Here is a 71,150-nt window from a genome sequence, read left to right as displayed (position 1 = left end):
ATTTCCCCTGTGTCCCCCCCACAGTGGCTGTGATGGAGCAATGGCGGTGAACCTTTGGGTACTCTGACTCCGTATGGCGCTGCTGGGACTTCTGTAGCCCACTTGGTCTCAAGCTCGTGATATAGACAGGAGTGACTGAGCTCCTGATCATTTGGCCTCTACATCCCCAGGGCTGGCATTACAGGTGTGTGCCGCCACACCTACTTTATGCAGCACTGGGAATAGAACAGGGCTCTTTTGTGCGCTAGGCAAGCACTGTGCCTATCACTGTACCTCCCCAGGTCATGACCTCCAATGTCTCATTGCTCTGTGTCAGCTTCCAGCATTGATTGGCACTGGAATCTGAGAGGCTGTTGGGATGCTGCTGACACGCTGAGCAGAGACCAAGGTCAGCGAGCAGGGAGGTGAGGTCGGGCACATAGAGAATGTGGACGGAGAGTGGAACTGTTCACCTAAGGGTAGGGGAGGGCAGTGGTTTGGTAGATTAACAAATCCTAGCTCAGAAGACTATAAAACTGGAAAGAACTTAAAACCACTCAGGGGTCAGGAAGGTTGTGTGTTGAAGACCCATTAAAGCTACATGATAAGTCCCAGCAGTTTTGGCTGAGTGGTGAGACCCTGTCTCAAAAAGTAAGACAAGGGGTATGAAGATTGCTCACTGGATAAAAGCACCTGACACTCAAGTGTGTGGAACCTCAGAACCCATATTTAAAAAGTGTGAGAATCCCCAGGACCCACAGAAAAGCTGAACATATAGTGCAAGTGACTGTGACCCAACATGTTGACAGGGAAGTGGGAGACAGAGAATCCCCAGAAACTTGAGGGTCATCAGACTTATGTTTCAGTAGAAAAAAGAGACTGTCTCAAAGTGGAAGGTTGGGGGAACCAACAGCCTAGGTTTTTCCCTGATCTCCATACAGCATATCCTGTGGCATGTGTGTTTTCACATATATACACACAGACAGACAGACAGACAGACAGACATACACACACACACACACACACACACACACACACACACACACACATGGAGGAAGGGGAAGAGGGAGGAAGAGGGAGAAAGGAGAGAGTCTAAGTTAGGGCTCTAGAAGTTGAACCAAAGCTAAAGTGCTGGAGCGATTTTGGAAGAGTTTTTTTTTTTTTTTCAGGCAAAGCTTGGGATCCAAAGGGTCAGAATAGTAATGTTGTTGCCTAGGGTTGTTAACTTTGCCCCACCCTGGTCAGCAGGGTTAGTGTACCAGGAAAGATGAGGCAAAATGTACAAAATAACACTTCTATTTCCAGAGGGGACTTATCTGACTTAGAAAGACCCACAATGAAATAGACTTGCACCCACTAAATGGCTTAAAAAAAAAAAAAAAAAAAAAAAACAGACAATAGCAAAATTTTAATGACATAGAAAGACTGGAACCTTCCACAGGGGAATATGAAATAGCACAGACTCAGTGGAGGACAGCTTGGTAGTCTCTTTGCAAAGTTAAACATAAACCCGCAGTCAGTAATTCTCCTATCTGCTGCACAAAAGAATTGGAAACATGCCCACAAAAAATAATTGTGTACAAATATCCATAGCAGCTTTACTTGTTTCAGCTAGTGACTAGAAGCTACTCAGATGTCCTTCGGTAGATAAGATGTGGTATATCCATATAGTGAAACATCATTAAGCCATAAAAAAGGGATAAAGTACCAATTCATGCTTCATCCAGAGCAAGCTAAAAAAAACATCCAAAAGAAATCAGACATTGCAAGTCACCACATGAGATTCCAAAGCTAAAAGGGAAATTCCGTGGTGAAATTAGTAGAGCCAAAGCCAAAGAAAACATGGATTGAAAGTCAAGCAGCTTCCAGAACCAGGGCAATCAATGACTTGACTAGACAACACAGCAAAACAAGGGAGGTACTATAAGAGCAACTTTATTACTTATAGCTCTGTCAACAAGTTAATTGGTTAGAGTTTTCTTTAGTTTGTATGAGTGTCTGTGTGTACACACACACACACACACACACACACACACACACACACACACCTTTTGTGTGTCTGGTACCCAAAGAGGCCAGAAGTTATCAGACCTTTGGAGCAAGAGTTAGGAACAGTTGTGAGCTGCCATGTAGGTGCTGGTAACAGAACTTAGGTTCCCTACAGGAGCAGCCAGTGAGCTCTTAACCACTGACCTGTTCCTGGTTTCCGTTTTGACTTGTTAACCTGTAGCTTAGTTCACTGGCTCAGGGCCTTTTGCAACCAGTCTGAGCATGGTGCTGATGATGTCAGCTTGTGAACGCCTGCTCCAAACCCAGTGGTCTGTTACAGACATGATGTAAAGAGAGACAGGGGTGCTTCAGTTGGCTGGATGTCAGCTGCCACTGGGGACTAAGGGATTTATTTGTTGGTGGTACTTGTACTGTAGAAGTCAGTGAAAGTAATCACTCATGAGGTGGGTGACATTTACAGCCTGTAATTATATCTCAGTAAAGATTTTGTCCTAGCTAGAGTTGACTAAGGGTGGGTTAAAGATCACTTGATATCAGGAGTTTAGAGGCAGCTTGGGCAACATATAAGACACTAAGACACTATCCCTAAAATAAACAAGATAAAAACCATGTAAGTATGACAGTGCTCCATTGTACACGAGCACTTCTACACTGTGAAAAGGATTTGGTGTGTGTGTGTGTGTGTGTGTGTGTTAATAGCTCAGCATAAGGCTGTTAAAGCTTCTTCGTTCCGAATTGATTGTTAGCCCAAAAGCAGAAGGTGCCTGAGGAGTGGAGTTGATACTGGCAGATACTAAGCTCCAAGAAGTCCAGTGGTGCAGAGACACATACTAAGAAGTACAAGAGCGAAGAGAGACAATCTCAGGGCAACCCCTGACTGGCTGTCTGACATCTCTCCTTTCACTCCATTATAAAACCAGCCGGCTACTGTGCTGTTGACATGTTTCTCCAGAGCATTAAACTGGTAACCTCAGATCGCTGACATTCTGAATAAAACACAACTTAATTCGGTCTCTGGTGCTTGTCTCAGGAGTGGCACTATTAGGAGGTGGAGGTGGGCTTTGAACCTCTACCTAGTTCTGGAAGAGGCAGTCTTCTGGCTGCTTTTGGATCAAGGTGTAGGACTCTCAGCTCCTTCTCTAGCACCGTGTCTGTCTACATGCTGCCATGCTCCCTGCCACGATGATTACACTAAACCTATGAACCTGTAAGCCAGCCCTAATCGAATGTTGTCCTTTATAAGAGTTGCCTTGGTCATGGTGCCTCTTCATAGCAATGGAAACCCTGATTAAGACACTGGCCCAGAGAGGTGGTCAGTTGCTAGAGCTTTTGCTTGACATGCATGAAGCCCTGGGTTCAATCCCTAGTACTGCATAAAACTGAAAGAGGGGGGTACACATCGGTAATCCTAGTATTCAGGGCTGAAAGGTGGGACATCGAAAGTTGGAGATCACTCTTAGCTACACAGTGAATTCAGAGCCATCCTGGGCTACATGGAGTCCCGGAGATTAACCCAGGCCATCAGGTTTGGCTACAGCTGCCCCTATTTGCTGAGCAATTTCACCACCCCATTTCTGTTCAGTAGGTTTTTAAAAAAGAAGATTTATGTATTTGTTTTATGTATGTGAGTACACTGTAGCTGTTTCAGACACACCAGAAGAGGGCATCAGATCTCATTACCGATGGTTGTAAGCCACCATGTGCTTGCTAGAAATTGAACTCAGAACCTTTGGAAGAGCAGTCAGTGCTCTTAACCACTGGGCTATCTCTCCAGCCCATAGTTGTTTGGTATTTTTGAGACAAGATCTTACAGGTAGCACTGGTTGCTTTCCCCTGGGCTAGTCTGTAATTTAACGTCTATCCTCCTGAAGCAGTTGTCACCTCTGAGGCTTACTGCCTTGCCTGCTAAGCTAGGCCTAGTCCTGGGAGGTTCTAGGCTCTGTGCAGTTTCATCTAGATCAGCCTCTGCGCCTGAAGATGCTCACTCTTTCCTAGTTCTTTCTGACCTCTGGCTTCTCATGACTAGCATCTGGCAATCTGTCCTAATCTTCTCACTACTTCTCATTCTCTGGCTCATTCTGTCTTTACTTACGTCTAGTTTGTTCTCTTTCTGCAACTGTCTCTGTACAACTGTCCTGGTAAAAATGTCTCCTTCCTCTCTGTATACTGCCCCTCAAGTCACCTCCCTTTCTTAGGAGGGTTGTGCATATCCTATTCTGTATATCCTGTCTTGGGATTTATACTGAGATTAAGTATCCTACAAACAGTAGTTGTACTGGCTGGTTTTGTGCCAACTTGACACAAGCTGGAGTTATCACAGAGAGGAGCCTCAGTTGACGAAGTGCCTCCATGAGCTCCAGCTGTAAGGCATTTTCTCAACTAGTGATCAAGGGGGGTATGGGAGCAGCCCATAGTGGGCGGTGCCATCCCTGGGCTGGTAGACCTGGGTTCTATAAGAAACCAGGCTGAGCAAGCAAGGGAAAGCAAGCCAGTAAGTAGCGTCCCTCCATGGCCTCTGCATCAGCTCCTGCTTCCTGACCTGCTTAGGTTCCAGTCCTGACTTCCTTTGGTGATGAACAGCAATGTGGAAGTGTGAGCTGAATAAACCCTTTCCTCCCCAGCTTGCTTCTTGGTCATGATGTATTGTGTAGGAATAGCAATCCTGACTAAGATGGTAGTCTTCATCTGTCTCCTGAGGACTGGGATTCCAAACTTGTGTCATAACCTCTGGTTTATACTTTCTCATTTCCTATACTGTGCAGGCTACTCTCAAACTCTTGAGCTGAAATGACCCTTGAGCTCTCACCTCCCAACTTCTGGGATCATAAGTAAGTAGTAGCCTACTCTGCTAGCTTTAGGGCTGAAGAGGGGCTTAGCAGTGAAGAGCACTTGCTGCTCATGTAGAGGACATGAGTTCAGTTCACAGCACCCACATGGTGACTCACAACCATTCTCAGCGTATCAGATGCCGTCTTCTGACTTCGATGGGCATCAGGGATTCATGTACCCATACAAATATGCAGATATTTGTGGATGGATGGATGGACAGATAGATAGACAGACAGATAGATAGATAGATAGATAGATAGATAGATAGATAGATAGATAGATAGATAGATATTTTGGTCAGCAAGTTGGCTTAGTGGGTAAAGGCACTTGACCCCCAGCCTGACAACTTGAATTCAATCCTGGAACCCACAAGGTGGAAGGAGAAAATTGGCTCCTGTAAGTTGTCCCCTGATCTCCACATTCACATGGTGCCAAGTGTCTAGCCCTTTATGCACAAAACGTGAAAAACATTTCTTAGATTATCTATTTACCCACCTTTAATCTCAGCACTTGTGAGGTAGAAACAGGTGGATCTTTGAGTTTGAGGCCAGCCTGGTCTAGACAGCAAGCTCCGAGCTGGAAGGGCTACATGGTGAGGCCCTGTGGGTTTTTTTCCCCCTTGTTTTTTGAAACAGGGTTTCCCTGTGTAACCCTGCCTGTTTTGGAACCAGGGTGGCCTTCAACTCAGAGATCTGCTTGCCTCTACCTCTCAAGTGCTGGGATTAAAGGTTCACTACCATGCCTGGCTTGAGCCCTGGTCTTTAATAGTAGTAGTAGTAGTAGTAGTAGTAGTAATAGAAAAGAAAATAGGAAGAAGGAAGATGGAGACCACCAGGACTCTGCGTCTTTCTCCAGGTCTGACTTTGTAGCACAAGTCAGTCGTGTGTTCTCAGGTGGCCAGGCAGGATTCCTGACCAGTGTTGTCTGGGTATTGACACAATTGGTGCAGCTAGATCAGGAGCAGGCACTGGAGGAGTGTTCGGCAGCTTGATTATTGACTATTCGAGGAACCATTTCCTCTGCCGGTCTGGGCTCTGCTCTCTGGAGGCCAGGGGCTCCTCCTGTTTCCTAGTTGTTTTCCGCATTCTGGTCCTCATGGGAGGGTCCATCAGGTCACGGATGGGCTCTGACTCCATGCCAGTCCTAAGCTGTACCATTAAGACAATGTCTCCATGCTTCTCTTTCTATTAAAAAAGAAAGAAAAGGAAAAGAGAGAAAGAAACAAAGAACAAAGTTCTAAGGACAAGCAAGGATTCTAAAGCAATATGTTGATTGAAAAACTGCCCAGAATCACAAAGTACAAAATACAAAAAAAGGGCAGTGGGGTTGGGGCCTGGCAAGAAGGCTTGTCAAGTAAGGATGCTTGCTACCAATGCTCAAGCCCTGGAGCCCAAATGGTAGAATGAGAACTGAGTTCTGCATAATTGTTCTATAGTCTTCATGCATGATTTAAAACACACCAGTACACACACACACACACACACACACACACACACACACTATAAAAAACCCTTAGAGCCAAATACACAATACTGTACAGTTGCCTGCCATCTCTCTGGAATGTGTTCTGATGTATTCCTCTCACGCCTCGCATGGAACCTTGGATACTTCTAAAACGTTTATATTCATTTTTGCTAAAACCCCATGTACCCATACTCATGGTAGGTTAATTTATGGATATAATAAGAGCTTAACAACAATAGCTATCAGGATGATTGTAACTACACTCTAATACCAGTTATTTAAAAATTGGTTATTTTTATTTTTGCAATTTCCCATTTACTAATTTTGGAGTGAGGTTAATTGAGGTAGCTGAAATCCCCCACCCAAAGCCACTCTTAACATTAAACATTCTACAAAGCAAACTGACTGGTTAAAACTTCTGTGATTGTGTAGAGCCAAAATGTTTCCCAGGTGGGGAGCCAGATTCTCTTGGGATATATTTAGCTCTTTAAATGAGTCATTTATTGTCTGTATAATCCAGTGTTTTTATAAACATTGAGTAAATCCCTCTAGAATGTACCAGCAAGACCCCCATCTTCCATAAGAATGTCATGATGTAACATCTGAGACCTAGAATAGAGACCCCCCAGCTGCTGTAGCTGCCTACCTGACGTTTCTACACATGCACTCCAAGAATCTTGATATATAGGCGTTGTTGTTGTTCTGTTACTATAAAATCTTCAGTAAACAGGTAGGTTAGTATAACCTAAACTGGTTTCCCTGGGCATGGTTACTCACGTTTGGCTCCAGAACATGGTTTGGCTCCCTTTGAGGTGAGAAATGTGTTTTTGTGTTTTGAGTCCTATCTTTTTGTACTTCAGCTGCTCTAGAGTTTGCTTGGGTGAGATGTCTAGAGCTTCATCATGAGGGCTGGTGACAAATGTGACACCATGTGAGCACTGCCTTGGAGCTTCACTCTCACTCCAGGGGAGAAGAGAGGTCTTGGAGACTGAGTTCAGTCACCTCTGGCTAGTGATTTAATCAGTGATTGCTATAAAATGAGCCCCTTTGGCCCTGCCCCCTTAAAGCCTCCAAAACAAACAAACATACATACAAAGCCCTAGCACATAGACTTAGGAGAATTTCCCACTCAAGTCAACAACTGAGGTACAAGAAGTCTGGAGCACGCAGAGGGCGTGGGGGCTTCGAGCATAAGGCCTTTCACCCATCTTTTCCTCTGTGCATCTCGTCATTTGGCTGTTGAGCTACATCCTTTAGAGTAAACCAGTAAACACATACATGGCACCTCTCTGGGTTCTGGGCTTATTCTATTTATTACAGACCTTGAGAGGAGCTTGTTAGAATGCCCAAATGTATAGTCGGTCTGGAAATGTGGCTGGGCTATCCTGGCCTCTGTTTGCAGCTGTCATAGAAGGGATTACAGTCTTGTGAGACTGAGCACATGGAGTCTGGTTTGTCACTGAGTAGTGTCAGGATGAAGTGATATCTGTAAAAAAGATGTCACATTGGTCAAAAAACCACATCGGGAGCATTTGGGAAGTGGCAATGTTCTCTGCTGTAACAATGGCATTGGCCACATGGTATGTGATATACATTTTCAAAATCACGGAAATGCAGAACAAACGGTAAGCTATAGATCAAGCAGTTGGCAGAGAAGACTGGCACAGGTGTGGTGAGTTGAATTCAAGTCACTGGGACCCACATAAATGGTGGAAGGAGAGAACAGACTTCTCAAAGTTGTCTTCTGACCTCCACACACCTGCATGTACAGACCCCGGCCCATGGACCAAGAAGTCCTTAGTTGATACGATGCTTACTTAATACACAGAAGGAGGCCCAGGGTTCCATCCGCAGCACGGCATAAACCATGCAGTGTCTCATGCCAGCACTTACGAGGTGAAGTCTAGATGTCCAAGATCTTCATCAGCTACAACACCAAGGCCAGCCTGGTATACCTGAGACCCTGTCTCTAAATAAGTAATTAAATAAATAAGGGACAAAGAGATGACTCAGGGACCTAAATTTGATCCTTAGACCCAGGTTGTAGGAGAGAGTAGAACTCCTGAGTGTGAGATCAACCTGGTCTACAGAGAGAGTTTTAAATCAGTCAAGACTACACAGAGAAACGCTGTCTCAAAAACCAAAGAACAAACAAAACAAGCCAACAAACAAAACTAAAGGAAAGAGCTGATTCTCTTACAAGTTGTTTGTTGGCTTTCTCTCCCACGCAGTGGCAGTTTCGAATGTACCCTACCCTAATGGAAAGTTAAAAGAATTATTTTTGTGTATGCGTGTATTTGTGAAATGGTTGTAGCGAAATGGCAGAGTAGGCACAAGTGTGAGTGTGTGTAGGAAGGAGGGGGAGGGGCTGTGCTCAAGGTCAGCTCTGTAATTCCTGAATTAGGAGGCAAGTTCAAGGCCGTACATGGTTTAGGTTAGCCAGCACAATACTGGAAGATCCTTCCTCAACGAGCAACTGGAAGCAAATGTGTATAGGGCAGAAGTCAGCTGGCGCCAGAGGGAAGGACAGCCTCCATATAAGTGCCAGGTTGCATTGGCATAAAGTAGTTGATATTCTTTTCTGCTTCATGTGTCTCTGACATAGCTATAAGTGTGTGTGTGTGTGTGTGTGTGTGTGTGTGTGTGTGTGTGTGTGTCCTAAGGAGGTGGAGGCAGGAAGATTTCTAATTTGAGGCTAGCTTGGCCTTTATAGTGAATTCTATCAAAAAAAAAAAAAAAACCAAAAAACAAACAAACAAACAACAACAACAACAACAAAAAAACCCACAAAGAATCCAAGAGAGCCAATTAGATGGCTCAGGAGGTAAAGGTATTTGCCATTGTGTTGGATAGCTTTATGTCAAATGACTCCATAAGCTCAGGCTCCAGGTAAGACTGCAATCCTCAACCTGTGGGTTGCTACCCCTTTGGGAGTTGAAAAACCTTTTCATCTAAGGTCATTGGAAAGGGTAAATTTTTACATAATAGTAGCAAAATTGCAGTTACAAATTAGCAGTGAAAATAATTTTATGGTTGGAGGTCACCACAACAGGAGCAACAGTATTAAGGGGTTGTGGCATTAGAAAGGTTGAGAAACACTGCTCCTTTGGGACTCTCAGGGCCCAGCCTATTATAGGTGAAGCCACCCTTGGGCTGGTGGTCCTGGGTTCTATAGGAAAGCAGGCTGAGTTAGCAGGAGGACAAGCCAGTGAGCAGCATCCCTCCATGGCCTCTGCATCACTCCTGCCTCCAGGCTCCTGCTGTTTGAGTTTCTGTCCTAGTTTCCTTCGATGATGGATTATAATGTGGAAGTATAGGTGGAAAAATAAACCCTTTCCTCCCCAAGTTGGTCATGGTGTTTTATCAAAGCAGCAGTAGCCAACTAAGATGGCCACTAGGTCTGATGACAGCCTCGGTTTAGTCCTTAGAAACACACGGTGAAAAGAGAGAACTGACTCTTGGGAGTTGTCTTCTTCCTCGTACATTATGACATGTGTGCATACATATGCATAGTTTTAAAGATTTATTTTAACGTTTATTTTTATTTTGTGTGTATGGTTATTTTGTCTGCATGTATGTCTGTGTACCGTGTATGTGCCTGGTGCTCACAAAAGTCAGAATATATGTCTAACCACTTATATCTTTACTGACTATCCAACACCACGCTTCTAGAAAACTTTAGATAAGTAACATGTGTTGGATGAATAAGGTACATTTGATAAATAAGGTTTATCAATTCCTAACGTCTGCTCAGGTTAACACTAACTGACTTGAAGGTATATGTCTGGCCTCTTTGTATTTGCTAACTTTGTTAAGGTTTAGCTGTTTGGATAAACTGAACCTGAGAAGAAACTATAATATTCTAGAGTGACACACCACGAAAGGGTCAGGAGACCGAGGTTCCCAGTCTCTCTGTGGACTGTACAGTTTGGGGCCACCATGTCCTCATTTTTATTAAAAATTTACATTTATTATTGTGTGTATGTGAATTTGTTTAGTTATCGGAGTACAACTCAATTCTCTTCTTCCACCACGTTGAGGTATGGGAATCAAACACCTGAGAGCCACTTTCTTGTTTTTCTGTAGACTTTTCCCATCTTAAGAACTTCCTTCCAACTCTACCTACAGAAATTTTGCATATCTGTGAGGTCCAGTGGAAGGCTCGCCTCTTTTCCGTCAGTTTTAGAAAGAGCTCTCTGCCTCACCTCCTCTCCTCCTCTGTGTTCACATATTTTAACACTGCTCTGCAGAAGTCAACTCTTTGGCTCTCTTAAATTCAAGGCCATTTTGGGTAATACAAACCAGAACCTATCCTAAATTCATTTTAAAAAAATTTTAAATGATGTGTGTTGGGATTCTGTAAACCTCACCCCTCAATTACCTGGCAGTAGCTCCGCCCCAGTGACCTGACACTATAAAAGGGCTGCTTGCCCCCTCCTCTTGCTCTTGGCCTCTCTTGCCTCCTGGCTCTCTTGTTCTCCCAACCCTACCCTCCTCTTCCCCTTCCCTTCCCCCCTCTCTCTCCATGTGCTCATGGGCGGCCTCTACTCCTCTCTCTCTCCCTCTCTCTCTCTCTCCCTCCCTCCCTCCCTCCCTCCCTCCCTCCCTCCCTCCCTCCCTCCCTCCCTCCCTCCCTCCCTCCCTCCCTCCCTCCCTCCCTCCCTCCCTCCCTCCCTCCCTCCCTCTCTCTCTCTCTCTCTCTCTCTCTCTCTCTCTCTCTCTCTCTACCACCCTCTTAACTCTCCCATGACCTGAATAAACTCTACTCTGTACTATACCGTTGTGTGGCTGGTCCCTAGGGGGAAGGGATTCCCAACATGGGTCCCCCAGAGGCATCTCCCTTATCCCAGGCCTCGCTGCACCTCCATGGGCCATAAGCCCCCCACTCTCTTCATCCTTCTCCTAACATTGGTGCCGAAACCCGGGAGTCCTCTGCAAGACCAAGTGCTCTTGATCACTGAGCTTTCTCTCCAGACCCTTAAGGAGATCCTTCTGCCTTAGCCTCCTGAATACCTAAGAACTGGGACTAAAGCATGTGCCAACCTGGCTTCAAATTTTTATTTTGGACATGCTCTTTATAAGGCAAATAAAGGAAAGCAACATCTCTTCTTTAAAATTAGGGAGTGAGAACTGGCGATTACTAAGTTTACCCAAACATCAAATCCTTACTGCCTTTCTCTTGGGGTGACAGGAACAGAGCTGGTTTCACATGTAGTTAATAGATGATAAAAATGTGCTGTTTCTTTCCCCAGTATTCAAAGCTTTGGATCACCAAACACAACCAGAGGTGATCAGGATTTACAAAGGTCTAGCCAAATCCTTAGCCACTTCAATCTTACAGCGTTTTCAGCATATTGAAAAGCGAGTGGGTTACGAAATGGCTATTTTAAATCTACACATGGCATCTATCACCCTTTTTCCCCCCTCAATTCTGACGTAGAGTATGTCTGATTTTAACGACTAAAATCAGGAAACAGCACGGGAACATGGGAAGGTGACTTCATGTTGCATGATTGTGACTCTGGATAGTGTTTTGTTAAGTAAAGACGTCTCAGGCTCCGGGCACAGGGCGATGACTCTGCAAGAAAGGCAGTGTCTGCTGCCCAGAGGGATCTCATTCGCTGCACAAGCACACTGGTCCGACCTCTCACCATTTCTGATGAAGGCCAAAGGTCCCAGGCACGGTTGGAACAGGGTTCCTAACTCAATGAGTGGGAAAGGCGTCTTCGGGATGGCCACCAGGAACCAGGGCGACCCACGCGAGAACGCGAGCCAAATCCGCCCGCTCTCGGGAGCGCGCACCCGCCCGTTTGGTGACGGCCCGCCTTCTTTCCTCATACCCAATCAGTAACCACTTCCTGCCTCACTCTTGACCAGTCATCACGCTCCACGAAGAATAGCCCTAGGGGGCGTATGGGAAAGAGCTTCGAGCGATGGCTGTACCTACCAATAGATTCTCAGATCTTGCGCAAAGGGGCGGGAGCTGACGTTTGTTGTAGCCACTCAGGAACGAGGGGCGGTCACGGGGTTGGGCTTCGTGCGGTGGGGCTCGCTCGCGCGGCGGCGGTAGCCGAGGCCTCTTAGTTCTGCGGCACGTGACGGTCGGGCCGCCTCTGCCGCTGTCTCCACTGCAGCACGGGGCCGGGTGTGCGGGTGGGAGAAGGTGAGGGAGCCGCCAGTGGTCCCCGGGAGGCTCGAGGTGAGACGGGAAGCGTGTGCGGGGGCCTCAGGCCTGGGACGAGCCTTGGGGGCCTGGGTGAGCTGCGCCGCGGCGGAGGGGGTCGGGCGTGGCTGGAGTCTCGACGGCTGAGGGGTCCGGCGGGCTTTCGAGTGGCGCAGGCCCGGGCGGACGCTCAGGGCAGTGAGAAGAGCGGCTGGGTTATAGAGTCTGGCCTGGGCAGCGTCGCCGGGGTCGGGAGGCGTGGCAGGTGCCCTGGGGTTTCCCTTGACCTCTGAGAAAGCTAACAACTTCCTATGGCTTTGCTTCTAGAGCTTTCTTAGGCCCTGTCCTGGCCCACCCAGAGGTGGACTGAGTAGTCCAGTACAGGTGTGGTATTAAAGTTAGGCCTAGTAGGTAGCTCAAATAGGGAAAGATAAGTGTACAGTTTCAATATTAGAACGTGCCCAAAGCAAAGACTGGACCATCGCACCCTGATGAGGGTAGAATGTACTAGAACGTGTACCGCTTGAGAAACTTGAGGCCTAACTATTAAGGCACCTTCCTGTTCGGTGGTGGATAGATAGTAATCCAGTGGGGTTATTCACTGGACCTTAAAAGCAGGAAATACAAGAGAAAGTTCAGTTAGTGAGTGGAGGAAACTGAGGCCTAGAAGTTTGAAATGACTGGTCCAAGGTCATACAGGTAGTTCTAATCATCCAGTTCTGATTGTAACTGAGGACTAGACATTTTGGGTTTCTTAGTTAAAAGTCCTGGTTCAAGCTCTTATGGGGGAGTGGGAATTTGGGAGATTTTTCTACTTTAGGGATTTTTCAGACCCCTAGGGTTAGGCAGAATGGCTGATGGCTTTGTATTAAGTTAAGAGGTAATGAGAATACGAAATTGGATGTACACAGTAAGGTTCAGTGGGTAGAAAGTGCACTGGCTTCTTGTATTCTGAATGCCTTGGCCATTACACTGATATACTTTTTGTGTTAAGTCCTGTGTACCAGGAACAGAGGACACATTCATGACACCTTGTATATTAACTGCTGGTCATGACACTAGTGATTGCTGGTTGTGTGAAGTTTAACCAAACTGAATGTATTAAAAGCTTGACAAAGGTGAGCTTCAATTTCTTTACCCTGAGGAAATGGAAGATTCTGCTTGTTTTTAAAATAATTTGCCCCACACTCCTTTTAAAGGGGGGAATTGGGTTAGTTTAAAGAGCTTTGTATATTTTCCAGTAATGTTTGAAAATGCATGCACGGAATCAATTTTCATGTTGTACTTGTGCTGTAAGCTTACAGGCCAGGCAGGGTACACAGGTGAGCCAAGGCCCTGAAGAACTGTGTAGAAGCGAACCATCCACAATACTGAGCTGTCTGAAAACGGGTGTCTCCACCTTGCTATCTTAACTCAACAGTGCAATTAGCTCCTTAATCTTTCTAGGGCCACAAAGCGCGTGCATCCTGACCACACACCTGCATCCACATCCTGCAGGGGTCACTTGCCTTGCAAGAGGGCTTGAAGGAAGTAGCGTGGCAGTTGGTAAGCAGAACTGCAGAAGACAGTGTCCAGCGTGTTAACTTTGCTTTCTGTCCTTTAAAATGGGAATGGGTCTTCTACTTGCTTTGCCTTTGAGAGGGCAGCTACTAAGAAACTACTTTGGGAAGTGTAAGGAAATGGGCAAATAGAATTGGCAACTCATAAAAAGTTCTAAGAAGTAATTTAAGCACCAAAGATAGTTGTAGTCTGTATAGCTTACTGTAAAACTCATTAGGTAAGTGCTTATTAAATGCTTTGTTATTGCTACAAGTGCTAGGAAGAATTTTTAGGCTTAGTTTTCTGTGTATGTGTTTTGCCTGCATGTATGTGTACCGTGTGTGTAAACCATCATGTTGGTGCTGAGAATCAAACCTGGGTCCTCTGGAAGAACAGCCAGTGCTTTTAACCATTGAGCTATGTCTTCAGCCCTGAAATTTTTCGTTTTTTAAGGAATTTAGAAAAAATTTATATTGTGGTATTCATGTCATTTAAAAAACATCTCTTTAAGATTTATTTAGGGCTGGAGAGACGGCTCCGCGATTGGAAGCATTGGCTGCCCTTCCAGAGGTCCTGAGTTCAATTCCCAGCAACCACATGGTAGCTCACAGTCATCTTTAATGGGATCTGGTGCCCTCTTTTGGTGTGTCTGAGAACAGCATACTCATACATGAAATAAATAAATCTTTAAAAAAGATATATTTAAAAACATTTTTATGTATATGTTGGTGTGAATATATGAAATATATTCATGGGTGCCAGTGGAGGCCAGAAAAGGGCATTATTATGTTCTCTGGAGTTGGAATTACAGACAGTTGTAAGCTGCCCAACTGGAAACTGAACCATATCTCCATCCTTGGTATTCACATCTTAAAGTGAATTAATAGGAAAAAGGTCTCTCTCTCTTTCTTTCTTTTCTTTTTTTTTTTTGGTTGTTTTTTTAAGTAATTTTTCATTTTATGTATGTGAGTACACTGTAGCTGTCTGTCTTCAGACACACCAGAAGAGGGCATCAGGTCTCATAGATGATTGTGAGCCACCATGTGGTTGCTGGGAATTGAACTCAGGACCTCTGGAAGAGCAGTCAGTGCTCTCAACTTCTGAGCCATCTCTCCAGCTCAGGATAAAAGTTTCTTTAAAAAAAAAAAAAAACCGCTTATTAGCTGGGTGATGTGGTAGTGGCTCACCTTTGATCCCTGGATGAGGGAGGCAAAAAGGTAGATTTATTTCTGAGTTCAAGACCAGCCTAGTCTACAGAGGGAGATACAGGACCGCTAAGGCTATACAGAGAAACCTTGTCTCAAACAAACAAATTACTTCTATGTTTCTGTCAATGAAAAAAAATCCACACAGGTGGGATATAACTCTTGCCTAGCAAACTTGAGACTTGGGGCTCCATTCCTAGCACATGAAACAGAAAAATCCTAAATCTGACCTGTGAGTGAGGTGTTACAGATCTCATCTATAGAGCAGGTCATAGATCACACTGTTTGCCAGGATGATGTTCTGTCTTCATCCCCCACATCACCCCCAAATACTGAGGATGGAACCTAGAACTTAGCAATAAGGAAAACACTACCTCCTGACTGCAAAAGTGATCTTGATCGGTAGTTCACTTAATCATCCAAGTTCAGCCTCCTCCTAAGTAACTGGGACTAAAGTGCTCTTAACCACTGAGCTATCTCTCCAGCCTCTCTGATTTTTTTTTTTTTTAAAGTTGTATAGTGTATTTCTGTGTATATGTACATATGTGTGCAAAAGCCCCTAGAGCTGGAGTTTTAGGTGATTGTCTAAGCCACATAATGGTGTGTATCAGGTCTTCTGCAAGAGCAGTAAGCACATAATTTCTGAGCCATCTCTCTAGCCCATGTTTTAAATTTTTGACTAGGTGAAAGTTGGGGTAAAATCTGAAGGCACACACAAGATGATGAGAGAGAGGGTCAGGACATTTGCTGCCAAGCCTGGTGGCTAGAGTTCCATTGCTGGGTGCCACTTGGTGGAAGGAAAGCACTGACTCCTGGAAGTCACCTGACTTCCACATGTGTACGCACACAAAATAATAAATAGAACTAAGTGCTTGTATTTTCCCCTAAATAAAGGTTAGAGTATTTGCCTTAAAACTCATTAAAAATCAACGAGTAGAAATATTAGCAAAATTTAGTAGCTCTAAACAATCACTACTAACATTGAGCACACTGTAGAACAGGCTTCCTCATAAGCACTTTACGCATATTTAACCTAATCAGCACTTCTAGAGTAGAAGTTAGTATTGGTTTAGAGAAGAAATCAGGCTCAGGGATTAGCAGTTGACCCACATTATTAAGTAGGAATTGTGATTTGAGTATGTGTTTGTAAACATTGGGCACAATAGATAGAATATATAAAATAGTGATAGAAAGCCCTAGAGATTATATGTTTTTTTTTTTAAGGCCACCTAAAGTATTTCCTGACAAGACCTAATTTTTTTTTTTTTAAAAGACCAAAAAAATTTTAAGAGACTATTTCAAATGAGGGCTGAGGATGGCTTAGCCTTGCCTACCCTGTTGTGTCAGCATTAAGACCTGAGTTCAGATTGTCAGCATTCAGTGCTTGGGGCTGGAGACAACTGGGATACTAGAGCTCACTGGCCAGGTAGCCAGTGTGGGCTTCAGGTTCTCTCAGATCATGTCAAAAATAAGGTGAATGAAGATGGTGGAAGGTCTGTGTTCTTTGTACATACAGCCTGAACATAGACTCACCAATAATATGCTGGAATGAATGCATAGTTTACATAGAAATCACATTTAAATTTTCCATGCTATTTCAAAAATTACTTAGTATTTATTTTAGAATAAAATTGGGCCATTTTACTATTCCTATAATTTTCATAAATGAAAGAAATTAGAGTTGAAGTTTCTCGTTTGCGTTTTGAAACAGGATTATACTATGGAGCCCTGGCTGACCTGGAATTCATAGTTAGAACAAACTGGCTTCAAGCTTGTGATTATTCTGCTTCTGCCTCTTTGAGTATTGGGTTAAGGTCTGCAAAATCGTGTCCTACTTGATTTTGTTTTTAAATTCTTCTAAGAAGTAAAGTCTTTGATGGCTGGGGAGATAACTAAGTGGTTAACAGTACTGGTTAATCTTCAAGAGGACTTGTCTGTAGTTCCTAGTACCAACATGGTGACTTAACAACTCAGGATTTGTAACTCTAGAGCTAGAGAATTTGATGCCCTCTTCTAGCCTCTTGGCACTGTGCACATACATGGTACCTAGGCACACATTCAGGCAAACTCATACATGTGAAATTAAAAAGATAATGTATTTTAAAAAGACATGCATTGGGCAGTAGTTCTATTACACAGGTCTGTAGATTGGAGGAAGGAGGACTGGGTGTAGATGAGCTGACCAAGGTCACCCAGAAGCTGGAGAAACTAGAATAGTTTTTCCTGACAGGTTACTGTTCTCCACCACTGAGCTGTCTTGATAATAAGGAATTAAGGTTTCAAAATAGGAAACCTGCAGCTGAACACTGGGGATACAGCTCCGAGGCAGGGCTCACCTTCAGGAGGTTCTGGTTTTGATCACAGCACTGAAATAATAAAATTTCAAGTTTCCACTTTAAGATTCACCCTTCTAAAAGCTGGATAGATTGCACTGAAATATGAGTGCATTATGTAGGTGGTCATGACGATACCTTTGGCCCTGAAAACTAGGCTCTAGAGTGTTTATGCAAGTAATGTATTTTGTTGGCTTTGTATTTGTCTATGCTTTATGTTTGATTGCAGACAGATGATCATTTGATTACTGGAGAGCAAATCTAGGGCTTCCGTGTGCTAGACAAATGTTAAGCCATTGATACGTACCCTAAACTTGCTGTGGGTGTGTGAACATTCACATAGGTGGCTGCCCATTGTGTGCATTAAGGCCAGAAGATGACCTCAAGTAGTAGTTTACCTTGTTTAAGTTAAGGGTCTGTCATTGGCCTCAGGTTTGCTATTAAGTGGTTAGTAATTCCCAGGAATACACCTGTATCTTTCCCAGCCCTTCATCGCCTTATTTTTCCCAGGCTCTGGGTGTGCACATTGCGCAGAAACATGCATGCAGGCATTCATAAAAAATAAAATTGAAGTTTTACCATTGTATGTATAGGTGCATGGTGTGGGTAGGTGCAGGCATTCTTTCTCTATTATGTAGGTTCCAGGAAATCAACTCAGCTTTTCTTTTATCCAGTTTTGCTATGAATCTCTAGATGGCTTGGAACTTGCTGGCCTTGAGCTCATGGTTCAGTAATACATTAAAAACAAAAACAAAAATCCTAAAATTTGTAAGTAATTATATGCATAACAACCGGCAAATACTCTTTTCATGATACAGCAGTACATGAATTTAGTGAGGATTCTTTTTCAAAAAACAAGGACTAGGGATGAATAATTTATTTTTGAAAATTTTCCCCCTTTGGCCTTTTTTTTTTTTTTTTTTTTAAAAACAACCAGGGAGGGGATGATGTGTGCATGTCATGGTGCATGTGTGGTGAGGATGAAGGCAACTTGCAGGAGCCAATTCTCTCAACCACATACGTTCTGGGAATCAGACTTGGGCGCGCTGGTAAAGCATCTTTACTTGTCAAGCCATCTTGCCAGACCTCGTTTTATTTTTTTAAGAGAGGGCTGGCCTTGTTCACTCTGTTACTCCTGATCTTTCTACTTAATCTCTGGAGTGCTGTGACCACAGTTGTGTAACATTGCACACCATTTTAGTGTATCAGGCTCACTGCTAGGCACCAGATGCATCTTCTATTTTGGTCCCTTTATAACACAGAGTTTGTGTGGTGTCCAATTATGTGACTGCTAGGAAACGGTCTTGGGATTGACCAGCTTTTTTTTTTTTTTTTTTTTTTTTTTTTAAAGAACTGGATCATAAATCAGTACTTGTGTCATGTAGTATGTGCACTACTTATCCCCTCTCCACTGTAGGCTTCATTGTTACATTAGAGACTAAACCATGTGAAATTCAGGTTACTGATACACGTAAGCCATTTTTGAAAGGAATCGTCCTTGCAGTAGGCTCAGATCTTAGGATTTTCCTGTTGTGTGGCTTTGATTTCTAATTGCTACAGTTATTTCACAAGACAAAGATTTGAGCTGCATAACACACAGAAGGATGTGATTTTGCCACTCACCAAAACCTTTCTTCTGATAAAAAGGAAAAGAAAAATTGAAGAACATTTTATGTGGATATATATTGACACAGTTGTGTGTGTATTTGTAACTGATAGCCATGCACCCTTGCATTTGCATCCTACCTCAAAGGGGATCTGCGGCAACAAACCTAATGACACAATCCTGTGTAAGACATGTTAGAGTAATCCTTTATCACAATTCTTTTTTTAACATATATTTATTTATTTTATATATGTGTGCACACTGTAGCTATCTTCAGACGCACCAGAAGAGGGCATCAGATCCCATTACAGATGGTTGTGAGCCGCCATGTGGTTGCTGGGAATTGAAATCAGGACCTCTGGAAGAGCAATCAGTGCTCTTAACCACTGAGCCATCTCTCCAGCCCCTTTATCACAATTCTGTTTCTCTACTGTATATTTGGTCACAAGATGCTTTCTTTAATACAGTTCCTCATGTGGTGACCCCCAACCATCAAATTACTTTCCTTGCTACTTTATAGCTGTCTGTAATTGTGCTGTTTTTATGAGTCATAATATAAGTAACTGGTATGCAGAATATCTCTTATGTGATCCTGGCAAAAAAGGGTTGTTCAATCCTCCCCAAAGTTCTGACCCACAGGTTGAGAACCATTGCCTTAATGTATGGAATATCTGTAACAGGCTTGTTTAATTAGCTACTGCTATAGTGATGAACATGCATCTGCAGACACCTGAAAACCTGCTCACTAGAGTGAAGTTGTTGGATTAATTGTATGGTAGCTGCTTATCCATAGTATGTGTATCATTTTATAATTTCATTCACAGTGCACAAGGGAACGTTTACTATTATATATTGTATGTGGATTATATTTTTAGTAAAAGCTTCATAATCTTTTGTATCTTGCTGTGTTTATAACAATATCATGATGACTTTTGGTAGAAATTGTGGGTTTATATTGCTTTGAGAATGTGGGAAGTGTTTTTAAAAGCAAGTGGGTAAAAGTAATAGTGTGGCCAGAGTGAAAGGTGCTAGCCACAGTGTGAGTCACCAAGAAAAAAAAATCACAGGAAAACATTTAACACTTGTGTACATTTTGGTGGTTTTGATTTTGTTTAAGGTAGGATCTCACTATATAGCTTCTATCAGCATAGATTTATATGCCAGGTGGGCGTAGAACTCAGAGATCTGCCTGTTTCTATTTCCCAGTGCTGCTATTAAAGGTTATGCTACCATGACAGGCTGTTTCCTCTTCCCTCCCTCCCTCCCTCCCTCCCTCCCTTCCTCCTTCCCTTCTTTCTTTCTTCCTTCCTTCCTTTCTTTCTTTCTTTCTTTCCAGTTGTGGTTTATTGAAGAGAAAGTCAACATTTTAACATAGGGGTAGGGAAGAATGAGACACAACTAAAACTGTGGGCATGGGCTTCTCAGGATTTCTTTGTTTTAGGAAGTTTTTTTAGTAGTGTGTTAGAGTAGAAGGAAGGAATGAATAATGAACATGAATGTGTATGAGGGAGGTAGAAAGTGACTGAAGTGAATGAAGGTTTCTGGGAGAATAGTCTTGTTTAAAAATTCTTAAGATTGTGAAACTATCAAAATGCACCATATGAATCAAGTTTTAATACACCTTCTGGGTGGATGAGGCTGGCCATTGCACCATTTCTTTGGGTTCTCAGGCATGGTTCCGACAGTGTAAGAATTCTGTAACATTTAACACTGAATAAACAGTAAACTTAAAAAAAGAAAAGAAAGAATCTCATCTGGGTATAGGGTGACATCAGAGAGGACAGTGTCAGTAAGTATCCTTATGTTGCTAATGGAGAATGAAAGACCAGAGTTGACTAGGTGAACATTGTAAGAAAGAGAAAATTGTGCCCTGCTGAGGACATGTTTATAATTGTAGGCCATTAATTTTTCTTTCCCCAGTTTCTTGGCTCTGCTTTCTCAGGCTCACTTTGCTCAATTTTTATTTCAGTAGATCTGTCTCCCTTAGAGGGCCTACCTATCACCCATGATGAGCTAGTTTAATACAGAAGAGACTTAAGTGCTTAGAAGATTAAAGTAGCTGGTACTCTGCTTAATGTTTTTTGTTGTTAAAGAAGTATTTATTTATTTTATGTGTATGTATACACTGTAGCTGTCATCAGACACACTGAAAGAGGGCATCTGATCCTATTACAGATGGTTGTGAGCCACATGTGGTTGCTGGGAATTGAACTCAGGATCTCTGGAAGAGAGCAGTTTGTGCTCTTAGCCACTGAGCCATCTCTCCATCCCTGCTTAATGTTTTTGTTGTGAAATCGTACTGATTTTAAAGTGTGTGTAGACCTGAGAGCTGAACAGTCAGCAGTGTCCATAGTCAGTCTTCATTTCATTTTCATGTTTTAGTCAGTAGTCACTGTAAATTAGATTGAAAGAGACTGTACATGATGGAACAGTTGGAGTTAAGGAGATGGCTGGTGGGTAAAGGTGTTTGCCATAACAACCTAAGTCAGATCCCTGGACTCAAGCAGTAGAAGGAAAGACTCTTTAAAATTGTCTTTTCACAGCTCTCAGGAAGAGGTCACACATAATAAATAAGTGTAATGGAACTAATTAATTAAATATCTTGGTTTATGTATTGTTTGGCACTGAATATAAAAGAGAGGCAGACAGGGTTTCCTGTGATTTAGAGATTTTACTTAACTGTAGCCAAAGACAACACTGAACTTCTGATCATACCTGTGCTTCCTGAGTGGGGTACCGGTGTAATTTATTTTATTAATTTTTGATAGCACTTCACAGTTCAGATAGGCCTTTAATTTAGGGTTTTTCTGTCTTAGCTACCCACATACTAGTACAGGTATGTACCAGAATACCCAATTTATAAACAGGGAGCAGGCTAAGGTTAGTGGTTTTAAGTAATTTAAAGTGGGAAACAGCACATTTACATTCCTTTTTTTTTTTGCAGATAAACCATGGAAGGGAAGTGGTTACTGTGTTTGCTACTGGTCCTTGGAACTGCAGCTGTTCAGGCTCATGACGGACATGATGATGACATGATTGACATTGAAGATGATCTTGATGATGTTATTGAAGAGGTAGAGGATGCAAAATCTAAATCAGATACCAGCACTCCTCCATCTCCAAAGGTTTGAAGGAGATCAGTCTTTTTCTCTTTTCTTTTCTGAGACCAGGGTATCTCTTTGTAGCACTGGCTGTCCTTGAACTTACTATGTAGACCAGGCTGTCCTGGTCTTATCCTTTCTGGATGAGGGGATTACAGGTGTATGCCACCATTCCCAGTTTAAAGTAGACCCTTTTATCTTTTGGTGTTTTTTTTTTTTTTTTAAATGAAGTCAGAAGCTGGGGATATATAGATGCTTATTGCTTAGGCACTCCCTCAACCTACCCCAAAAACAATTGTTTTTAAAGGCAAAGCAGCTTTTAAAAAGATAGTTGCTAAGCTTTCTGGCAGCCTTTGGTACATATGGATTGAATTCAGGGACAGCTATGAAAGCTTTGTGACAATTGAAAACAAACCCTGAGAGTAAATTCTTAAGAATGCTACTTAATGACCCATTCCTCCCAATACAAAAGGGTCTTCTGTAGCTCTGGGTGCCTTGGGATTCGCATCCTTCAGAAGAGCTTAGATTTCAGGCTTGTGTCACTTGGCTTGGTTAAAATATTGCTGCTTAATTAATTTTATGTTTAACACAGGTCACCTATAAAGCTCCAGTTCCAACAGGGGAGGTTTATTTTGCTGACTCCTTTGACAGAGGGTCTCTGTCAGGGTAAGTGTTTCCCTGGGAGGAAAGATTTGAGAGATGAATGAATGTCTTGTAAATAAGAAAGGAGTGGAAAGCGCTAGATCCTTTTTAAACAGCATTGGGGCTGAACCTAGTGTTATGCATGGGAGACAAGTGCTCTGCTGCTAGCTACAACCTTAAATAGTGGGTCCCTGTACACCTTGTCATACATGAATGTGTTTTGGAACTTTGCCTCTTGTTGCTTTTATTCTTGTTCTCTTCTAACCTAGATTTTATTCTGTGGTATTTATTTACTTGTTTGTTTTATTTATTTATTGTCTTGAGTCTTGTTAAGTGGGACTAGAAGAGTGATGGATGGTACTTGAAGCAACATTTACTGCCACTTATCTTAACTCTGGGGTTTGTCTTAATTACAGGTGGATTTTATCTAAAGCCAAAAAAGATGATACTGATGATGAAATTGCCAAATATGATGGTAAGAGTTCCATTTATTGTAGATACAGTATATCAAAGTGCCATCTTGTCTCCATTGCATCTCTCTTTATAATACAACTTGTTTATTAATTTTTGAGACTTTGATATAATGTATTGATCACTATCATCTTCCCCGACTCCTCCTAGATCTAACTTTGTTCACCCCTCCTAACTTAAAGCCCACTAATTGCAATTTGGGTGCCCATAAGCTCATGCTGGGGGTGTCCACTAGATCTATGACATCTCTTAGTATTAGGTCAAAAGATGTTTGGAGCTTCAGTCATCAGGAGGATGTATTGCTCTTCCAGAGCCAAGTTTATTTCCCAGTACTCCTATCAGTGGTTCATAACCACCTGCAACTTAAGTTGTAGAGTTTAGACACTTTCTTTTGGCCTCCATGGGCATGCACGGACACACGTGTACATTCACACACACCCCTATTTATTTTTAAAATATCTTTATTTTTTAAGTGAAAATACAATTACATAGTTTTCCTCTTCCCATTTCTCCCTCCTGTTCTTCCAATGCACCCCAGTGCTCTTTCAAATTCATGATCTCTCCTTATTACTGTATTTACCTAAGTGTATAAATACAATTTGCTCTCTTATATAACATTATTTGCATGCATATGGTTTTAGGGCTGACCGTTTGGGGCCTCTTCTTTGGGAAGGTTTTCTTCTACTCTCAGCATTTCTTAATTGCTTATAGTACTTTGTCTGAGGTTGAGACCTCATGCAATTCCCTTTTTCAAATTAGCTTCTCTGTTGGTTGTCTTTCTTGTTGAGGTCTTGTTTAGGCAGCCATATTGATGGGGCTTCATTAGACAGGGTCTCACTGTATCCTTGGCTGGCCTAGAACTTGCTATGTAGACCAGGCAGATCTGGAACTCAGACTTGACTACCTCACAAGTACTGCAATTAAAGGCTTATGCCGCCATACACAGCTGGGAAATAAATCATCTGTTGCTTGTTTTTAGAGATAGAGTTTCGCTCTAACCCTGGTTATATTGGCCCTCTGTAGAGTTCTTGCTCTGTAGGCTAACCTCAAACTCAAGAGATCTTTCTGCCTCTGCCTCTGGACTGCTGGGGGGATTAAAGGCTTGTGCCACTATACCTTGCTGGAAAGTAAGTGTTCTAAAAAGATATTTTCAGGTTTTTTTTTTTTTTGTTTGTTTGTTTGTTTTTTGTTTTTGTTTTTTGTTTGTTTGGTTTTATTTTTTGCTTGGGAATTATACCATCTTTGTATATGGGGCTTTATGTGTGATAGAATTAGAACTCTTAATAACCATGTTAGAAATGAAAGTTTCTCTTTAGGTATAACGAATAGGCCACTGTTGTTTTCAAGCTATGTCTTACCATATGGCAGATATATACATCCACATTATAGTAAACTCAGTCATGTAAATGTAATGGTAAACATTGATTATTTTGATACTTATACAACCTAGAATTTAATTTGTTACCATTTAGAAGACCTTAAATAGTGTGGCTAACAGTCAGGAGCCATTTTTATTGTTTTGTAGGAAAGTGGGAGGTAGATGAAATGAAGGAAACAAAGCTCCCAGGTGATAAAGGACTTGTGCTGATGTCTCGGGCCAAGCATCATGCCATCTCTGCTAAACTGAATAAGCCCTTCCTGTTTGATACCAAGCCTCTCATTGTTCAGTAAGTCCAGTGCCCTTTTGATAATTTTCTAGAAAGGGTAATCTCAGGTGACAGTATGGAACTTGAACATGCTAAAATCATGTTTATAGTATGAATTTTGTGAATTTGAGTATGTTGAGTAGTTTTATTTTTAACTGCTTGTAAAAGTTTGGTTGTTTACCTTCTTAGAAGCAAACAAATGTCTGGATTTTGCATTAAGGATGCTTAATATTTTCTTTATGTGGTCGAGTGGCCCCATAAAAGTGGTAGAGGTTGGAACCCTTTGTGTGGCTAATCATACGACATTTGATGAAACGTAACCCAGCTGGGAGAAATCAATTAGGGAAATACGATTTTTCAAAATGTCATAGGACTTTGACTTTTTCTTTTCTCTCTGAAACTAGGTATGAGGTCAATTTTCAGAATGGAATAGAATGTGGTGGTGCCTATGTGAAGCTGCTTTCCAAAACCTCAGAACTCAACTTGGTAGGTTCTCTTTCTGTTTCTGTAAAATTTGCTTTATGAATCTTAGAGATTGGGGTGTAGCTTAGTGGTGGAGTGCATGCCTACCATTCACAGGGCCCTAGATATAATCCCTGCCATTTAAGAGAGAAGTCTGCAAGACCTAGGCAAATAAATGCCCTTCTGTGGAACAATGGAGGCTTGATGCTGATGTGCTTTTAGCTTGAAAAGGTGACTGTTGAAGCTTTAGCTATATTTTATTTCTGATTTCTTAACGGGAACTTTTAAGTTTTTGTTGTTTGTTGCTGTTTCTTTGCTTTGTTTATCTTATTTTTGACACAGGATGTCATTTGGTGTCCCTTGCTGCATGGAATTTGCTTTGTACATCAGGGAGGCCTCAAACTCCTGGAGTTCACCTGTCTCTCTCTACCTTACAAATGCAGGGATTAAAGCTGTGTGCTAAGAATTTTCAGTTTTCTCAAGTTTATTTTTTGTTTTTGAAAGAAGTCTATATGCATACAACTTTCAGCATTATAACATTTCTGGTTATTGTCAGTTATTTTTCATTGGTATCTGAAGAAGCCCTATAAAATCATAAGGTTTTCTTTAATGCCAATAGAATAATTTGCATGCATTTTTATTAGAGGAAGTATGCAGTTTTTCAAAGTTTGCTCTTTGGATTCTTGGACTAGAGTTACTTAAAGCACCTCACCTTTGTCTCTGAAGGATCAATTCCACGACAAGACTCCCTATACTATTATGTTTGGTCCAGATAAATGTGGAGAGGACTACAAACTGCATTTCATCTTTCGCCACAAAAACCCCAAGACAGGTGTATATGAAGAAAAACATGCGAAGAGGCCAGATGCAGATCTGAAGACCTATTTTACAGACAAGAAGACGCATCTTTACACATTAAGTAAGAAAAACCAATAGTCTGTCTGTCCTGACACTTTCTATGTAGTCAGGCTGGCTTCAAGCACAGATCTGCCTGCCTCTCTGCTGCCAGGTGCTTAGATTAAAGGCATGTGCCATTTTACAGAATGCCTTTTTTTTTTTTTTTTTTTGGTTACCCTAGCCTTAAACTCTTGCATATCTGAGAGTAAAATTAAAATTGATGACCTTCCTATCACTCTGAGATCACAGAAGTATGCCACCATACCCTGTAGGTTTTATTGTTCTTTTGAGATAACGTCTTATTGTACGTGACCTTAGTATTGCCTAACAAGTGCTGGTATTAGAGGTATATATGCACTACTACTACATCTGGTTTATATTTTGTGTGTGTGTGTGTGTGTGTGTGAATGTGAGTGTGTGTGTGTGTGTGTGTGTGAGAGAGAGAGAGAGAGAGAGAGAGAGAGAGAGATGAGGTCTGCATCATGTGTATACAAATGCCTGCAATCTCTCCCATCCCTTATTTGTTTTTAATCATTATGTGTGGGTATTTTTCCTCCATGCATGCCTTTTGTACCATTTGTGTGCTTGGTGCCCATACAAACCAGAAAATGTTGTCAAATCCTTTGCAACTGAAGTTATAGAAGATTGTAAACAGCCATTTAGATTCTGGAATTGAACACTCATCCTCTGGAAGAACAGTTAGAACTCTTAACCACTGAGCTCCTTTAACTATTTTCATAGAGATGGGCCGTGGTAAAGTGCTTGTCCAGTATTTACAAGACCCTGGGTTTGATCTCCAGGTTGGAGAAAACAATAGCTTATTAAAATTTATTATTTGTAGAAGTAGGTGAGTTCAAGGCTAGTCTGGTGTACAAAGATAGCAGCAAGACAGAAATCCTGACTCGATAAAACCAAGAAAAGAAAGAAAAATAATTATTTGTAATTTCTAAGAACCCAAGGAAATGGCATTGGGGCTCCAGGCCCTCAAAGAACTAGGCTTTGTTAACTATGAGATTCTAACCCCAGTACCCTGAGCTCTTTGTTTCATGACCACCTACTTAGCCTTTCTCTAGAAGGCATGATCTGCTGTGTTAGATTGACTGTTGGAATGAGTGGTTTAGTCAGTATTAATTGCATTTAATTTCTTTTCAGTCTTGAATCCAGACAATAGTTTTGAAATATTGGTTGACCAGTCTGTTGTGAACAGTGGAAATCTGCTAAATGACATGACTCCTCCTGTAAACCCTTCACGTGAAATTGAGGACCCAGAAGACCGGAAGCCTGAAGATTGGGATGAAAGGCCCAAAATAGCAGATCCAGATGCTGTCAAGCCAGATGACTGGTAAATCTTCGAGATCTGTCTTTGAGTATTAGCTTACATTTTGTATATTCTACATAACTTAAACAAGTATTGATTAAGTGAGATATGATTATTTAAATAGTCTGATACAGTCTAGGCAAGTTGACACATGCCTATAATCCGAGGCAGAAGATTGAGTGTGAGGCGAGTGTGGGCTACATAGTAAGGCCCTGTGCTTGCTTATGGGGGTAGAAGGACTTATGTTATCTACTTTACAGGAGAAAAGTACCAATTTCTCTGGTAGAAAAGAACACAGTAGTAATGTATATTATCCCTCACTAGGCTAAAAACTATAGGGTGCTAAAGTTTCTGTGGTTTGTCTGTGCTGACAGGGTTGGCTGTGGCAGTATTCTTGTACAGCCATTCTAAGACTTCATTACTAGAAGTTTAACTGGGTTACAGTGCTAAGGATTTAACCTAAGTCCTTCTGCATGTTGTATTGCTAAGTAATACTCTTACCACCCACACTTAAAACTTAAAATTCTGAAATTTTTGTTTTTTTTTTTGAGACAGGTTCTCTGTGTAGCCTTGGCTGTCTTTGAACTAGGCTAGCCCTGAACTCAATAGATCTCTCTGCCTCTGCCTCCCAAAAGCTGGGATTAAAAGCATTGTACCACCATGCCCCCAGCTGTTTTTAATCTGATGAAGAGAGTATTGAGCTTTAAAAGATCAGGGAAAAGTTACACAAAACTTTGAGGTCATTATAGAGTTAATTTAAAATTAAGATAGTTACAAAACAGTCTCTGTTGAGGGCAGTATTTCTCAGTGGTAGAGCACATGCGGCCTTGAGTTCAGTGTCAGGAGTTCAGTGCCAGGAGAAAACTAAACAGTAAGTTCAGTGCCAGGAGAAAACTAAACAGTAAACTTGAGCACAAGCAGAATATTTTTGATTACCAGCTGAAGGAGTACTTTTATAACCTCTGTGTGACAGCTTTGACCCTGCACTGTTCATTCCTGGTTCTTATTTTAGGTAAGATTTTCTTTTTGTGTATGTGGGTTCAAATGCTTTTTTCTGTGTAATCCAGGTTAGTCCCAAATTCAGGATTCTGTCTTGGCCTTGACAGTGCTGAAATTACTGTATACCACCACGACCATCTTGAGTACTTTTTTTTCTGTGTATGTGTAGAAAACAGTGATGGTTGATGTATCTGTCTGCAGAGGTATATATACAGTGCTATCTAATTGTGGGGTGCTTTTATCATGTACCCTACTGTTAATCCCTTGTCCCAGATTCTGGCAACTACTGATTTGCCTGTTTTCTGTCTCTAGATTTGTCCTTTCAGTAATTTTAAGGAAATGACATTGAATAATATATGTGGCCTTTGGCATGTGGCTTCTTGTGGTGGTCAACATAAATGTTTTCAACATTTATCCATATTGAAACATGGATAAGTACTTCATTTTATGACTAGGAAATACTTCCTATCAGTGAATGATACTATGCTTATCCACTTTGCCATCATGTGATTGATAGATGTGTAGGTTATTGCCCCTTTCTCAGATACAAATTTAGGAATGAAATTATCATATAATAACTCCCAATTTTGAGGAACTTCACCTTTTTTTTTCCCACTATCATTCATTTTTTGTCTTCCCTCAGAATTTCTTACTGTAATGGCCCTCCTATGTAGATATGTGATAGTGGAGTGTTACCATTGTTTTAATTTATATTTCTCTGATGACCAGTAAAGCTAAGCATCTTCTCCTGTAACTCTTGATGTTTCTAGTAGTTCCATTAGAAAAATGTTTACTTGATCTTTAGCTGCTGCTGTTATTTCAGTTTCTTTCTTTTTTTTTCTCATTCTTTTCTTTCTTTCTTTCTGACAGTAGTCCAGATAATGATTTGTGTTTTCTAGAGTGAATGAATCTGGGTTTGTAAAAGAGACTACCTTGACTGATTCTCTGGTCTGTGTTGTCATACCTGGTATTTTCTGTTTAAGGGATGAAGATGCCCCTTCTAAGATTCCAGATGAAGAGGCCACAAAGCCTGAAGGATGGTTAGATGATGAACCTGAGTATATTCCAGACCCTGATGCGGAGAAGCCGGAGGATTGGTGAGTTTGAGTTTGCTTATACAATTACCTGGTTTTTGTTTTTAAATTTTATTTTAATTTTACATGCTTTGGTGTTTTGCCCATGTTTGTCTGTGTGTCAAATCAGTTGGAGTTGGTGAAGAAGCCATCTTTACTGCTGAGCCATCTCTCCAGTCCCAATTAAAATCAACCCTTTAATCCCAGCAGAGGCAGGCAGATCTCTGAGATTGAGGCCAACCTGGTCTACAAAGTTAGTTCCAAGACAGCCAAAGCTGTTTAACAGAGAAATCCTGTCTTTGACAAACCAAAATTAATCAGTCAATAAATAACTATGCTGGTAAAGCTCCAGCAGCATCTTGAGAGCATAAGACTGGCTGTTTTTATAACTTGTTTATACTTCCACAGGGATGAGGATATGGACGGAGAATGGGAGGCTCCTCAGATTGCCAACCCTAAGTGTGAATCAGCCCCTGGGTGTGGTGTCTGGCAGCGACCTATGATTGACAACCCCAATTATAAGGGCAAATGGAAGCCTCCCATGATTGACAATCCTAACTACCAGGTTTGTGTCTCCTGATGGTTTAGGTGTTTTTATTAATCTGTTTGTGTCAGGGCAGAAGTTTGATCAATAGTGAGGCCAGAAAATCAAGAAGAAAAAGTAAACTTAGAAAGATAGGTAAATATGGGCTAAATATAAAACCTAAAGAAAGGAAAGTGTTCAAACTCGTTATGTCTTCATTTTTGGGTTTCCATTGCTATGAAGAGAAACACCATGACTAAGACAACCCTTACAAAGGAAAGTATTTAATTAGAGCTGGCTTACAGTTTGAGGGGTTCATTCAGTCCATTGTCATTGTGATGGGAAGCATGGCAGCCTATAGGCAGACAGAGTGTTAAAAAGTTCTACGTTTTGATCAGCAGGCAGCAGAAGGGGACTGTGTGCCATATTGGGCAGAGCTTGAGCATACAAGAACTCAAAAGCCACCCCACAGTGACATACTTCCTTCAATAATGCCACACTTAATAGTGTGACTTCCCATGGTCCAAGCATTGAAACACATGAAGCTATGGAGCCCATTTCTATTTAAACCACTATGGTGACCTTTATCTAAAAATAAAAGTAGAGTAGAACATAGGGTGTGACTACACTATTGTTGAGTGCATAGACTGGCTGTAAGGGAACTGTGATGGGAATTGGATCTTGCTATATCAAGTCAGCTAATTGCTTGGTCCCATCAGTTTTCTTCACCTGCCAAAGACAGGTGCACATGAAATGGTAGTAATATGTGTAGTGAAGTTAAAATGCTCCACTTGTGTTCTGGAAAGTACCAATGTAGATCCTTATCTAGCTCCAGTTTCTAAACCAAAAAAGCAATAGTCATAAATTTTCACTTAGACTTTTAGATGTATTATGCATCTATATGCATATATTGTGCATCTTTTTCTATTGTAAAATGCTTTTAGTTCATTTAGATGACTGTGATCTAATAAAAATTATACTTTAGCTTGCCATTTGGATACCTGGGTATGTTTTTTTTGTTACATGCCTGTAATTCTAACATTGGTTATCAGTCTGAGGACCAGGAGTTGAAATGTCAACTCCAGTTATAACTAGGAAGATCGGGAGTAATTTAAGGCTATTGCTGCTTAACAAAACCAAACCAAATTGACATCTAGCTATTCCTCTGTTGGCACTACCAGCTGTGTTTTGTTAAGGACTAGTATTGAGACTGAATCCAGTGTCTTGTGCATGTTAGGTGCAAGTGCTGTGTCTCTGGGCTACATCCCTAGCCCATCTTTGTTTGAGTCTTATTTGATCTTTAGAGCTAAATTACTAGTTACTAGTTGAAGACTGTACATTTTATTTTTTAAATCATTACTGGGAAATGGCTTTACTGACTACATCCCACCATCATTTATTAAGGGTGGAATGAGCTCCACAGAACTAGGTGTTAGTACAGAGCAAGATGCTGCAGATTGGAAATTTAATTTGGTGGTAGTCTGGAATTCAGTACAAAAACACACTAGCATTTATTGTTCTTTGCTTGTTAAATTTGATAGTTAATGTTTATCTTTGATCATGCAAATGAGTCTTAAAGATTTTTTTTCTTTTGGTTATTATCTGAAATGTTTTGAAACTTCTCCCACTTCCTCCCTATCCCCATCCCCTTCTCAAACTAGGGAATCTGGAAACCAAGGAAAATACCAAATCCAGATTTCTTTGAAGACTTGGAACCTTTTAGGATGACTCCGTTCAGTGCAATTGGTTTGGAGCTCTGGTCTATGACATCTGACATCTTTTTTGACAACTTTATCATTAGTGGTGACCGAAGAGTAGTTGATGATTGGGCCAATGATGGGTGGGGCTTGAAGAAAGCTGCTGATGGGGCTGCTGAGGTTAGTGATTGTTCATTACTTGTGGACTTTTATCTGTTGGGGGGGTGACTGATAATGTAAAGCAGATTTTTAGTGATTATCTTTTTTACTTATTCAGTGTCAAAATATATAAGTGCTAGACTTCTGGCTTTCCAGTCCTATGTTATGTGTATGGGGTGTGTATGCCTGTGTGTATGTTTATATCTGTTTATCATTTTAAGTTTCGTTTTTGTTGTCTTTGTTTGTTTTTGTTTTCAAGACAGGGTTTTTCTGTCTACCTCTGGCTGTCTTGGAACTTGATCTGTAGACTAGGCTGGCCTCAAAATCACAGGGACCCACCTGCCTCTGCCTTCAGTGTTTCGATTCAAGTCATGTATCACTGCACTTGGCTTAAGTATGTTTTAATGCACTGAAAATACTCAATCATGGTTTTACCCATTGTGTGGAATTTTCAAATAACTAATGGTGTTGTTTAGTTGTGATTTGGAGGGTCAGAAAGCTGGCACAGATATTCTTCTGTTTCCTGAGTGAGGGACCTTTTTGCAGTTATTACAAGCCATGCTTTGCAACTATGAAGGGGAAACTTCATGATGGGGAAAGCAGTAAAATGAAGGATTATTTTTTTAATCTAATTTCTTAATGTGGATAGTGTAACTCCTTTGGAAATACAGGAGTTAGTTGTAGCATTACTTGTGTGAGGATGAAACGATCAGTCTAGCCTGTATTTAGTGTGATAAACTAGTTCTCTGAATTACTATTGTATTTCAGCCAGGTGTAGTGGGACAGATGCTGGAAGCAGCTGAAGAGCGTCCATGGCTTTGGGTGGTCTACATTCTGACTGTAGCTTTGCCAGTGTTCCTTGTGATCCTCTTCTGCTGTTCCGGAAAGGTAGGAATGTCTACCTAAATAATTGTCTCCACTGAGATTTTCTGTAGTAGTAGTTCAGGAAATATGGTGCATGTTTTGTAGTGGCTCCTTGTACCTAGATGATGACAGAATTTAGAGTTCTTGTTTGTCATTCCACTTTATTCTTCTCCATTATATGGAACTATCCTATATAGAGGAAGAACAATATGAATATAACTATAGCTTCTGTGTTTTTCTTTTTCAGATCTTTTCTCATGCTGTCTCCTACTAACTTCAGATTCTATTTAAATTATTTACATTTGTCAGATCCATAGGTCTCTTTCTACCCTTACCTTCACCACTCATTGCTGGAGTATATGTATCTAAGTCAGCTTGACAAGCTTGGCCTGTGTTTCCTTCCCAAGTCTTACTGTTCTGTTTTTCGTGACACCTCTCCCTTAACTTCCCTCTTCCTTCCTTGGGGCAACCATATAGAGTAAGAACAGTGTCTTTCACGTGTCTGCATAAATGCCCTGTACACCATCTTGGATATAATTTTGTCTGTAGACATTCAAGAATTGAGGGGTAGTAATATTATTTGTTTCAACATAAGCATGGTTCTTAAACTGACAATATATTTCATTCAGAAACAGTCCAATGCTATGGAGTACAAGAAGACGGATGCTCCCCAGCCAGATGTGAAGGACGAAGAAGGGAAGGAAGAAGAGAAGGGCAAGGGGGATGAAGAGGAAGACGAGGAGAAGCTTGGTGAGTAGAGTCTAGAAATCTGTTCTAAGCCCTGATTAACAAAACAAACTACCGTGGATTTTTTTTTTAATGGTGCTATAATTCTTGTCAGAAATATATGTGAAGTTCTGTTCAGTAGTTTTATTTTCTGTCATAGAAGAGAAACAGAAGAGTGATGCTGAAGAAGATGGTGGTGCAGGCAGTCAAGATGAGGACGATAGCAAGCCTAAAGCAGAGGTGAGACGGGGTAACAAATACTTCAGACATCCAAGCTGAGAGCAGATTTAGTAAAGAGTTTTATTTATGTAAGTGTGCGGTATGTATTTGTGAGTGCCAGTGCTTCAATTGCTAGAGCTGATGGATTTCCAAGGTACTGGAAGTTACAGGTGGTATGGGTCCTCTCAAATATCCATATGTCCACTTAACTACTGAGCCTTCTCTGCAACCCAAGGGAAGGTTTTCAGAGTTTACAGTGACTGGAAGAATTTTTCTGTGTGGGAAACGTGGGTTTTTTCCTTAAGTTTCTTAACAGTCCTGTGACATTACTATCTTCTCACTGACCCCTCAAAGGCATACCACTACATTTTAAACTCTTTTTGGCTTTTCAAGACAGGGTTTCTCTGTGTAGCTGAGTGTAGTCTGGATTTCAGAGGTCTGCGTGCCTTATGCCTCCCAAAATGTGTGTGCCACCACTCCCTGGTACCTTTAAACTTTTTGAGACAGGATTTCATGTAGTCCACACTGTCTTTTCATTCTGTGTAGTCACGGATAATATTGAGCTTCTAATCTTTCTGTCTCTATGCCTGGTATGTGCTCTACTGTATTCTATGTGTTGCTGTGGGTGCTCTCAAGAGCACATGGATTCAATTGGTAGTTCACAACTGTCAGTAATTCCAGATGCCCTCTTCTGGCTTTGAGGGTGAGAGATACACATTCAAGCAAACATCTGTTAAATAAATGTAAATAAAATAAACCCCCTACCAATTTTTTAAAAATTAATAAGTTTAAGGAAAGTACATGTTTTCTGAAAATAAATACCAAAATTGAATACCTATAATACTTATCACAGTATACCTTTTCACCAATTAAATGACTTAGTTTAAATGGTTGTGGAAATTTGGCAGCATTTGTATTTAGATATGCTAATTATATGAACTTCTTTTTTCAACTTACAGGAGGATGAAATTTTGAACAGATCACCAAGAAACAGAAAGCCACGAAGAGAGTGAGACAGTCTTAAGAACTTAATCTGTGATCTCCTCTCCCTCCCCTTCCCCTGAAAGTGTGGTCCTAGGAGAGGGCCTGGTGTACCTTAGGTGGGAGCTCAGAAAACCTCAAGATGTCACCATCGACAGGTTCCAGTGAATACTAGCCTGTAATTTTAAACATCTAGCAGTGAATAATTGCAGTTGTAATGTAAAGGACCCTGTTTCTGTAGAAAAGAAAACATTTTAACATAATGGTTGTAAAATGGAACATGAAGCAACTAACTAGTGTTTTGTTGTTTTTAAAATCTTCCAGGTTTGTCTTTTTTTCTTTTTCTTTTTAATATACAATGATAGAATTTTTGCCAGTTTAAAATCTTGGCTTAATTTAATATATTAATTTGTTTCTGCAGAAATAACACCAACATTAGGAATGCTAGGGAGAATGAATTGCAGTTTTTATAACTTTTTTTTTTTTAAGTTTGGTATTAAAACATTCATGTGTCTGTCCCTAAAATTGTAATCACGTTCAAGTGCAGTCATGTGTGGTTATGATCTTGTTTTGTGTGCTTCCATTAGTTAATTCCTCTTACGGACACGAGAGAGATTTGGTGGAAGCCCAAATTTATATCAAATTTACATTGTATTGAGTAGACCCAAAAAGAACTAAAGGAGACTTTCACTTGGTGTTGGTCAGATCATAAAGTGCAGTGTTCTGTTGCCACTAGGACGCTCCATTCACAAACAGCTTTGCAGAGGAAAGGAGCTGGCTTAATGTAGCAGTCCATGCTGTACTTCCCACATAAGAGGTCTGACAGGAACACAAGGCTTTTAAGGGGTGCTGTTGGAGCCGAGCAGATGATCACATCACTTGCTCACTGTGCTGACACTGTTTCCTGGGTCTCCTCAGTCCCTAGCTTTCTCTGCTATGCATTTTCTTCACAGCGCAGCTTGCAGTCCGTTGCTGAAAATTATAAGCTCTGCATAGTGTTGGCTTTACTGTGATTACATCTGTTTCTTCTTTTTTAGCAGGCCCACACCTTTTTAGGGTCCAACTACAGGATAGAACACAGACTTTCCATTAGTGTCTATTTCTTTTACTCTCTGTAGACTTTAGAAAGTCGAATCCAGAGATGGGCCAATTCAGAATTGACTAATTGAACACAGGCAAAAAGTATTTATGAGAGGATTGACACATAGCACGAGTTATTTGACTTTTGTAGGATATTTAATATCTTCATTTGCAGTTTATGTAACAGTTGTGTCTTAAAATTCACACAATAAAGAAGTCCTGTTTTGTTTTTTGTTTTTGTTTTTTTCTGGTGTGGCTTGTAGACTTTTTTAAAAAGTGAATTTAGGGCTTTTTGTTTTTGTTTTTTGTTGTTTCTCATGTGGAATGCAGATGGGTGCTAGAGGAGCCTCTCCCACATCACTATAGTGTGATATTACTACACCACACTGAAAGGTATTCAGAAACAGATGTTTCAATTTCATTCTTTCTCCAGAGGTGGTCCAGTTATACCAATGATACTGTTCCTTGCACTGAATATATATAAACACTCCACCGTGTTTATATTGGGGAAATACTGGGAAAGAAATATATTTGTTAAGGATGAAGGCTGTATCTGTTGTCTTTATAAACACTGGTTCATTTCTTTTGAGGGTGGAATGCATTTTTTTCTTCCTGTTCAGTGCTTTATCACCATCTGTTGTTTGTGGTCACAGTGACCATAGCTATGTAGCGGACGTTTCCTAATGTACAGAGTGAAATAAACAGTTACTAGCAAGAAATGAATACATGTCTGCAGGTTTCTCCTTGAAGCAAAGGCGGGAATGATTGCTTTTCTAGAAATGTGTTTATCTGTTTAATCATTCTACATTGACACTGTTTTTTGCCTACTCTGTTTTTACCCAGGCTGTACTGTGACAGGTTTATTTATGTCGTTGGTGTTTATTTCCTCTCTGGGTCCCTCTTCCTCCCGAGATTCTATTGATGCTACAGCCTCCTTAAAACTCACACATTAATGAATGACCAGCAGTTCTCAACTCTTACTGAAAGTTTACAGGGTATTGTAGCTCAGTAGGTAGAGCTGCCAAGCATGTGCAAGGTTCTGTGGGTCTGATTCCTGGCACTGAATTAAAATAAAGGCCCTTATATTCTGATTTTCTATGCCGGATTCTTTATGGTTGTAAAAGCCCAGTCCTTCAGTGGCGTTCTCTGTCATCCACTTCTCAGACTGTCATTACATTAAATCCCTGTCCAGTGATGTCCAGTCATTACTATTGTGTAAAATCGACAGCAGCCTAAATGGGGAGGTTTTTGGTTTTTTTTTTTTTTATAATGTTTTTTCATTGCTGGTATTTGAACCAGTGTTGTAACACTGAGTTACACCCTGTTCTCCTAGATAATATTCCTAAGATATAAAAACCGTTTTAGTATTTTTATTAGAAATTTTTTCTCAGGCTCCATATTTGAGTGTGTTATTGGAATCCATGCCCAGGATGTCTTATGTTTTAGGTTGCTTCCTTAATTCATATACTAAATATGTATAGTACTTCTAGGTAAGTTTTGAAGACAACCTTACACTTTTAACTGGTCATAATTGTAACCCCAGAAGTCAGAAGCAGAGTAATGCAGGCTAGCCTCGGACAACACATTTGAGGCCAATCTGGGGTACCTGACACCCTAAAAATTTAATGGCTGGGTGTGTACTAAGTGGTAGTGGCACTATATGCATGAGGCCCTGGATTCTGAACTCTAGTAAGGTTTAGAGAAACATGTTTGAGTGGCTGGAGAGGTCTTATAGTGCAAAGCCTCCCACCTCCTGTGGCAGTTTGGGTGTCAGTAACCATCTAGAATATTTTTTGGTACTTTCCTGGCGTTTTACCTTCGCTTATTTGCTTGCTTGTGGCATCACTGGAACCCAGTGCTTTGGACTAGATTTTGAGTGGCTCGATTTTATTTATCAGTCAGTTTTAAGTGTATGGCCCTGTGGATCTAAATAACTCCAGTCCCCAACAGTGAGACTGGAGACCACTTAGGGCTCTGAAAGTAATGAGATACCATGTACCAGCCAATGATCCTTATCTCTATTAGGCAGCTCAAGCTCAAAACAATTCTGATCAATTAATTACGGGGCTGTATGTAAGGAATGAGGTCAGAAATGGCTGACCTCGAAATAGTGTGGATAGAGAGCATTGGGCATCTGGGTCTTAAGGCTTCCAGTGCACCCAGACTTACCCCGCGTTCCTCACGAACCCGGAAGGGACTGCCTTCAAGGGGGCGGTACTCAGAAAACGTGGCTCGTCTTGGATAGGTTCCTGTCAGTCATAGTCTACTCTCCAGCACTGAACCCGCCTCGGGGCTTCCCTCCTTGCTGCAGTGTTCAGTTTAAATACCCGAAGATTCCTGACGTGCTAGTCACCCACGCCCTCGGGCAGCGGGCTTCATTTGATTGGCTAGAGCTCCGATCCATCAGCAGTGACGCAGAGTTCGCCGGCCCGGGCCCCGCCCTCTTCCGAAAGCCCCGAAAACAATTTTAAGATGGCGGCGGCAGCGGCGCGGAAAACAATGGGGCAGGGGTATAGCGGACAGGCCGAAGCCTGAGGCGGGCGGTGTTTGTTGGCCTGCAATCGGGTCGAGCGGGGCCGAAGGAAGACCCGCCGCCGCGCCCGAGCCCGCTGCATAGCCCGTCCGGACATGGCGCGGCGGTGAGGCGGATCCGGGTGGCCAGAAGCGGAGGAACCCGAAGTGCCAGCCGGCGCCGGGAGGCCCGGGCCGGGCCAGCGCCGCCCGCGGCCCATGGTGCTACCCACCTGCCCCATGGCGGAGTTCGCGCTGCCGCGGCACAGCGCGGTCATGGAGCGCCTCCGCCGGCGCATCGAGCTGTGCCGGCGCCACCACAGCACCTGTGAGGCCCGCTACGAGGCTGTGTCTCCCGAGCGCCTGGAGCTCGAACGCCAGCACACCTTTGCCCTGCACCAGCGCTGCATCCAGGCCAAGGCCAAGCGCGCCGGCAAGCACCGGCAGCCGCCCGCCGCCGCCACGGCTCCGCCAGCCGCTCCGGCCCCCGCCCCGGCCCCAGCGGCTGCGCGCCTGGACGCAGCGGACGGCCCGGAGCACGGCCGCCCGGTCGCGGTGAGTAAGGCTGGCGCCTGCCACAGCAGTACTCACTCCCGAAAACGCCTCTTCCGGCGCCGATCGGGCCTCGGGGAAACTTCCCCGAGCGCCCCCATTTCTTAGTCTGGGTCCTGGGAGGAGGCTAACATGGCAGGGCGCTTGTCATCTTCGAGAAGTGGCTCTGTGGTGTACTTTGGGAAAACGTCCGGATGAGGATTTTGAGTGAGGTCGGGGCTGGAAAAGCACAAGGTTAGTTGCTGATAGGCTTTTCTCCCAAAGGATTTCCAACTGATGAGAACTTCGTCTTGGAACTGACCCGGGTTGGAGTTGCCTAGGACGTAGGGCGTTCTTGCACCTTAGGCCTGGCCTCGGTTAGTCTGCAGATGTTGATTGAATCTTTGCTTCGTGGAGGTTAGCTATGGCTTTAATATGGAAATAAGTCTCCCTTCAGTTGACAGTATCCTGCGGCTTCCGAATGGAAAATCGAAAAAGCCTTTGGAAGCTTCAGTAAATTGAGTTGTATAAAGGACATCCTCTCCCCCCACCCCCCCGACCCCCAAAGGGAACCCTGGAATTTGTGAACGCGAGGATCCTGCTATACTATTGACAGTTTCAAATTTAACCTACTGAGCCTGTTAAAAACCTCTGATAATATTAATAGTTGTTGAACGGGGGAAATCTCGTTAGTTGTAGGTCAGCTATGCCCTTTGGGTTTTAGTTGCTAATCCTGAGATTTATTGGTTAGAAGTTTTGCCTCCCTGAAACTGATTTATAAACCGGAAACCTGCGTGGGGGGGAGGGGGAATGGGTGTTACAAGATTCTTGGTAAAGTTTAAAAGTAAAGTTTTACAACATTTAAGTTGTTCCGTAATTCTAATTCATGTCTTCATTGTCTCACTTGGTCCGTGGTAAAACCCTTCCCTATCTGGTGGTTAGTCTTTCAGTCACTTAATACCTTTCCTCTTGAAATGTTAGCAACCCTTCTGTTGCTGGAGGGAATTAAGTTTAATCTTGGGTTGGCTTTCGGCACCAGCCAATCTTTGCATGTGCCCCACAGAGCTATTGTTTTCCTCCTACCCACACTGTCGCTCCTGCAGGACTAGAAGACAGAACCCTTGGGTTCTGACCCAGCTGCTCAAGCCTTCATCCTTACCTTCCAGCCTGTGAGTTTCTTGAAGGAATCAAATGAGTTTGAGGTTAGGTGTGGTGACTCATGCCTGGAGGCAGGAGGAAAGAGATGAGCATGGATGTGAGCAAATGTCGCTAACTAAAAGGCTGCTTGCAGAGTCTTTGTCAACATTTTCAGAATCCTGACATCTTTCCAGCCCATCTTCTTTTGCAGTTTCTGAAAAACCAGCCCACAGCAGAATCTCCTCTCTCAATACAGTTATGAAATATATATATATGCTTTTTGGGTTTGGTTTTCTTTTAATTTTTTTTTTTTTTTCAAGACAGTTTCTCTGTGTACCCTGGCTGTCCTGGAACTCACTCTGTAGACCAGGCTCACCTCAAACACTGGCCTCCGCCTCTGGAGTATTGGAATTAAAGGGGTACACCACCACTGCCCAATTTACACCTTTGTTTTTAGCATATAGTCACACATTACTTTAACCATACTGTGTCTTGCCAAGTAGATTGTAAGCTCCGGAGCTCCCAAAGGCTTGGGCTAAGTCCCATTTGCATTTTAAGCCATCCATATACTTGTTAAGTGATTGATAACCAACCTGGGTGTTTTTTTTTTTTTTACCCCAAATGACTTAACTGAATGAGTCACCTTAACTAACAAATCTTCCTTGAAAGATCCCCCACCTTTCCCCCAATCCCTGTTGGGGGATTGAGCCTAAAACTGTGCTTAACAAAGGAAACCATTTGTTTGGGGCTGACTTCCAGTTCAGAGGTTTAGTCCGTTAACATCATGGTGGGAAGCATGGTGGCCCGCAGCAGACATGGTACTGGGAAGGAGGCGTGCACAGGCAGCAGGGAGAGAGACACTGGGCCTGGCTTGAGCAGCAAGTCCACCCACTGTGAAATACTTCCCCCAACAAGACCACACCTCCCAGTACTGCTACCCCTATGAGCCTATGTGAGCCATTCTCACTCAGACCACAACAGTCTTGGCTTACAACAAACTACACAGCTAACCCTAAGGAAGACATGAGGGTAATGGGGCTCATCCCAATCGAAGTTGATTGTGAAATCTCATTTAAAAAAAAAAAAAACTTGTAGTTTCCTTGAACACCTTTCAGAAAGAATATTAATAGTGTTTGAATTTCTGTTTAAAATCATTGCAAAACTTTAGGATTTACATAACTTTAAATTTCTGAATTGCTAGAGAAAAATTGAGTTCTCATCCAGTGTTTTAAAAAGAAATGTTAGAACTTGAATCTAGCGGGTTGTACATACCTGTGATCCCAGCATTTGGAGTAGAGACAGAAGGATAGTTGCAAGTTCAAGGTTAGCCTGGTATATGTAACTAAGCCAGGTAGGGCTTTGTAGATAGAACATAGCTTAAAGAAGGGTGCGGGGAGGGGAAATGGCTCAGCAGTTAAGATCACTTGGTATTCTCATAGAGGAGCAGGTTTGGTTTACAGCATCCATTTGGCAGCTAGCCATCTGTAACTCTAGTTTGAGATCCTGGAGATCCATTGCTCTAAAGACCAGGCTGACCTCAAATTCAGAGATAAGCCTGTTCCTGCTTCCCAAGTGCTGAGATTAAAGACATATACCACCAGGCCTAGCTTTAAAAAGTGAGTTGAGTCTGACTTGTCAAAAAGTCCTTTTAATCGTGAAACCCTGACCAGATAGATTTGCCATGTCAGACTGATGTTTACCATATTAAACCTTGATGTGAGGGTCTTGTGAGTTTAAACTTTGGAGTGGGTAGTGTTCTTTATTTCTAGAATCGGGGAGGACCCTTTTCATGATGTGATTCTAGCTGAGCTAGCTATTCAGCCTTGGCTTGGGCTTACAAGATAAGTATCACCAAGAAAGCAGTGGTGTTTCCATGTCAGTGGCTCTTAGAGGGGAAAAGAGGCCTTGACACTGTAGGATTTCAACAACTTGGAATTTTCTTACTACATTTTTAAAAATGTATGTATGTGGATGTAGGTTAGTAGGTGCATGCCACAGCATGCCCGTGGGACAGAAGCTAACTTACTACAGTTGGCTTCCCTAAGTGGGTCCCAGGGAGTGTAATCATGTCATCAGGCTTGGTGGAAGACTAGCTAAGCCATCTTGACAGCCCAAGAGCCAAGCTTTGCAGAGAGCTAAAAAAAGAACACCTGTTACTCCCAGTTTTTGACTCTGTGTGTGTGTGTGTGTGTGTGTGTGTGTGTGTGTGTGTGTGTGTGTGTGTGGTTTCATTAATATGTTTGGCAGTTACTGCACAGGTAGGGTTCCCTAACTAACACACCTTGATACAAGTCCCCTTACTTGTCTTCTTAGGGTATCACACACACACACACACACACACACATTAGCCAAGGAAGGGCCTGACCACTACCCACCATGTTAGAGATCAGAAATGATACTTCAGGCTTTTCTCTATCCTGGCTTTTGAGGAATCAGCCTATTAGATTGTCTTTATAATTTGCTCTTGAAAAAAAATTCTGCACTCTGTGTGTGGTGTGTGTGTGTGTGTGTGTGTGTGTGTGTGTGTGTGTGTGTATGTGTGTTTGTAGAGTTGGGTATGTGGACAGGTGCTAGTTTACTACACAGTTTGAATGTGGATATCAAAGGACAACTTTCAGGAGTTGGTGCTTTTCTTCTGCCCAGGGGATTAGGGATCAAACTCAGGTTGCCAGGCTTGTGGGACAGCACCTTTACTGTCTTGCTGGTCCCAAATACTAGTCTCATAATGGCAGATTGCCTTCTTTTTATTAGGCTTGCTAGATTATAGAAAATTACCACCCACTTCGTACAAACCTTTGTTCTGTGAAAATAGTCTTGTATAGAAGCATGGATAGTTTATTTCTATAATAAAATGTTACAGATGTTTATTCCCAGTTTCTCTATGGTTTTGTCAGACTTTTGCTCCTGAGTCGACGGATCCCCAGGAGTGGTTTTGACAGTTGCATCACAATCAGCTGTTGGTCCTTAAAGCTACTTTCCTGCCTCACTCTCACTACAAGCGCTGCCTTCCTTTAGCTAACTGCTGTTCTGTTTGTCCAGTCTAGGTTTTGTTTTGAGACAAGGTCTCTCACTACAAACCACACTGGCCACATTACAAACGCACAGAAATCCACCTGCCTCTGCCTCTTGATTGCTGGGTGGATTACAGGTATGCACCAGCACGCCCAGCTTGACTTGTCGTATATGGAGAAGCACCACACCAATAGTGCAAAGAACACTTCAGTTTGATTGACCCTTTGCCACCTTTGAGCTCTAGTTACCTTGTCACTTGCACACTGCTTCCTTTCCAGAGTTCCCACTGGGAATGTTCTGTGAGCCACCTGAAGACACACTTCTCCACTCCTGCTACCCAGCATGGACTGCCTGAGTGTGAGACTGGGAGTTCATGTAAGAATTACACCAGTAAATTCATTTGAAGAACACATCTAAGCATAAAGAAGCCACTGTTCTGTGATGGTGTGGGGCAGTTTTGTTTATAAAGATGACTTTTCCTTTCTCGCCAGGCCTTTCAGCTTGAAAACAAGAGCAAACATTCTCCACACTAAGTCTTCACTTTCGCACTCTCAAACCCAGTCTGTGTTCCTCCTTCCCTTTGCCCTTTCCACCTGAAATTACTAACACATTGTTATCTGCTTGTTTACCTACTTTTCTGAAATTGCCCCCTTAAAGGACACCAAAGATGATGGTATTGCCAAATTCAGTGGTTTCTTAGTCATCATTCTTGACTTCCTCCTACAAAAGACTCTTAGCGTCTGCTCTCTTCTGATTTGCTTTCCAGCTGATTCCATTCTTGTATGTGTGCATGCATGTGTGTGTGCCTGTATGTGTTTCTCAGTCTTTCTTATTTTTCTTTAGTTTTCGTCATAAATGTTGGGCTATGGGCCAGCATGTTCTAGGTACTAGGAATATAACACTGGACAGGACAAACTTAAAGCGTGGTGCCATGGAGAGAAACAATCAGTAATCTCAAAAGTTAGTTCTACCCAGGAGTGTTAATGGATACTTAGGAGACTAGCTCCTCAGAAGGTTGAAGGAAGATTTAATTAATCAGTTAGAGTGTCACTGTGTTCAGTTTGAGACCAGCCTAGGTAACTTAGTGAGACCCCACCTAACTAATTAATTTAATTAATTCCATGGCTGGCCTGGAACTCAAAAGAGATCTGCCTGCCTCTGCCTCCCAAGTGCTGGGATTAAAGGTGTGTGCCACCACCACCCAGCCTCTCTGTTCTTATTTGTACCTAAAAGAAAGCATTGGCTAGCTGAAAGTCTTAGGAAAAAACATTCCAGATAGGCTCACCAGTACAAATTATCTGAGACAGGAGACTGCTGAGTCTGTGAGAAAAGTCAGTGGTCTGAGCAGCCTGGCAGGTAGACAGCAGCTAAGTTGGTAAGCAGGGACAGAAGCCAGGTTCACTGGGAAGCAGTAAGCAGCCAGTTGAAACTGTCACGATCTGTTGCTGTAGTTGATTAATGTGCTCTAACCTTACCCAGTGGCAGCACAAGTTCCTTGCTACCTGTCCCAATGTTCTGAATTCTTGAATGTCAGACAGACAGACAGACATACACACACATACACACACACACACACACACACACACACACACACACACGACCTTACATTTAATATGTCTTAATCAGCCGGGCCACTCACTAACATCTCCCCTCTGATACTCTTGAGTCATTACTTACTAACATCTGCTCCATCTTTGCTACCCTAGACCTAAATGGTGGGGAGGGGTGCGCTTCCCTGGCTCTTGTCCTGCGCTTCCCTAGCATGGCAGTTCTGTTCTTCCTCTTCTCTCAGTCCCCTTGCCTGCAAGTCCTAAAGTACCCTCCCTGTCTCCCTACCCAGCCCTTGGCTGCTGGTAACTTTATTTAGCAATCAAAACCAACTGGGGACAGGGACCCTCAGCATTTTACATGAGGAATTCTCATGCAGTTTAGGAGCCCGAGTAACATAATACAAGGAGGATGGCACATACATGTGATAGCAATTCTTTCCTTTTCCCATGCTGGCCCCAACTCGGGTTGTCAGGCTTCCTGCAGCCTCTGGATTAGCACAAGCCTGACTCTGAGTTCAGTCAACAAACCCAGCTTTCCTTTTTGCTTGCTTGCCTTCGTCAAGCTGTATAGCTAACTGCCCTCCATTTCACACTCTTTCCCCCACCCCAGTTACCAGTTACAGGTACTACACCTGGCTTCTTTTTTCCTCTGAGATTTCTTTTCTGTGTGTATGCATATGCACACATGCATATAGGTACCCACGGAGGGCCGAAGAGAACATAGACTCCCGGGAGCTGGAGTTACAGGCAGTTACAGCGTTACAGCCTCCTGACATGGAGCTGGGAGTGGAACCCTGGTGTTCCACAAGAGAGGAAGATGCTCTTAATTGCTGAGTATCTCTGTAGCAGCTTCCACCCCACCACCTTTTCTCCTTTGACACAAGATCTCACCGTGTTACCCATACTGGTCTTGAACTTGTGATCTTTGTGCCCTAGGCCTCAAAGTGCTAGTATTACAGGTCATGCAGTGTTATACCTGGTTCTTTTTTACACGTTTAAAAAACAATGTTCCTAGACAAATACCTCTTCCACTTTTTTTAAATAATAGTGATATTTTTCCTAAGTAACATTTGTTGATTCTTTTCTGGCTTTATGTGTTACCTGTAATAATAATTTTGGAACTTCCAGGCAAGGTCTATATTTCTGCTAGTCCACTATCCGTTCCCGTGTGTATTTCCAATATATTTAAAATGGACTTTCTTCCTACTACATCTCCTATTTAGCCTACTGAGACTTATTCTCCCTACCGAATCTTGTATTTATCCTGTCATACAAACCCCCTTAGGCTCCTTTTGCTCCTCTGCCTTGCTTCCAGCAGTCAGATGATTGTTCTTCAACAGCAACAGCGAGTTTCTCCTGGGAACCAAGGATTTTAGATACTGGGTCCATATCAGCCGCACATCTCTTGAGAACAGTATGGAGCACTTGAACTGACCTGTAAGATGAGGCTTCATTTACCTTTGACTTTCATTCTTTTCTTGTTTGGTTTGGTTGGTTGTTTGAACAGAGACGATCTGTTTAGGTCTGGCCATCCTGGAACTCACTCTGTACACTAACTAGGCCGGCCTTGAACTCAGAGATCCACCTGTCTCGACCTCCCTAGTGCTAGAATTATAGGTGTGCATAATCACTGCCTGGCTAAAGATTCTATATTTTTGTGCATATTTGTTTTAGTTCATGTGAATGTATGCCACATATGTGGGGGTGACAGTGGAGGCCAGGAAAAGGTGTCGGATATGGAACTGGATTTAACAGGTGGAAACTTGGGTCCTCTTAACCACCATGCCTTCTCTCTTAGCTACATCAACTTGAAGCACTCTGAACTCCACAACCCTTGACATACTTGGCTATCAGTCCATCTTTGACTCTTCAAACTTCTTTTTTTCTTATTTGAGTCAGGGTATAATGTGTAGCTATAGCTGGTCTGGAACTCACAGACCCACCTGCCTCTGCCTCTGTCTCCCAAGTGCCTGGACTAATGGCATGCGCTACCATGCCTGGCCAAATCTCTAAAACTTTTCCTCTCAAGCTTTTAAACTTACTAAACACTAAGTGCAGGTATAGGGCAATAGTTTCATGGTTCAGAGCACTGGCTGCGCTTCCTGAAGACCCAGATTTGGTTCTCAGCACCCACATAGTGGGCCTCTTATAACTTGTAATCTGTAACTCCAGTTGCTGAGAATTCAATGTCTTAGCTTCTTCCAGCAGCAGACACACAGGTGGTACATGGGTGTACCTGCAGGCAAAGCACCTATACACACACTTCTTAAGATTAGATATTAATGCATTTATTCTTAGACCAGCTGTATACTAAATTACCATAATTCATTTAAGTGAAAAATAGGATTTGTACATTCTACATGTTTAATAGAAACCAGATACTTTAGAAGGTGAAACGGTTAATCGTGCTATTTATAGTTTAAGGAATTTAACTTCTAGAGAATTATAAATATTAACATTTAAAAATAAAATGGCTACATCACTTTCTTAAGCGGAGCCAGTAGGCATCTTGGTAGCTTGCTATCCTTTAATAAGCATTTAGAGAATGCTTTACTTTAAACAAAACTTTGAGCCACTACTGGGTTTCTTAGAACTTAAATTTTCTACACAGATTCCACATAATATATATTTTGATTTTTTAACACAACATTTATGAAAATACTTACTGATCACTCTCCATATTTCTCTGCAACAAAAGTAAATCTGTAAATTGAACTTCAGATTTTCATTGTCAGCATTTGTGTGGTACAGGGGATACATAAAATAAATCTTAAAAAAAAGAGCATGGCCATGTGTGGCACATGGTCTGTGTGCCACATCTGTTTCGTAAGTTGTATTATAATGACTTAATATGTAATAAACAACCATTGTTATCTGTTTGAGACAGGTTTCCCTACTTAGACTTGGCTGTCCTGGGTCTCCCCTATGCAGAACAGGCTGGAACTCAAAAGAGATCCACCTGACTGTCTCCCAAGTGAGATTAAAGACCACAACACCTAACTGCATTATAAGTTTTTATAAGTAACTAATAAGCAAGATGTACAGGTTTGGTAGAAATGCCTTCCTTAACCTTAATGAGACAGGTGAAGTAGCCACTCCTACCTTGTCCATAACAATGGACAAGCATTTCCTGTCGTTAAAATGAGGGAGAGTTCTGAGTTTTTACTCTGTTTTTATAAAGTTAAGTTCTTAGAAATTTTGGTTCATGTGAAGGAAAGGAAAACATTTGGTTACAGTACTATTTCATATGAAACCTATGGTTTGTCCCAGATCCACTGTTAAAGCATCAGAAAATATCACTGTTTGTGCTGCTGTCTACACGCAGTGCATTCATTCCTGCTTCCTGTCTCACTGAAGTGCTGGACTCCAGTGTGCTGCACATCCACCTACATTGGGTCTGGAGATTGCACTCGGGACCAGCCTCACTCAGCAAGCACTGTGGAATAAAGGGAAACCTTTACCCACTGTGTCATCTTCCCAACCCTGGAATGTCACTTTTAAAAATGTGTGTGCCCCACATGTGTGCCTAGTGTCCAAGAAGGTCAGAGAGAGTGTCAGATCCTCTAGGACTAGAGTTACAGACAGTTGTGAACCACCATGTGGGTGCTGGGAAAAAGACTGGGGTCCTCTACAAGAGCAACACATGCTCATAACCATTGAGGCCATCTTTCCAGCCCCTGGAATATTACTTTTAAAAGAGGCAAATCTTGTCTTTTTCTTTTTGAATGTGTGTATGGCATATATGTATGTACAGACCCAAGTCTTTCTAGATCACACTTTCCACCCTAACTTTTGAGACAGGGTCTCACTGAATGCCCAGTCACTAGTTGGCTAAACTGGCTGGCTGGCAAGCTCTGAGGGCCCACTTTGGTCTTCCCCAATCCCATGCTAGCTAGGGTTACATAGTGGGGGGAGGGTAGGTAGGTAGGTGGATAGATAGATAGATAGATAGATAGATAGATAGATAGATAGATAGATAGATAGATAGATAGATAGATAGTGGTGGGTAGATTAGATTAGCTAGATAGTGTAGTTGCTGGCAATCCAAACTTAGCTCTTTCATGTTTGCACCAAGAGCAGTGTACTGACTGAGCTCCTTTTCGTTTCCAACATGATAAACCCAGAGGATATTGTTTTTTTGTTTTTTTTTTTAAGTATTATTTATTCAATGTATATGAGTACACTGCAGCTGTCTTCAGACACACCAGAAGAGGGCATCAGATCTCATTACAGATGGTTGTGAACCACCATGTGGTTGCTGGGATTTGAACTCAGAACCTCTGGAAGAGCAGTCAGTGCTCTTAACCATTGAGCCATCTCCAGCCAGAGGATATTGTTTTAAATGAAACAAAGTAGTCACAAAAAAGACAAACACTACATAATTCCATTTGTATGAGATACTTAGGAGTCAGACTCTGTGAAACAAAGTAGAAGATTGGGCTCCTGGGGTCTGCAAAAGAGAGTATTGTGGATGTGAAGTTTCAGGGCTTTGTGTTGAGGGTTGGACCCAGAACCTTGTCATGCTAAGCATGTGCTCCACCACGAGACATCTATATCCTCTTAAGATTTCCTTTCTGGAAGATAAAGGCATTCTAGTGATGCTTTAAACAACAATGTGTGGGTTTGTTTCAAGCCCCCAAAAGGCTTTTTACATGGGTTTTTGGGAATGGAACTCGAATGATCAGGCTTACATGGCTAACATTTCCCCACCAAGCCATCCCCTGCGTTGGATGTGTGTTTGATCAGAAGACAAGTTATTTTACAAACCATCTATCCTGACATTTTTAATTCCGTGTGTGTGTGTGTGTGTGTGTGTGTGTGTGTGTGTGTGTGTGTGTGTGTAGATGGAGGCCTGTCAGTACCTCTTTCACATTATTCTTTAAGGCAGGGTTTATCAATCAAACCCCGAGCTCACTGATAAGGCTAGTCTTGCTAACCAGTTTGCTCTGAGGCACTCCTGTCTTCTGAAGGACTCACCGCCTGGCACTTATAGAGGATCTGAGGATCTAACTTCCAGTCCTCAGAGGAACCACTGAACCATGGACGTTCTTGGTCGGTCCCCCGCCCCCTTTTGGTAGCTGGCTATGCTGGGACTCACTCCGAAGACCAGTCTTGCCTTGAACTCGCAGAGCTCACAGAGCCTGCCTCTGCCACCACTGCCTGGCAGGCCACGAACATTGTCATTTCAAAGGCGATTTAAAGGTGTCCATATTTTCTTCTGTATGAAACAAGGAAACTCTCTTATTTAATGTTCGCTTCAGTCTCACATGGCAGACATGTGAGTGACAGACTTACAGCAGGCTAATTGGACAAAGTTGCCAGGAAACTGGTGGAACCAGAATTCAAAGTAAAGGCCACTGTCCAGGCTTCTTATCCTTCCACTGGATCACTCAGTGTCTGCAGGTGGGTCATATGTGAAAGTGCTTTCAAAACCACAGGGTTTTAGAAAACAACTTGCTGGTTATTTTATTTAGTAAAAACCAATGTTTTTCATTGAAGACTGGCAGAGAGCCAGTGAGGTACAATAGCACTTTAACTACTTACCTCCTTGCTTACTCTTGCCATCCCTACCCCTCAATTTTCTTTTTTTGCCTTTTAGAGTCTCTTGTAGCTCTGTGTGGTTGAGGCTGGCCTTGAACTCCTGTCCTTACACCTTCACTTCCTAGTCCTGAAACTATAAGTATTTACCATCAGTCCTGGAATTTACTTCTTGCTGTTACATGAGTTTCAGTGATGGGTGTGTCTGAGCCCTTAGCTGTGTGGGAGTGTAAGTGATTAGTTCAGGGCGTTTACATATCCACACACACCCTGGCCTTGCCTTACAGAAGGTGGGATTGCTCACTCCCTCCTGTTCAGCACACAGCTCTTTGGCCACCAAGATGTTGTCTGAAAGCTGAGAGAATACATTCTGTGCTTTCATTAGACAGGAAGTTTTAAAATTCAGAGAGCAGGGCTGGAGAGATGCTCAGTGGTTAAGAGCACTGGCTGTTCTTCCAGAGGTCCTGAGTTCAATTCTCAGCAACCACATGGTGGCTCACAGTCATCTGTAATGAGATCTGATGCCCTCTTCTGGTGTGTCTGAAGACAGCAACAGTACTCAGCAAACATTTTTAAATAATACATTTTTTAAAATTTCAAAGAGCAGAGTCTCAGAAAATTTTACAATATTAAATATATATGTGGAGACGGGCAGCAAAAGGCTGTGCAACACTGACTATGTTGCTGTCAGTGGTTCTGAGATCCAGGGGCTGTGAATGGTTGTGTTTTGTGTGTGTGTGTGTGTGTGTGTGTCTCTGTGTGTGTGTGTGTGTGTGTGTGTGTGTGTGTCTTTTTGCTTGGTTTTGGCATTTCTGGGGATTGAACCCAGGGTGCTGTGCTGGTGAGGCAGACACTGTACTTCTGTGCTCTGTTGTGTCCTAAGCTGGTTTTGTTTTTGGAAACAAGGTCTTGCTGGGCCCCAGCTAGACTTCAACTTGTTCCCCTGCTTTCCTCCCAGATCCTGGGATTTACTGGTGAGTAAGTACCCCATCTAGCTACAGAAGTTTCTATCTTATCTAGGCACAGATTAACCAGGTAAATGGAAATTTACATTTCCTAGGATCTCAGACAGGAATGTTGGATTCCTTCAGACACAACTGAAAGAGTTTCAGAGTGTGAAGCAAGAAGAGAGAATCGATTATGCTGCGCTGTTGGGGTCCTGTGGTCTAGCCACCAGCTCATCACTAGGGATCCAGGTCTCTGGCTCAGCGCTTCCCTGAGTGAAATTAACAGGCAGGTAGATCAGCTGAGCACAGTGAACCTAAAGAGCCTGGGACATGGGGCGGGGGTAGGGAGGATGTACAAAGGCTCTGTAGAACAGGCTGAATTTATCTGGGAGACAGAATGAACTGATGACTTCCAAGGCAGCCTGTCCTCACCATGACTTAGGAACCTAACCCCTGCTGGACTTGACGAGCAAAGATGAACAGCTCAGGCCTCTCATCCCCAAATGGCCCTTTGCCATTTTCTTTTTAAGATATAGTCTTGCTTTGTGGTTTAGGTTAGCCTCTGACTCCTGCCTCTATGCTAAGAAAGCTAAGATGGCTGTGTGCCGCCAAGCCTAGGTTTGTATTTTAAAGAAAGTCTCACTATCACTAGTATAGTCTCCCACTCAAGCCGTCACCCCTCCTCATCCTTTCAAGTAACAAGCAGCTCAACACTGTGGTACTTTTTGTTTTTGTATAGTGTTGGGGTTTGAACCCAGGGCCTTGTCATGCTAAGCAAAGACTCCACATTCAGCTATATCACCAGCCCTGTAATATATGTTTTAAAGCAAACTCTCCAACAATATCAGAAGTGAGGCCCAGGGGCTGGAGAGGTGGTTTAGCAGGTTAGAGCCCTGGCTGCTCTTCCAAAGGATCCAAGTTCAATTCCTAACAACCACATGGTTCTTCACAACTACAATTCCAGATCCATGTGATCTGATGCCCTCCTCTGGCCCCTATGGGCACCACACACTTGTGATACACAGACACATATATGCAGGCAACCGTCCATATTCAGGATGGTGGCACATGCCTTTAATCTGAGAGTTCTAAAACTCTGGTTTTACAGCCTGGTCTACAAACTGAGTTCCAGGACAGCCAGGGCTTCATTACACAGAGAAACCTTGTCTTAAAAAATAAAACAAATAAATAAAGTAGGGCTGGAGAGACGGCTAGGTGGTTAGAGCACTGACTGCTCTTCCAGAGTCCTGAGTTCTAGTTCCAGCAACTACATGGTGGCTCACAACCATCTGTAATGGGGTACGATGCCCTCTTCTGGTGTGTGTCTGAAGACAGCTACAGTGTACTCACATATGTAAAATAAATATTTTTAAAAATAAAGAAGAGACAAATCAGGTGAAAAGAATGACAGGTCTACAGCTGTCACTCCAGCATTTCGGAGGCAGGAAGGCAAGCCTGGGCTACAGAGTAAGACAAGAACACGTACTGCTCTTGCAGCCTGGGTTTGGTTTGTAGCTCTCATATCAGGAAGCTCACAAGCACCTATGACCCCAGCTTCAGGCAGTCCGACAAAGCCATGTTTACATACACGTAAATAGAAATTTTAAAAAATCTTAAAAAGAGGAAAATCCAAGGGGGAAAACTGGTAAGATGGAGCAGTGGGTAAGGACGTGTTGCCAAGTTTGACAACCTGAGTTCAGTTTCCAGGGCCCACATGGTGGAAGAGAACTCTCAGACTCCCACAAGTTGTCCACACACATGCCTTGGTATATGCACACAAACACATAAGTGTAAAACCAAAAAAAAAAAAAAAATTTAAAGGAGAAAGAAGGCAGGCATGGTGGCACACACTTTAATTCCAGTACCCAGGAGGCAGAGTTTGAGGCCAGCCTGGTCAAGTTCCAGGACAGCCAGGGCTGCACAGAGAAACCCTGTCTCAAACAACTGGAGCAGAGGAGGGATTCGGAGGGCCAGTGCAGCAGCCCCAGTACTGGGCTAATAGAAACGACAGCAAAGGTAGTGTGGGATACCTACATAACCTCATCTTGACAGCTGTCGTCTTAAAGGGGATGCCTGAACCCAGCACTTAGGTTAGTAAAATAGATCATGTCAGTCATCCCATCTCAGACTTCTAGAAAGAGGGTCCCTTGTGACTTATTTAGACCCACATCAGCAGTAGAAAACAGGAAGACAGCTGAACAGACCTTCAGAGCCCTGAGGGAGGATCTAGGGAAATGGTAAATGAGGAAGTGTGATCTGGGCGTGTGGGAGGAGCTGCATTTGCTTCCCTAACATACAGTACATGCTGGGTGAGCATGGGGGCTCACCTGTGACTCAGGAGCAGAGACCGGTGGACTTAGCTGGACTTGTCAGAGTGCTGTACTCAGGGGTCACCTGACAGAGCCTGGCTCAGTGGGTTAGGTGGGCAGTGATTAAGAAAGATACCTGATTTCAGCCTCTGGCCTCTACATCCACACACACACATGCTGCATGTATGTGAGTCAGAAGGCAACTTCCAGTGCTCTGGGGAATAACCTCAGGTTGTTAGACTTGGAAGCAGGCATATTTACTCTCTGAATCATCTAGCTGGCCCTCCCTTGGTTTCAAATAAGGACGTTAGTGTGATAGTCTTCACATGCTGGCTCTTTCTCCCATTTTAGATACCCAGTTCAGTGGGCATGTTAGCATATTCATAGAGTTGAGGGGCCATTGTATGTCATTTACAGAGTATTTTTGTTGGAATAGTAAGAAATCCACATCTCCTTCAGTCCTTCCTCTCTTCCATCATTCCCTCCTCCTTCCAGTCCTGCCCTCTCCCCTTCAGTCCCAGGCAAGCACTTACTCTGTCTACTTTTCAGACTGAGCCTAAGAAAGAATAACCCTTCACTCTCATTCTCTAGGCCTCCTCACCAGAGACCCTCTGATGGCTGCTCTGCTACCCATGTACAGCGCTTACCTTTCTGCTGTGTTGGACTTGTGTTCCTCCTTTATGCTCTGTTTCCTTCAGCTGTCTGTCCTCTTACTTGCTTCCCGTTTCCTGAGTGATAAGGTGTGCTATTAATGTTCCAGCCACATGTCCTGCTGATGTCTCCACAGCACACATCAGTGTTACTCACTGTTCTAGATATGACGTGGGAAAGCCTCATCTTTCAGAGACCAGTGACACTACTTCAGGATCCGAGAATGTCTCAGTGGGTAGAGTCAGCTAAAGAACTTCAAGTCCAGCCTGGGCTACATGAACTAGTTTAAAAGAGAAAGGGGGGAGACTGCTGGACAGAGTGGCCTTTCCATAGTGCCCGTGGAGATTCCTCCTCATCTCAAAGCTCCCACAGTAGACACTGAAGGACAGTGGAAGCAGGCAGCTCTGGCCCTTTCCCAGTGAACTCGATAAAGCTGTTCTCTCCCTACAATAATACAGATTCAGAGCATGCTACAGTCCCAGCTTTCGGATGGCAAGGCAGGACAGTCAGAAGCTCAAGACCCGACCCATAACAACTCCAAATAGCTCCAAAGAGTACTGTAGAGTCTTGGAGGGAACTTGCCGTCCTCAGAATGTCCCTGGCAAGTGGAAGGAGCTTCCGAAGGCCTTACATAGTCTCTGTGCTGGGTTGTTTGCACTCTAAACTAAAGGCAAATGACATAAAAATGGTGAAATCTTAACAGGGTATATTATAGGCAATTCTGTTGTATTTTTTTTAAGTGTCTTGTTTGTTTTGAGGGTTTATGAGAGTAGCTGGGGCTGTCCTAAAACTTACTCTGTAGAACTAACTCAGGGCTGCCTTGAACTCAACAAATATGCCTGCCTCTGCCTCTCGAAGTATTTGGGATTAAAGATGTGCACCATTACTGCCTAGCTCCTCATATATTTTTTACGAAGAAGTGCTGTGGGCCTGTGTGGGCTTTTTTTCCAGTGCTAACACCTGGAGGGCTCTTCCCCACTCTTTGCTGAGGGGAACATTTGTATGATCTGAAACTCTGATGCATGCCATTTGCCCCCTGGTATTTCATCCTCAGGATTGGGCTGAAGGATCTAAAGCAGACTCCAGTATTTACAAGGATCCTTTCCAAGATAGCTGAACACCGAAAGCCTTAGAAAACATATGGGAGTTGCTGAATTTTACTGCTCTAACATGGGGAACAATGGGTCTCATGTCCTGGGGCTGTTTAAATATTCAATGGGATCCCAGATTAAGAACAGGGGCTGGAAAGATAGCCCAATGGTTAAGAGCACTGGCTGCTCTTCCAGAGGTCCTGAGTTCAAATCCCAGCAACCACATGCTGGCTCACAACCTTCTGTAATGAGATCTGATGCCCTCTTCTGGTGTGTCTGAAGACAGACAGTATACTTACATACATAAAATAATAAAAGTTACACTTTGTAAAAAGTGGATTTTCCCAAGAAAAACAATAGTAGAGCAGAATAGAGCTGTGGGGAAGGAAGAAGCCATAAGAAGCTAAAATCTAGTATTTAACAGTGTTTACCTTTAAAAGTTTTAGCTAGGTGTGGGTGTTTGCCCAGGAAAGGAAAAGCTAGGAAAGGATTGTGAGTCTAGGTCAGCCTGTGTGTACGAGTTGTAGTAGGGAAAAGAGGGAAACATGGGGTTTTCTTTTTGTTTTATCCTGTGCTCTGGAGGAGTTCCAGGGAGCCACAGCCTTGGTGCAGCTATGGTATGGCTGGAGAGACAAAACTCAAGGACAGCAGAGCCAAAGCTTGGGGCTATGAAGACCCAAGAGCAACCAGGAGCCACACACCAACTCAAGAAAAGGCTGATCACACATTTGCTAGTCACCGCCATTATTTGACCTAGGAGTCAAATAGGGGTAGGAGCCATGTTACAGCAACACTGGTTTTAGAACTCATCCAAATAGTTCAACAAGAGAAGCCGCTGGTGTTAGTGGATATAGCCAGTAGGTGGGATGAAGAAAGGCTGTGGGGGGTGTATGTAGCTCAGTGGTAAGTGCTTGCCTTGTGTGTGGAGTCTTCACCCACATTAATAAGAAGAACAGGAAGAGGAAGAAGGAAGAGGAGGAGGAGCTAGGCATAGTGGTTCACACCTTTAATCCCAGCACTTGGGAGGCAGAGGCAGGTGGATCTCTGACTTCCAGGCTAGTATGATTTAAATAGTGGGTAAAGACCCTGTGTTGGATGATGGGTGGATGGATGGATTGGTGGGTGGGTGGATGGATGGGTGGGTGGATGAATTGGTAGATGAGTGATAAAAGTTAAGGAGGAGTGGATGGAAGATTAGGGGATGGTGGAGACTGCTTTGATGCAGGGGCAAGGGGACTCTAGCTTCTGTTTGACTGGCTGGCTAGTAGTGAGATCCTCTAAAATAGGAGTAAGGAGTGGGGCATACAACCTGGGACTAGATTGCATCTGGAGGTATCCGTATGCCCTAGGGCAGGTGTGCAGGTGGGTAGAGGGAAACAGGAGTCTACAGAGGTGGGTGGGCTGGATATAGCATTGTCCCGTGTGCTCCTCACTGTCACAGGACAGGGTGTATGTGGGAGTTCACTCTTCATATTCTTGGTACCCATTCACACGAAGTGAACGAGGACCTGGGGGTACAGATGATGGGGAATGACAGATGAGTCACCCTGAAGGGAGCAGAGGGAAGAGCTGCTCTGGGCAGAGAAGAGTGAGTGTCAGAGCCCTGTGGCAGGAATGAGCCTGCACATTTGAGGACTTGCAAGGTTCATGGGGTGTGCTGTGGGAGTAGGAAAGGCCGTGGAGAGGTAGCGCTCACTTGGCATTCCAGCCCTTGGGCAGTTGGACTTGTTCTGAGTGTGATGTTCAGCCCTCAGAGAATGAGGAAGAGGGAGTGGATGTGATCTGCTGTTGGATTATCTAGTGGGACAGAGGAGAACCGGGTCAGAGAGAGAGCTCAGAGACCGAAAAGAAGGAACTGGGAAGGCAGTGGTGGTGGTGCTTCATGCCCTTAATCCTAGAGAGTTCCAGGGCAGCTAGGACTATCTGGGACAGAGAAACCGTATCTCAAAAGAAGAAGAGGAGGTGGCAGCAGGGGCTGGGAGAGCTGATGCTAAAGCGAGACTGTGGACAGGAATGTGGGGCACTTTAAAGAGGCAAATACAGAGACTCATTAGCTGGCATAGGGTGTGGGGCACGGATGACAGAGAAATGGAAGGACTCAGTGTGTGGTTCACATCCAGTACATTCCCAGGGCAGGAGGGATGGAAGCCATCTTACAGAGGACCTGAGGGAAGCAATGAGTGATTGTGGCTTGGAAGAAGAGGAAGGAGGAGCAACACATCTTCAGTGAGGAGCAACAAAAGTAATGGTGGCCACTATTTTGTAAGGGATTGATAACATCTTGGCCGGGTTCAGTATGCACTCTCAGAACTCAAGAGCTCACACAGCCGGCTGTATAATTAGTGAGACCTAAAACAGACCCGGAGCAGCTGGGAACATGACTCAGCAATTTTAAGAGTGTTGCTCTTCCTGAAGACCCAGGTTCAGTTCCCAGCACTTACATGATAGCGTATAAGCCCTTGTAACTCTAGCTGCAGTGGGTCAGACACCCTCTTCTGACCTCTATGAGCACAAGCACAAACACAGTGCCTTTACACAAAGTAAACTTTAAATTCAAAGCTGTAGCTTGGAAGAGACCTTGTAAAGGCTGATGGGAGTGTTGCTCACAAGCCAGAATGCTGATTCCTGTCCATAAGGTGTGAATGACTGTAGCTTCAGAGCTGTGCTGATATCCTGGAGACCTCCTCCCAGAGTGGATTGGGTGGGTAGCGTCAGGAATCCACGGCCTTCCAGTGGGAGAGCTGGCCCATGTGGGGTGGGAGTCAGGACTGAGGATGGCACCAGAGAGACACTTGATATTCTGCACACCATGGCTACCCAGTTACTACATCATTCTGGAATTCTGTAGACCCCTAAGCTCAGCATATGCTCATGTAGATGGAGGCTGAGCTTGTATTACTGTACAACGTTCACATAGCGTTACTGTAGTGGTGGTGGGGACAAAACATACAATGTCACAGATTGTAGGTGAGCAACTGTTGCCACGTTCCATCCCCATTCTAATATGTGACCTTTATTTAACCTGTTCAGGTTGTTTTCTCATCTTCCTTAGGAATGTCTGCAGTCTGGGCTCCAAGGCCTCTCCACTTCTCCTTCCCTACAAGGACTTTGCACATGTTGAGTGTCCAATGCTTGTGAATCTGCCAGGACTACCACATCCTACAGTGCCCCGCCCCTGCCTACATCACTCCAGTTAAATCTTTGCCTAGTTGAGGGTGTGGTCAAGCACTTCTCTGGGCTGAAAGCACTGAGTGTTAGAAAAGTGAGCTGTTCCTTTGGAACTTGTCTGCAGCTATTTGCAATTGGCTACTCAAAAAGGGCATGGCACATTTAAACTTGTTGGAGTGGAGAGGGATTCTCTTCTAATCTGAGGCAGCTGACTTGCTTATAAATGACTTGACACCTTTGGTGTCTACATTTACTAGAAAGATAGGAAAGTCACCAGCCAGATGGCGCTCTTGGAGCAAAAGAGGATGACAGGAAAGATAGAGTGGATGTGGTTGTGAGCCACCATGTGTGTTCTCCGGATTGAACCCAGGAGAAGTTCTAGAAGAGTGGCCAGTGCTCTTATGCACTGAGCCATCTCCAGCCTCCAAGGGTTTGTTCTTAAATTGGATTCTTGGATGGAGATTAAGTTGCTTACTCTGCCCCACAGTTCCTTTCTTAGACCAAGTATGTATCCATACGTGGATTTAAAGGAACGCCAGCTGGCAGTGGTAGAACTTAAGCTCTAATAATCCAGACAATCTTCATGAGGGGGCTGGAGGTGGATCAGCGCTTCAGAGTGCTGACTGCTCTTCCAGAGGAGTCAGGTTCTTCCCAGCACTCCTGTGGCAGCTCAGAGCTGACCAGAACTCTGGTCCCGGGGGAATCCAGTGCCCTCTTGTGGCCTCCATAGGCACTGCAACCATGTGCTGCATAGGCAAGTAAACCAGCAAAACACCCAGGCATTAAAATGGATAAAAGGGAAATGCTGATAAGGTGAAAAAGAATAAACACAGCAACTGAGACTGAGAGGTGGAGGGAACTGTCATCTGTGCTGAGAGCTGCAAACTCAGGTCCAAGCGTGCTTGCACCCCGCTGCCAGATGGGATAGCGTGGAATTCTGTGCCACGCTGACTCCTAAAAACTGGAAACTAAAACTGTCACTAGGGACACTTTCTTGGAGAGTCTCAAAGGGCTGGAGAGTTGTCTCAGAGGTTAAGACGACTGCTCTTCTAAAGGTCCAGAGTTCAATTCCCAGCAACCACATGGTGGCTCACAACCATCTGTAATGGGATCTGGTGTGTCTGGAGACAGCTAACAGTGTACTCACATACATAAAATAAATCTAAAGGAAAGAGGTTGGCTTTGAACTCTTAAGACTTAATTCAGCCTACTAAGTGCTGGGATTACAACCATACACCATCACGCAAAGCAAGCACCAAGCTGGAACATTTTTAATCATACTTCATTGCTCAGGAGTAGTGGGAGGTGGATTTGGTACAGGGGTGAGGGGTAGAGGATAAGATACAACTTAATAAATGTGAGCTTAGGAACGTGGGGCCGAGAGCCGGAGCCCAGGCCTGGGAGGGAGGGCGCCACACTTGGCCAGTTCTCACCATGGACTCCCACCCCAACTCTGAGGGAGCTTATTCTATGGCATGCGTAGGACATTTGCCTTATTCTATAGCAATGTCCAGTTTGCTCTGCGCTCTCGGGAGACTGAAAGGCCATAAACAACGACTAGCTTACTTGCCTTTATAGTCCCCACAGCGTTTGTAGTCCTGGCACAAGTAAACGTTTACCAAGGCTAGAAGAATGAAGCTAGTCACAAAGAAAATGAGGGTGTCAGAGTAGACTTGATGGAGTCCAGTGACAGACTTTAAGGCTCATAAGCTTTGCCTCTGGAGCACCTTGTCTGAAGCTGCTTAGGGGGTGATGGAGTAGCTGTTGAGATGGCGCAAAGGGCTAAGATTTGTCCCCAAACCTCACAACCAAACTTCAGGCCATGGAACCCACATAGTGAAAGGGAGAACCATGCCCTACGAGTTGACTTGTGCGCTCTGGCCTGTATGCATGCATGCCCATACACACACACACACACACACACACACACACACACACACAGTAGATTTAAGTGGGACAAGAGCTGAAAATAGACGCCAGCTCATGCGGTGTGTGTAGAAGCATGCACCACAGAGGAACACGTGCTTTGAGAAGGATATAGGAACTAGCAGTTAGGCCGACACTACCACTGTCAGAGGAAGAAAAACTACAGTCAGGGCTCTTACCTTAGTCACTATTCACTTGCTGTGAGGAGACACTACGACCAAGGCAACTTTTGAAGAAAGCATTCAATTGGGGCTTACTTTCAGATTCAGAGAGTTAGTCGAGGACCATCGCGGGAAGTAGTACGGTGGTGGCAGGCATGGCACGCAGTATCCCAAAGCTCGCATCTGATCCACAGGTTTCAGGTGGAGAAAGAGCAAGACTGTTCCCAGTCTTTTGAAATCTCAGAGGCCCCCCAATGATTCACCTCCTCCAACAAGGCTCCTAATCCTTCCCAAACAGCTCCACTAGCATATGGGGGCCATTCTCATTCAAACTAGTACTGCTTCTTTGGTTGGAAGTAACAGAATTCATATTAAATCAGCCCAAGCACAAGAAAGAAAAAAATGTATTGGTTTATATGAGTGGAAAGTCAGGGGTTGGGGCAGGGGAGGCTGGAGGTGGGAGCTGAAGATATTGGCAGTTCTTAGGTATGACAAGATCCAGGATTCCTGTGGTGATCTAATGCACATCCTCAAACTAGATGACAATAGCCATCGTCAAGCTTGTGTCCTGCCCAAGCCCTGGGTGTAATGCTCACTTTTCCACAGCAGGCCGAGTAACAGAGGCAGTGCTGTAAGGGGAAGCAGAGAGCAGGGACCCAAGACAAGGCACTGTGCTCCTAAGTGTGCTTTTGGTTGTTTTTCAGCATCTTCATGATGCAGTGAAGAGGAGCCATGACAGCGCTGCCTCCCCTCAGAATGGCGATCAACCAAATGGCTATGGAGACCTGTTTCCTGGGCATAAGAAGACCCGCCGGGAGGCCCCTCTGGGGGTCAGTGTGTCTGCCAATGGCCTTCCTCCTGCCTCACCCCTGGGTCAGCCTGACAAGCCGCCTGGGGGAGATGCCCTGCAAACTGGTGGGAAGCATTCCCTGGGGCTAGATTCTATGAACAAGAAGTGTCTGGCAGACTCAAGCATCCACCTGAATGGAGGCAGCAACTCCAGTGAGCCGTTTCCTCTAAGCCTGAGTAAAGAACTCAAGCAAGAGCCAATGGATGACCTGCCCTGCATGATCGCAGGGGCTGGAAGCTCCGTAGCTCAGAGCAACCTCATGCCTGACCTCAACCTTAATGAGCAGGAGTGGAAGGAGCTCATCGAAGAGCTCAACAGGTCAGTGCCTGACGAAGACATGAAGGACCTGTTTACTGAGGACTTTGAGGAGAAGAAGGATCCAGAGCCCCCTGGTTCTGCCACACAAACCCCCTTGGCCCAGGACATTAATATTAAGACTGAGTTCTCTCCAGCAGCTTTTGAGCAGGAGCAGTTAGGTTCTCCACAAGTCAGGGCTGGGTCTGCAGGCCAGACCTTTCTAGCACCCTCCTCTGCCCCTGTGGGCACAGACTCTCCAAGCCTTGGGAACTCTCAGACTCTGTTTCACACCACTGGTCAACCTGGGGTGGATAATTCCAGTCCAAACCTGATGCCGGCATCAGCCCAGGCCCAGAATGCACAAAGAGCCCTCACAAGTGTGGTATTACCTAGCCAGGGCCCAGGAGGGACCTCAGAGCTGTCCTCTGCTCACCAGCTCCAACAGATAGCTGCCAAGCAGAAGCGTGAACAGATGCTGCAGAATCCACAGCAAGCTGCCCCAGCATCTGGCCCGGGCCAGCTGTCCACGTGGCAGCAGGCAGGGCCCTCCCATAGTCCCTTAGATGTTCCTTATCCCATGGAGAAGCCTGCCAGCCCTCCTGGCTATAAGCAAGACTTTACCAACTCAAAACTGCTCATGATGCCTAGTGTGAGCAAGAGTTCTCCTCGGCCAGGAGGCCCCTACCTCCAACCCAGCCACTCCAGCCTGCTGAGTCACCAGTCACCAAGTAACTTGAATCAGAACCCTGTGAATAACCAAGGGTCTGTGCTAGACTATGGCAATACAAAACCCCTTTCTCATTACAAAGCAGACTGTGGCCAAGGTGGCCCTGGGTCTGGCCAGAACAAACCAGCTTTGATGGCATATCTTCCCCAGCAGCTGCCTCATCTGAGTAATGAGCAGAACTCCTTGTTTCTGATGAAATCAAAGTCAGGAAACATGTCCTTCCGGTCATTGGTTCCCCCTGGCCAGGTGAGTAGACTCTTCCCAGTCCTGTCACACTAAACTAGATGTCAGTGCGCTGGGGACTGTGGGAGCAGCTGAGGCATCCTTTGAAGTGGAAAATGTAGAAAACAGGGCAAGATTGGTCTTTGTGCCTTTGAGGCACAGTTCATTTATCCCTGGCTGGCTGTGTAGCCAAGGTGCTCTTCAACGCCTGATTCCCCTTGCCTCTACCTCCCAAGTGCTGAGACTACAGATGACTGGAATTGATCCTGAATGAAAAGTAAAATCCCTTAGTAATTCTGGGCCGTGGTGCTGAGAACTTTAATCCCAGGACTCGGGAGGCAGAGGATCTTTTGTAGCTTGAGGCCAGCCTGGTCTACAGAGCAAGTTCCGGAACAACCACGGTTAACCAAAGAAACCTTATTTAGAAAGAAAAAAATTCCTAAACTTTAACTACACAAACATTTGAGAAACCACCTAATTTAGGTTAGTCATCTCTTTCATGCCAAACAACTACATAAAGTCCTGTCAAAAAATAAAAATAAAAATATGGGGCTGAAGAGGTTGCTCAGCAGTAAAGAGCACTGGCTGTTCTAGAAGTCCAGAGTTCATATACCAGCAACCACATGGTGGCTCACAACCATCTATAATGGGATCTGATGCCCTCTTATGGCATGTCTGAAGACAGCTACAGTGTATTCAAATAAATAAAATAAATAAATCTTTAAAAAAAAATATTTCATGCTCTTTGGGGGTAGCCATACACTGAGTCTACACTCTAATGACATAGCACTATTTTGTTTGTTTTGGTTGGTTGGGGATTAGGATATTTATAGGGAATTATTTTTGTTTTGCTTTTTAAAAATTATTTTTATTTTATGTGCATTGGTGTTTTGCCTGCATGTATGTCTGTATAAGGGTGTCAAAGATTGGAGTTACAGACAGTTGTGAGCTGCCATGCGGGTGCTGGGAATTGAACCTGGGTCCTCTGGAATAACAGTCAGTCTCTTAACCACTGGGCCCTTTCTCCAGCCCTATTGTTTGTCTTTTTTTAATGGGGCTTTTTGTTTTAAGTTGGTTGGTTTGGGGGAAGTGGTGTTGTTTGCTGTTTTGAGTTAGGGTCTCGTTATATATCCCTGACGGACATGGAATTCACAGAGTTCTACTTGCCTCTGCCTCCCAAGCCCTAAAACTTAAAGATGCCTCCACACACAATAAGGGACATTTCATGTCCAAAATATAAAATCAGGGAAGCGGAGGCTTGGATACCGAAGAGAACAGTGACCAAGACTATCACTAGGTGCAGCTTACCGGGCCTGATCAGGGTTGGGACAGATCACGCATTACTACCTGACCTGGATCCCTTTGTCTTTGTCAACAGGAACAGAACCCTTCCAGTGTCCCTGTCCCAGCCCCAACCGCCAGTGTGGGAACCCAGCCTAGTGTGTGTGTGGCCAGCACTCTCGGCAGCTCTCCATACATCAGCAGCCAGCAGCAGGCAGCTGTGATGAAGCAGCACCAGCTGCTCCTGGACCAGCAGAAGCAGAGAGAGCAGCAGCTGCAGCAGCAGCAGTTCCTGCAAAGGCAGCACCTCCTGGCTGAGCAGGTAACAGGCACCATTCGAGCTTGTTCACACTGTCAGTGCTGTGTCCTTTAAAACCCTTTGCAGCCCCGCAATGAAAGCAGTCTGATGACCTGAGTTCAATCCCTGTAACTCCCATACACGTGAGATGTGGGAATCCACTCAAGTGACCCTCTGACCTCCACGCCATACCATGGCATGCACACCCCCAAAAGCAAGCAAACGTTCATTCACACACAATGATAGGTTGCTTTTGTTTTTAGAAGTTAGGACCAGCTAAGCTGGAGATCATCAGTGTTGCAGCACCCACATCAGCTGGTTCACAAACGCCTGTGACTCCAGCTCCAGGAGCCCAACCATCCTCTCAGCTCCGTGGACACCAGTACACATGTGGTGCAGACAGACATGTCTTCAAGAATACGGCAGGCATGGTGACACATACCTTTAATCTCAGCACTAGAAAGGCAGAGAGGCAGGTGGGTCTCTGAGCTTGAGGCTAGCCTGAGCTACCTGGTGAGACACTAGATCAGACAACAACAAAACCTTTAATAGTAAATCTTACAGAAGGGACTGGAGAGATGGCTCAGTGGGTAGAAGTCCTTGTATGCAGGTGTGTTCACCTAAGTGTGACCCTGAGTCCCACTAGATGGCAGGACAGGGCTGGCTTCAGCAGGTTGCTCTCTGATCTTCACACATGGCACACATTAATACACACACAAATAAATAAAAATGGCTTCCAGAATTTACTTCATTTTTTAAAAGCATACTAAAAAAATGTTTTTACTTAAAACAAATAAATGAAGTAGAACTGCCCTTGAAGTCCTGAGGTCAAGATGCACATTTCCCTCGGGTCACCAGGCAGCCATGAGAGCCTTTGAGAGGTTGAACCACGTCTTCTAATTAAGACAGGAGCCAGCTGGGCATAGGAGCCCCCACCTGTAATCCTAACTGTCAGCAAGCTGATGCGGGAGAACTACCGTCATGTTTAGCTACACAGTAAGTTCGAGGCCAGTCTGGGCCACAGTGATGCAGTGTCTCAAAGTGAGGGAAGAGGCGGGGACTCACTGGTCAGAGGCTCTTCGTGGAAATGCGAAGCAGGGACAGACCCCCTTGATGTTCCTGGGTCAGCAAGCCTGGCTTCAGTACTGAACAAAGGAAACCCTGTCTCAGCACAAAGAAGAGCAGGACCCACACCCACAGCTATCCTCTGACACACTCCACAGTGCTTAGCCCATGACAAACACAAAGAATACGTTAGAACCAACTTTAGAGACTACACTTTACTGAGGTTGGTCACTGCCTCAGTTCCTATTATTTTTTGTTTTGTTTTTCTAGATAGAGTTTCTCTGTGTAGCCCTGACTGTTCTGGAACTTACTCTGTAGACCATGGTGGCCTGAAGCAGAGATCCACCACCTCTGCCTCCCGAGCGCTAGAATTAAAGGTGTGCACCACCAAAACCACCAGGCCCACCATCTTTAAACTAGCAGCTTATTAGGATATATTCCCATCAACACACTTCGGTGATTTCCACTGTAACTTGTGCAGAGTTGTGCAGTTACCATCAGAACCCATTTTTATCACCCAAACACTGTACCCGTGAGCAGACACTTGCCGTCCCTGCACTCACAGGTGCCTCTGAGGAGTGGCAAGGAGCACTTTTCTCCTAATCGGTTTTGACTTCAGGCTTACATTGAGTTTTATTGTTTGTTTCTGTTCTTGACACTTTGTAGGAGAAGCAACAGTTTCAGCGTCATCTGACCCGCCCACCCCCCCAGTACCAAGACCCGACGCAAAGCACCTTCCAACAGCAGGTTGGACAGTTCACAGGTAAGGAGAGGTGAAGGAGGTCGGGGAGAGGGGCAGCTTTGGGTATAAGAGGGGTAGAGCTCATGATGTGTGGTGCTGTGGTTAGGAGGTGAGGGCTAGATTTTCAGATCCTCTGTGGCACAAGGTGGTCTCCAGGGTTGACTATGAGGAAGCTCAGTTAAACATCCATGTGAAGCAAAATTATCACTAGTGAGAGGGCATCTTATGTGTAAGCCCTTTGTTTTGTTTTTGAGACAGGATTTTTCAACCTTGACTGCTCTGGAACTCATCTGTAGACCAAGCTGGCTTTGAAATCATCCTCCTGCCTCTGCATCCTGAGTGCTGGTGTTGAAGGCATGTGCTGTCACCACCACCACCTGGTTTATGTGTAAATCTTAATTAAAATAGGTAGTTGTCTTTAGAAGAACCCCACAGCAACCTAGGTGTGGTGGCTTGTGCCCATAATCCTAGCACTTGGGAAGTGGAGGCAGGAGGATCAAGTTCAAGGTCATCCTCAGCTTCGTAGTGTGAGTTTGAAGGGTCTTGTCTTTAAAAGAAAACCAACAACTGATTTCCAAATGGAAGGCTTTATTCTAAAGCACCCTGATGTCACAAGGAAGGGAAGAGACACCTGAGCCTCAGCCCTGAGCTGTAGAGATTGCAAGTCACATGTCAGATGCATGCTGGCATTGCCTCCCTTAGTGAATTCTCACTGTGACATGTCATGGGAACAGACCACAGCCAGGTAAGAGTCTAGATGCGGTCCCCTGGTGTGCCGCTAGGAATATGGAATGATTGGAAGTCTATTGGAGTCACTGGAACCTGTGCCCGGCCTGGGTTCTCAACTCGATCATGCCCCACTGATACGGGCTGTTACCACAGTGGAGGGTCTCTTTTGTCACAACTGTTTTTAAAAGTTGTTTTTATGATGTCTACATTTGATGGGTGTTATGCACACGTGACACAAGTACCTATGGACAGAGAAGCCCAGCTGTGCTTATTCCTGTGGGGCTGGACGTGTGGGCAGTTGGATCCCGTGAGTCTGAAGTTACCCTGGTCTACACAGTGAGACCCTGTCTCAGGGTGGGGGACGATGAAATAAGCCCTTTGCTCCCCAAGTTGCTTTTGGTCATGGTGTTTATTCACAAGACTAGAAACTCTTTTGACTAAGACAGGAACTACTCCTGCCTGCCATCCTCTCCCTCCCTCACTCGAGTGGCACATATGCACACACACACAGATGTAAAGGAAAATGAGTGCTGACTTGACTGCTAGAATGTTCTTTCTTCTAGGACCTTCTGCTGCTGTGCCTGGGATGAACAACTTGGGTCCGTCTAATTCCAGCTGTCCTCGAGTGTTCCCTCAGCCTGGGACTCTGATGTCGATGGGTCCTGGACATGCCCCTGTCTCCTCTCTCCCCTCCAGCTCTGGCCAGCAGGACCGTGGAGTGGCCCAGTTTACTGGGTCCCAGAGTTTGCCTCAGAACAGCCTTTATGGCATGGCATCTGGTCTAGCCCAGATAGTTTCCCAGCCCCCACCACAGGCTACCAGCACACATGCCCACATTCCACGGCAGACCAGCGTGGGCCAAGCTGCCTCCACCTCAGCTGCATATGGTCAGAACTCTCTGGGGAGTGCCAGCCTCTCCCAGCAGCACAGTAAGGGAGCCCTGCCTCCTGGTTTAACAAAGCCACAAGTCCCAAGGGTGTCAGCAGCCATGGGAAGCCAGAATGCCTCATGGCAACATCAGGGAATGCCAAACCTAAGCAGCCAGACACCTGGGAACAGCAGTGTGAGCCCCTTCACTGCAGCTTCCAATTTCCACATACAGCAAGCCCACCTGAAAATATCTGGCCAGCAGTTCTCCCAAGCCATGCCCAGCAGGCCTATGGCTCCTATGAGTTCAGCAGGTGCAGCAGGGCCCATGCTGCCCCCAGTGAGCACACAGCAGAGGAACAATGCCCCTGCCCCTGCACCTCCCCAAGCAGCCTCACAGCAGGGCTTGCCTGGCTTAAGCCCTTCGGGGCCTGAGCTGGGGGCCTTCGGCCAGAGCCCCACTTCACAGATGAACAGCCGGCAGGGGCTTCACTGTGCTCAGGCTTACCCTGTGAGGACCATGGGCCAAGAGCTGCCCTTTGCCTACAGTGGGCAGCCAGGCAGCAGCGGTCTGTCCAGTGTGGCTGGACACACTGACCTGATCGACTCACTGCTGAAGAACAGGACTTCTGAGGAGTGGATCAATGAGTTGGATGATCTCTTAGGGTCACAGTAACGGAGACATCTGTGTGGTGTGTCAGTGTTTAGTCATCGTATATTTTTGTTCAGATTCAAGAAAGAACAACTACTTTGGACCAAAAGCCCATGGCCCAGAGAATCGGGCCAATAGAACCTAAGCCACAACTGGAGCCAGCTCTGGTCAGTATCTGATGGTCCGTTGGGCTGGACCAGCACATTGGCATCACTAACTAGGGTTGGGATAGCAGGATAGAGGGTTGAAAGGTAGCTTCCTACCCAGATGACCAAAAAGCCAGTGGAAACAATTAAGCCCCACTATATCAGGCTTACCAAGAATGTGTGCTGGGTTTTTACCCATGACTTCTCCACTTGCCTCAAGGCTGGGAACAAACCTTTCTTGGGATTTTATATAGGATTATGTGCATTTTATAGCATAGAAGTAATTCTCTTAATTTAAGATTTTTAAGCAGATTAGGACAGGTGGTGGTTGTATTGTAAGTGGCACTGGAAACCAAGGGTTTCCTTAGGAGTCGGAGCCTCTTTTATCCCTGCTCTGTCAGCTTTCATGGTCACTGGAAATCACTGCCACCGTGCAGGTTGTGACTGCAGATGCCAAAATGATCAGGATGCCACAAGATGACACACCTAGTGTTGCAGATAGGATCCTTCCTCAAAGCTAGTTCTTGGCTGCCACTCACTCTTGAGGACACGGCCCCATGGAGCCCCTTCAAGCCCTGGCGTGTCTAAATGCTGAAGGTGCAGATCCAGCATGTCTCTGACAACACGTATGTACACACAGAAGTGCCATTCAGTCGTACACACATCTTTCCTCCTCCACATCATCCCATGACCCTTCTAACTCCCGACCTCTTCTAGCCAGAACGGGAAACAGTAGCTGACTTCACTGCATTAGGGAGCCTGAGCCTAGCATAGGCTTGGGGAAGAAGGCTGCAGGCAGCCTGCCGGCTAGGCACCACTCCACTCTGTACCCTCCAGACTTCTGTTCCTCCCACAGTGGTGACTTGCACTTTCAACGTGGTTTTATAACACTAACCAATCCTCGCTAAAGATTGAAGTAGATTCTCTTAGAAGGTCTGTTGATGGAGTTGTCTGAGCAGAGAAGCCATGGAATAGAATATGGTGCACGGGCTGCTAACAGCAAGAGTGAGCACTTGTCTTCATCACAAGCAAGATGGTGAGCGTAGAATGAGCCTGTTACGACGATGGCGTAGGGAAAGGTGTTTGCTGCAGTGACTTCTGTGCATTGTCCTGAGGTCCTGCAATGCTTCATCCAGTGTAAAGAACTGAGCCAAGGAAATGACAAGCAGCCTTCACAGTCAGAGGGGTCAGAAGGTGTGCACACACTGCTAACTAGTTTGCACCAGCAGTGCCTTTTTCACTGAGGGCACCTGTGCTCTCAGGTCCTTGTCCCTCATAGCCATTTCTCCTGCCATGTCCTCCCCAGAAACTCAGTTCAGCTCTCAGAGAAGCAGGTGACTCCTAAAGTCAGTGAAGAGGCCACCCTCTGAGATTCCCCAACTGTCGGGGGAAGAGGGAGAGTGGCTTCAGCGGGTTCTCTACCAAAAATAGGGCTGAGGGCTGGAGATGGATCCGGGTTCCTCTTCCGGCCTCCTGCTCCAGCTGCCCACACCGGCCCACACCGGCTGGCCCAGCACTCTACCTTAGGCCCAGGCTGGCCACTTAGGCAGTGGGCAGCTCACTTGCTGCAATGTCATAGCAATAAAATGTGATTCTTGGGGTCCCCCCCAGAGCTGCCCATGGCTTTATTTATGAGTCTGGCTTTGAGGAGTTAGGAAGAGGTAACCACCCACTTCCTCTCTCCCATCTTCTCAGGGCCGTGACTCAAGAAGAAAAGGGTGCTCGGACTCTCTTATACACATGTGCTTTGTGTAAATAAATGTTTACAATTTTATATTGAAGATGGAATAAGTGTTAGAGCGTCCAACTGTATATTTTTTACTTTTATAGATTTTAAAACTGATCCTTTATACGTGTTTGGAGCTATGATAAGTTTTATGGCAAGCAGTTGGTATTAACTTTTTATGATCATCAAAAGTGCATAAAAGTCCTATTAATCCCTTTATTCTGCTTCCCTTAGCTCTGGTCTACACCAAAAAGAAATCTTTACTTTCCTTGTGTTATAAAAATAATAAAAATATTTTACTAGTATGGGAATCACAAGTGTGTTGACTTCCGTGGGGATGATTGACAGCTGTCGGTTTCTCCGATTTGGCTTTGTCTTCTTGCATGTCTTATGGGGGCTCCCTCACAGGTGGCAGTGAAGACAGAGAAAGCCACTGGCAATGCTGCAAATGAGCGGCCCTCGCTGTGGTCAGACCAAAACAGATGGGACAGAACATCTAGGCCTCCAGGAAGTCGAGAAAGTGGCAGTGGAGAGCTGGGGCTGCCACCAAGCCACAGTGCACTGGAAAAGTACTTCGGAGGCACATAGGACCCAACATAAAATCCAAATGCTTTTTTGTCATTGTTTTGAGATAGGTTTCTCTGTGCTGTCCTATAGACCAGGCTGGCCTCAAATTCAGAGATCCACCTGCCTCTGCCGCCCCAGGGCACTGAGATTGAAAGTGTATGCTGCACAACACACAAACACACACAGCCCTAAAGCCTTCTTTACACATAAGAATTATCCTACTTTTTCACTCCTGAATGCTAAAATTACAGATAATAAACCTCTCTCATAGTTACATTATTCAGCCGCAAGCACTTTGTTATAGGAACAGAAAATGAACTCCTAGGCCTAGAAAAGAAGAGAAACATAAGGCACTGCAGTCTGAAGGACCACCATTGGAGGAGGGCTTAGAGGCAGAGTAAGCCCCTGCTCTGATACAAAACTTGGCAGAGCCCCCAACAAGCAACAGGCTTGGCTCTTGGAA

The 71,150-nt window shown here is 44.1% G+C and overlaps 2 protein-coding genes across 4 annotated transcripts; both read left to right on the top strand.

The window, feature by feature from the left end:
- The first annotated feature begins 12,351 nt into the window (after window positions 1-12,351).
- On the top strand, window positions 12,352-36,709 carry CANX (calnexin). 3 transcript variants are annotated; one of them, XM_080922525.1, is made up of 15 exons: window positions 12,352-12,481; window positions 22,073-22,202; window positions 22,822-22,895; window positions 23,288-23,346; window positions 24,868-25,009; window positions 25,393-25,474; window positions 26,177-26,369; window positions 27,500-27,689; window positions 29,648-29,761; window positions 30,146-30,302; window positions 31,922-32,137; window positions 32,885-33,004; window positions 33,610-33,730; window positions 33,867-33,946; window positions 34,885-36,709. In XM_080922525.1, exons 2-15 carry the CDS (start codon window positions 22,080-22,082, stop codon window positions 34,936-34,938), a joined length of 1,725 nt encoding a protein of 574 aa, XP_080778651.1. In that variant the 5' UTR covers window positions 12,352-12,481; window positions 22,073-22,079; the 3' UTR covers window positions 34,939-36,709. The 3 variants fall into 3 exon arrangements, with proteins under 3 accessions (XP_080778651.1, XP_080778649.1, XP_080778650.1); XM_080922523.1 differs by having other exon boundaries at window positions 22,073-22,253; XM_080922524.1 differs by lacking the exon at window positions 12,352-12,481 and adding an exon at window positions 13,892-13,990 and having other exon boundaries at window positions 22,073-22,253.
- Window positions 36,710-38,486: 1,777 nt separating this feature from the next.
- MAML1 (mastermind like transcriptional coactivator 1) lies at window positions 38,487-70,383 on the top strand. The gene is made up of 5 exons (XM_080924079.1): window positions 38,487-39,052; window positions 61,223-62,638; window positions 63,993-64,217; window positions 65,925-66,021; window positions 67,293-70,383. The coding sequence occupies exons 1-5, from the start codon at window positions 38,717-38,719 to the stop codon at window positions 68,270-68,272; spliced, it is 3,054 nt and encodes a 1,017-aa protein (XP_080780205.1). The 5' UTR covers window positions 38,487-38,716; the 3' UTR covers window positions 68,273-70,383.
- Window positions 70,384-71,150: the final 767 nt, after the last annotated feature.

Source organism: Micromys minutus (assembly GCF_963924665.1).
Source record: "Micromys minutus genome assembly, chromosome: 10".
In the NCBI taxonomy this organism is placed as follows: Eukaryota; Metazoa; Chordata; class Mammalia; order Rodentia; family Muridae; genus Micromys; species Micromys minutus.
The sequence above is the reverse complement of the archived record's forward strand: the minus strand, read 5'-3'. Positions and strand labels throughout refer to the sequence as shown.

Coding starts and splice junctions, on each gene's coding strand:
- MAML1 (XM_080924079.1), top strand. CDS start 38,717: ATGGTGCTACCCACCTGCCCCATGGCGGAGTTCGCGCTGCCGCGGCAC. Junction 64,218..65,924: donor AGCACCTCCTGGCTGAGCAG/GTAACAGGCACC, acceptor GACACTTTGTAG/GAGAAGCAACAGTTTCAGCG. Junction 66,022..67,292: donor GCAGGTTGGACAGTTCACAG/GTAAGGAGAGGT, acceptor TCTTTCTTCTAG/GACCTTCTGCTGCTGTGCCT.
- CANX (XM_080922523.1), top strand. CDS start 22,080: ATGGAAGGGAAGTGGTTACTGTGTTTGCTACTGGTCCTTGGAACTGCA. Junction 22,896..23,287: donor GACAGAGGGTCTCTGTCAGG/GTAAGTGTTTCC, acceptor TCTTAATTACAG/GTGGATTTTATCTAAAGCCA. Junction 33,947..34,884: donor ATAGCAAGCCTAAAGCAGAG/GTGAGACGGGGT, acceptor TTCAACTTACAG/GAGGATGAAATTTTGAACAG.